General features: G+C 36.2%; 3 protein-coding genes and 2 pseudogenes across 3 annotated transcripts; all 5 read left to right on the top strand.

Annotated features, from left to right (window-relative positions):
• The first annotated feature begins 5,316 nt into the window (after positions 1-5,316).
• On the top strand, positions 5,317-7,449 carry LOC109676817 (olfactory receptor 5G29-like; annotated as a pseudogene).
• A 16,572-nt stretch (positions 7,450-24,021) lies between these two features.
• LOC109676816 (olfactory receptor 5G29-like) lies at positions 24,022-24,970 on the top strand (annotated as a pseudogene).
• A 6,888-nt stretch (positions 24,971-31,858) lies between these two features.
• Positions 31,859-33,460, top strand: LOC109676810 (olfactory receptor 5G3-like). The gene is made up of 2 exons (XM_074069380.1): positions 31,859-32,555; positions 33,213-33,460. Exons 1-2 carry the CDS (start codon positions 31,859-31,861, stop codon positions 33,458-33,460), a joined length of 945 nt encoding a protein of 314 aa, XP_073925481.1.
• A 19,930-nt stretch (positions 33,461-53,390) lies between these two features.
• Positions 53,391-54,347, top strand: LOC109676815 (olfactory receptor 5G25-like). Its single transcript, XM_020153065.2, has one exon. The coding sequence runs from the start codon at positions 53,391-53,393 to the stop codon at positions 54,345-54,347; it is 957 nt and encodes a 318-aa protein (XP_020008654.2).
• A 3,488-nt stretch (positions 54,348-57,835) lies between these two features.
• On the top strand, positions 57,836-58,774 carry LOC109676809 (olfactory receptor 5G9). Its single transcript, XM_020153058.2, has one exon. It carries the CDS (start codon positions 57,836-57,838, stop codon positions 58,772-58,774), a length of 939 nt encoding a protein of 312 aa, XP_020008647.2.
• Positions 58,775-72,089: the final 13,315 nt, after the last annotated feature.

The following is a 72,089-nucleotide window of genomic DNA, read 5'->3' as shown; positions in this document are numbered from 1 at the left end:
ATATTTTCTCCCAACCTAAAGACTGTATCTTTATTCTAGTAATTGTTTGCTTTGATGTGCAAAAGCTTCTTAATTTGGTGCAGTCGTGTTCTGAAAGTTGTTGCCAATACCTATGCCATAAAATGTTTCCCTATGCTTTTCTGTAGAACTTTCAAAGTTCCAGGTCTTCCATTAAAGTCTTTGACTCATTTTGAGTTTATTTTTTTAACAGAGTGAAGAAATATGGATCTAAATTTCTAAATTCCAATTACTAAGTAGAAATCCTGTTTTACAAGCACCATTGTTGAAAAGGCTATCTTTTCTCCAATGGATATTTTGCCATCTTTTTAAAAAAAAAATCAGATTGCTATAGCTTTCTGGACTGATTTCCTGATCACTTCTTCTATTCCATTGGTCTATGTATATGCTTTTGTGCCAGTGTCATGTAGTTTTAGTTACTATGACTCTGCAGTGTAGTTTTAAGTCAGATTTTGTATACTTCCACCATTGCTCTTTTTGTTCAGAATTATTGTGATTATGTGGGGGCTTTTGTGCAAATTTTAGGTTGATTTTCTATTTTTGTTAAGAATGTCATTGGGATTTTGATGAGGATTTCATTGAATCTGAAGATCAATTTTAGTAGTGTAGCCATGTTCACAATATTGCTTCTGCTGATCCATGAATGTGGAAAGTCTTACCACCATTCAATGACTTCTTTAATTTGTTTCTTCAGTGTTTTATAGTTTTAATTGCAGAGGTCTTTCACATTCTTAGTTAAGATTTTTCCTACATATTTTTGGGGACTATTGTGAATGGGATTATTTTCCTGATTTCTCTATCAGCACATTCATTATGGAAAAACTACTTATTTTTGTATATTGATTTTATATTCTGCTAGTTTGTTGAAATCAGATCTAAGAGTTTTTTGGTGGCATCTTCAGGATCTTTTAAGTATAGGATCATATCATCTGAAAATAGAACTAATTTGATTTGTTCTCTTTCTATTTGTGTCCCTCTTATTTATATTCCTTAATTTATTGTTCTGGCTAAGAATTCAAGCACCATGTTGAATAAGAGTGGACACCGTTGTCTCTCATTCAGGACTTCAGAGAGAATGCTTCCAGTTTTTGCCAGTTTAGTACAATGTTGGATATGTGTTTATTGAGAATTTGTGCACATAAGCTCATTAAGAAAATTGTTCTAAATTGGCTAGCATATGTTGCCCTTAACACAGAGAAACTAAAGCGGATACCTTAAGGGCAACTGAGGCCGATGGGAAGGGGGGACCAGGAACTAGAGAAAGGGTTAGATCGGGGAGAGTTGACCTAGAAGGTAACACGCATGCACGGGAGGTTAATGTGAGTCTACTCCCTGTATAGCTATCCTTATCTCAATCGGCAGGAGCCCTTGTTCCTTCCTATTGTTGCTTGTACTCTCTCTGCATCAGGATTGGAAATAGGGGCAAAATAGTTTCTGCTGGGTATTGGGGTGTTGGGGGGGAGAGGAAGGGGCGGAGTGGGTGGTAAGGAGGGGGTGCGGGCAGGGGGAGAGATGACCCAAGCCTTGTATGCACATATGAATAATAATAATAAAAAAGAAAATTGTTCTATAACTTTCATTTTTTGTGTCTTTAATCATTTAAAATTTAGTAGCATAAATTAATTATACAAAGGAATTTCATTGTGATATTTACATATTTGTATATAATGTACAAAAAGAAGGAAAAAACCCCATTCTGGCTAAGGAGAATAATAGATATAGTTTGTACCCACCACAGGGGTGGGGGGAGGTGAGAATTTTCCTCTACTTTCTGACCCTCAGAATTCCATCTGTGTTTTCCTTGATGGGTTTGGTACTAGCTTGCCTCTGGACACAGTACTTCTTGCAAACACCCTCAAAGTGCAGCTTGGACACAGTGATTGGCCAAGACTGTTGGTGCCAAGCAACAGCTCTGGGGCACTGGTTTGCTTTGTCACCTGAGAAGCTGCTGGGGGAGTGGGGAGGTGGAGGTCCTAGGTGAGCAGGATCCCAGCTCTGGAACCCACAGGACTACTTTGGGAATGTGGAGGCAGCAAATCTGGCTGGACAGAGCTCTTTTGGGAATGAGGCTACAGCTGGGAGAGGAGTATCTTGGAATCAGGGTTGTTCCTTCTGCCCAAGTACAGAGGTGTGTCAGAGCCTGCTCAGGGAAGCCTTCTTTCTTTAGCCAAGTGCAAGAAGCTCCAGTCATGGAACCACACACAGCTTACATTCTCCATTCAAGCAGCTTCATGTCTGTGGATCTCAGTTTAAGTCCCCAATTTTCTGGGTCCACAATGAATCTTAGTTGGTGTTTTGTTTAGTTATTGAAGTAGGGGAGAATGTTGAGGGTTGGAGTTAAAAGGAAAAGCAACAAGAATAGCATCAACCACAAATCATTCAGGGACTTCTGCTATTCCCATCTGTGAGACTTGTTTTCAAGACCCCTCCTCAGTAGACTCCCCTCCATAGTACTTGTGAGTGAGTGAAGATGCATGGGGATCCCCTCCTCTGGTGTCTGCTTGCTGGATAAGCTGCAGAGCTCCTGTCTTAAACTTTTTTTCTGTAGAGTGCCTGTGTGGTCTCCTAAGATTGGGGACTTTCCTTTCTCTTTCACTTGCAGCCCCACTGAGGATATTCCCCCTCATCATTTTACTTAGGATTCTAAGTTACTTAGGATTCTTTTGTAGATTTAAGCTTAGGTATTACTGACTTTCCCCTATTCTGTAACTAATTACTCTTTACTGGTGCCCTCCCTTTCTGTTCTAAGACATCTTACTCTCCTTGCAGTCATGTAATTGATATTCTATTTTGGGTCTGTAGAGACACAAGAATGTAGCGAATGTCTCTAGTCTACCATCCTGTCTTGCTTGAACTGCTATTTTACTTTTATGTCCATGTATCAGCTCTTCAAATATGCTTTAGATTCCTTAAAATAGTAAAGGCATTACTGTATATGATGTCACTCTTCACTAGACACTCTTTGATGTACTTTGAATGTATTAACCTCAATAAAACCTTCCAAAATCTATGTGAGCTAGAAATTACAGTAAGCCTGCCTTATTCCTGGGTTTCTTGCATGCGATTTTGAATAAATGCAGCTAAAAATAACTTAATCGAAAGAAATTTCAAAAACAAAATGGTCAAATTTGTGCACAATCATTACACAGCTGGGTTGATATGGATTAAGCTTTCAGTTAGTCCTGCATCATCATCACTTGTGTTCAAATTGTTGTGTGCTTTGCTGTTTCCCTACCCTTAATTTTGTGATAACATGCTTCCACAAAGGCAGATGGTTCCCTCAAAGCAAAGTAAAAACTATGGAAATTATACCAAGCTCCAGAGGGTACTTAACTTCCTAATTTAAATAATGAAATAAAGGTTTTAATTTTGTTGGCAAGTGGCTTGCCACTTTAGTGGAAGTTGGGTGGCATTATGCGAAAACAGAATCAAGCATTCACAGTATTTGAGATAAAGAGCATGTGATAAAATCTATTTTTTGTGGGCAGTATTAATGTGTTCAGTACTCTAGCCTACTACATGTGGTCTCAAGTTATGGATGCTCAAATCTATTGTACATATGGTACAGGTAAATTTGACAATTTTAGAGTACCGAAATCTATGCATCCTGAGCGCTCATAGCGGTGCCTTTGGAATCATATGTTCATGGTACAAAGTGTTTACTATATCATTTTTCTCATTTTAGAGATTAAGGAAAAAAGGCACAAACAGGCTTAAAAACTTGCTGCCAGTGACAAAGTCAGTAAACTACGGCATTGGGAATTTTTCCTAAATGGTGTAGTTCCACAACACATGAAGCAAACTCCTTCATCCCAAGGATGCTGGCTGTCATTGCATTACCCTGCACTGATAGAAATGAAGACTAACTTATATTTTAATTGAATGTAGGGGAAAGAAAGTACCTGAATGTAAAAGGGAGAACACTTGCCTAGCAAATGTTGAGGGCCTGAGTTCAAATCTCCAAAACAAAAAATTCTTGCATATTGGTTTGTGGGGTGTGGCTCAAGTGGTACAGTGAACAAGTGGGATGCCCTAAGTTCAAACCTCAGTACCACCAAAAAATTTTTAAATGAATAAACAAGAAATAATGCAAAGGGAACTTTTGGGACTTATAAGGGGAAAAAGGAGAGGGAGAACAAGAAAAAGTAGTAGAGGGGTGAATGTAATCAAAGTACATTATATGCATGAATGGAAATGTCATCATAAAATCCCTTATTTGTGTGCAATTAATATACACTAATTAAAAAGGAATTACAAGTTAAAAAAGAGGACTTTCTTTGCAAGGAGTGTCCCATAGAGGAAACTTACACATACACACACAGACACACTTGCACACAGTGACTTCTTAGGAATCTTCTCTGAAATAGTAGTGTCAGAAAAGAATACTTGGCCCAAATGCTGGTGGGATCATTTTAATTTTGTCCCATCAGGTGTAAGCCCTTGAGGTTTAAGTTCTTTGGGGACCTATGTCTGAATTAGTGTAAACTTCCAAGAATAGGTCCCATCTTCTGTGCAGTATGTAGATCAATGTCAGGCCAAGGATTAGCTCTTTATGCTGATCCCTCATCAAGATGGGGGGTTTGTTTTTATCACTGACTGTTTAGAAAGACACACATCTTGGAAAGGTTACCACCAAGAAGAAAGGTCAAGTTTCCATTCTGACTTCTGGAAAATGATCATTGCCTTTGAAGTAGGTAAAGGAGGTATCCTTAAAGAAGTAAATGCGCATTTTGGACAATATAAGTTTTTGAAGTAGGGTAGATGGACATAACATTAGTTTAGACTTTGGGATATAGCCTCCACTGCAGGTTCTCTAAAGGGAGCAACTTCTGTATTTTGCTCTCATCCCTGTGACACTGAACTACTGGTTTGTGTGAATATTCTGAAACATATTGTTTGTTTTTTCATAATATAGACATACTTTTAGTAAGAATACATTGTAGTCTTGAAAATTGCTAAGAGATTTAAAGTGTTCTTACACTTTTCCAAATCCCTAAGGAAAATGGTGAAGGGGTAAATTCAAGTATGATATATTTGATATATTGTAAGAACCTTTGTAAATGCCACAATGTACCCCCACCCAGCACAATAATAAAAAATAAGAGGGAACAAAATAGGGTGTGTGAAGTAATAAATAAGTTTATCAGCTTGAGTTAGCTATTCTACAATATATATTCCAAAATATTACATGTACAGCAAAATATATACAATTATTTTTCTATCAATTGAAAACAAGTGTTCTACATTTAAAAGAGAGGTAAAGTCTGTGAAGAATTATAAACCCACAAACTATTAGAAATGGTAAAGTTATATGTATCATCCTGCCGTGTTTATAGAAGACAGTATGACTTGCATTCAAGTAAGTAAGTAAGTAAATTACCAAATATATAGAAATAGGATCAAACAGAAGCAGTCTATACTAGAGTTTATCCTCTTACACCTAACTTGGCATATTTGAGTGATCATAAACAAAATGTCTACAATAGATAACAGTCCTAAGAAAAACCTAAAGTAGTATTTATGACTGCTGAAATAATCCACATAGCATTATGCAGTCATGCTAGTGATAATATAATTATAAATCAAATAGGTATAGTCACTGTTTACTAACCATTTGAAACTATTCTATATTGAACTCTATAAAATAATTATGAAACTGAAATGACATACTTATTATTTACAGAGGACATTAATTGGCTCTGCTGTGCAAACCACATTTTTTCACATATATAATCTTCATTTCCTAAGAGTTTAAAGAGTTTTATTCGTGACTAATGAGTTACTAAAATATTTTCTTAAGCATTTTTTCTGCATAAAACATACTTTTGATATTTTGCATACATTATTTACATAAATAGTTTCAGGGTATGTGCCTTTAAAGAGTTTATATAAATAGTAGGAAATACTGCAAAAATAATTCTAACCATTTTAGCTCAGCAGACACATAATTTTCTATACAATTTCCATTAAAAGTTTATGCCAAGGTTTGTCAGGTCACTTGATATAAGGCAGGGCCTCAAGTTCTTTTGTTAGAACTGTGCAGTTGGGAGAAATTTCTATCACCCTCTTCTTCTCAGTTTTTCATCTTATATTCTCAGTTCTTGATGCCAATCTTAACTATACATCTGAAACAGGGTAGCTCTATTCTTTCTCTATGAACATGAATGTCTGTCACTCTATTTCTAAACGGTAATTCTCTTTTCAAATATAATTTTATAATGAGGGATTTTTTTATCATAAATGTAGATTACTATTGATGAGAGCAGATCAAAGGTAAGTTGGCCAAGTTTGCACAGGATCATTACACAATCACCTATACAAGTAGCTGAGAATATTATCTCCCCCCAAAACAATATTTCAAAATTTTCTGTGATGCACTTGTCAAGATAATCTGCCATTGACTTAAAATACTATTTGTAGTTGTTAATGACTGACTTTTTATAATAAAGTAATTATTTTTGTTGCTTATGAAGATTCCAATTGATCAGTGGAAGTGAAGAATCAGACAGCAGTGACTGAGTTTCATTTTTTGGGCCTTTCGGATCTTCTCCACCAGAAGATTGTCATTTTCATTATGCTTCTCTTTGTTTATCTTGTCACCCTGGGGGGTAACTTGGGGATGATCACTCTCATATGGGTTGACCTCAGGCTCCACACTCCCATGTACTTTTTTCTTAGCCTTTTGTCCTTTGTAGATATTTGTTCCTCTTCTTCCATTGCTCCTAAGATGCTGTGTGACATTTTTGCAGAGAAAAAAGGAATCTCTTTTGTGGGTTGTGTTGCACAGATGTGGTTCTTTGGTCTCTTTGTGGGAACTGAGTGTTTTCTCCTAGCTGCCATGGCATATGACTGGTTCACAGCCATCTGTAAGCCCTTGCTGTATACACTCATTATGTCCCAGGACATCTGTGTGCTCCTGGTTATAGGACCTTATGCTATAGCTGCTATAAACATCACAACTCACACAAAGTTGATTTTTTGCTTACCCTTCTGTGGTTCAAATGCGATCAACCACTTTTTCTGTGACATTTCCCCATTGCTCTCCCTAGCATGTGTTGACACCTGGATCAATAAGTTGGTCCTTTTTGTCTTGGCTGGAGCTATAGGAGTGGTCAGTGGTCTGATCATCATGGTCTCCTATGTGTGCATCCTGGTGGCCATCTTGAAGATCCAGACAGCTGATGGGAGGAGAAAAGCCTTCTCCACTTGTTCTTCTCACCTGGCAGTTGTCTCCATCCTGTATGGGACACTTTTCTTTATCTATTTTGGCCCAGCTCAAGTTCCTCCCTGGATATCAATAAAGTGATTTCTGTGTTTTATACTGTGGTGATCCCCATGTTAAATCCTCTCATCTACAGCTTGAGGAACAAGGAGGTGAAAGATGCATTCAGGAGAAGGTTAGATAAGAAATACTTTCTATTAAATAGATAAGGCAGAACTCAATTTATGCTTTACCTTTAGAAGTTGGTACAAAATAAAATAAATTTACACTGGAGTGAAAATCACAGACTGCATGGAATTCCTAACTCCTCCAGTTTACAGATTATTTTAAAAATGCAGAAATTTAAAATTTTCTGCATCTTTCTTTTTCTGTGTATTGTAATGGGTGTTTTGGAATAATTTTGAGATATATTGACAATATAGATATAAAAATATACTAAAAGAAAACTTAGATGAATATGTCTACAGTCTTCAGAGTATGAATACATTTTCATCCAAACATAAAAACTAATTCTTAGAAAATACAATTCAAAACTGAACCTCATCACAAAGGTAAAACAATAAATAGGAGAAGAGGTTTGTATATGTTTTCCACCAATGGTAAAATATCCTTAATGTACAAAGAAAGGCTTTGGATTTGCAGTCAAAAAGAAAAAAAAAAAAACTCAGTGTGCAAATGAGTGGATGGTTCACAGAAATGGAAATGCAAATTGCCAAACACATGGAAAAACTGTTCAACATCTTTATTTGTAAAATACATGAAGTAAAACTAAATGACAAATGCATTGCATTTGATGCAGATAAAACATTAATTGTTTCAGTGATGAAGTGCTTTGTCATTTTTGGCTATGTACACTCATTATTTCTTTCCAAATGTATGAATAGTGTCTTTCCCACAAAGGAACCTGCTAGTTTCCATTTAAAATAATAAATTTACATGGCTTTTGTTACAAAAAAATCCCTCCTTCAGAAGTCTCAACCACAGAAGCAAAGATGCAATTCATAAATATTTGTGAGTAGAGGCAATGAAAATTAAAGGCTAGAACTGATATTCACCACAGGAAAAAAGAAATGAATGTTCTTTCTGTGAAATATCATATGGAAAATAAGAGAAATGAAGTATCTATAAACTGACTTGAAGTGAACAATTTTAGACAGTCAGTCTGGAAGAAATTTTAGGTAAATATGTAGTACTCTGCACATACTCAGACATGTTAAATACCCTATACATACACAAAAATATGTTTAATATCTTTAGCCATTAGGGAAAGGCAAATCAAATTACTTTGAGAGTCCATCTCATCCCAGTCAGAAGGGGGAGAAATGACCCAAACAATGTATGTACATATGAATAAATGAATAATAATAAAAAAAGAAAACAAAAGAAACAAATTAAAAAGACGATGTTGGTGGAGATGTGGGGAACAGGAACAATTACACAGCTTTAGTAGGAATGTAAGTTAGTCAAACCAATGTGTGTATGAGTATGGAGGTTCCTCAAAAAATGTAAAATAGAACTATCATATGATCTTTCTATAGTAAAAGTATATATTTCTCCAAATCAAATTAGCTTACTACACTGCACATCCATTTTTTTATTCTATTCACAATAGCTAATTTATGGAATCAGTATAAGTGCCCAGCAATGGATGAATGAACAAAGAAAATGTGGTATACACAATGAAGTATTATTCAGCCATAAAGAATGGAATATGTTCTTTGGAGGAAAATGGATGGGACTGGCAATTATTACAAAAAGTCAGTCTCACAAAGACAAGTATTATATATTTCTTCTCATGTGTTGAATTTAGGAGGAAAAGGGACATGGAAGTAAAAGGGGGACTGTTAGGAATGTGGAAGGAGAGAAGGAATAGGAGAGGATGGTAAGAAAGGGTAATACAGGGGGTGAATACGATCAAAGTATATTATATGCAGGTATACAAATGTCATATTGAAAACATTGCTTTGTCCAGTTAATACATGTTAATAAAAAGGGAAAATTTTTATATTGGATAAAATGTGCATACATATGCATGTATATATGACATAGGCACAGTAATGAAGATACACTCATTACTTCAGCAGTAATGTATTAAAGAGAGGAAAGGAGAGGTTCTATCCATTTGCATTTGAATTCTAGTTCATTTACTCTCTCTGGTTCTGCTTGGGTGTAATTCATGTACAATTTTATTATATCTTTGCCATGCCTCCTAACTTCATTTCCTGGAGGATAGGACAAGCCCCAGCTCATTGTGGACAGTTTGGATGTATGGTGACATGACATCTATGTTTAAACATTCCTCTTGCTCAAATTGGGTACAGAAACAGATTCCAGAGTTCTGGAATCCCTTCATCCTCAATGGCTGTAGGAAGCCTAGAGTCCCAGCAGTATCTCACTAAGCTTCACTCCAAACTGGAGTCTCTCACTAGTGATTTTCCTTATGTTTGCAGTGGAATGAGTATTCTTTGGGTCTTCTCAGGGAAAACAGTCATCAACAACACATTTTTTGGTTTTATATATTAAGTCCTTTTCAGTCCCCAACCCTCCCCTCCTAGCCCTTGGTCCCCATTCTCACCATTCTGGCATGGCAGTAAACTTATCTGTACTTCATTTACTATACACTGTAATTTCACCAAGATCCAAGTAGCCATCCCACTACTGAATTAGGATTGGCACCTGGTGTCTTCCCTGCAAACTAATTCCTGATAATTAGCGTTCTCCCATGTTGGCAAATTCTCCCTACCCAGCATTCTGTTTCCATGTCCTCTAAGCACACTACCTTCAATATACATAACCATATGTTATCTTGGTGGATATTTGCCAGTCATATGGGTCAAAACCAAAGGATTATTCCAGAGAATAATAATCCTTTCCTTCTAAGCAGGGTCAATTCTCTTCATTCCTTATATAATACCATTCTGAGCCTTGGGTTCTGTTATTAAGTCTATGTGGCTTGATTTTAGGTGAGACAACATATTGAGGAAAAGTAATTATTTTCTTGAGAGACACTTAGGAGAGACCTCTTTACATTCTATCTGTAAAGGAAGGCTGTTGCTTTCCAACCAGGGGGAAAGGGTAACTTCTTCAAGGTCAGGGGAACTGGAATATCTCAATCTCATTCACACTACTCACAATTGAAAATTATTTGCAGTTGCCAAAAAATATGAATTCAACATAAATATTCATCAATAGACAAAAAGATTCTGCATGACAGAATACTAATCAGTCATAAAACCATACAATCTTGTCACTTACCAAACACTTAATGAGTACTACTCCATATCAAACTTATTCTTCCAAACAATAGGAGGGGAGTCTTCAAAACTCATTTAATGAAACCAGAATTACCACCACTCCAAAGCCAGAAACAGAGTCTACAAAAAATGAAAAATAAAGGTCATAACTTCTATCAACACACATCAAAATTCCTCAAGAGAATACTGCCAAATAGAGTTATACAAAACATTAAAAATAGCTATCCTTATCTCAACCAGCAAAAACCCTTGTTCCTTTGATTATTGCTTATACTCTTTCTACAACAAAATTAGAAATAAGGGCAAAATAGTTTCTGCTGGGTATTGAGGGGGTGGGTGGAAGGGGGGGTGGAGTGGGTGGTAAGGGAGGGGGTGGGGGGAGGGGGGAGAAATGAACCAAGCCTTGTATACACATATGAATAATAATAATAAAAAAAATTCATCATGATCAAATGGGATTCATCCCTAACATGTAAGGATGACTCAATAATACACAAATTTAGAAAAGTACATTAACAGAATAAAAGACAAAATCTGAAAATCATCTCAATAGACATAGAAAAGACTTATACAAGATTTAACATTTTATATTAGAAACACTTAAATTGCATAAAGAAAAAAATGTATGCAGACATAGTGAAGGTTGTATCTATATCATCTACATCTATATCTATGTATATCTTTATATCTACATATATGGAGCCCTCAGCTCACATCACAGTTATTGATGAAAAGTTAAAAATGTTCTCTTTAATACCAGGAACTGGACATATATGCCTTGCATCATCATTTCTATCCTCAATGTCCTGACCTGAGCAGCTAGATAAGAGGTATGTTAGAAGGAAATGTTTAAAAGGTATGTTAATAGGAAAGGAGGGACTGAAATTGCCTTCCTCAACTGATAATGAGATCTGCAAAAATCTAATGATATAAAATCCAGTTAAACTGTGACCAAAAGCCTGTGAGAAACTATACATGAATGTAGTAAAGTTGCAGAATAAAAAAAATCCAGCATGCAAAAAATAGTAGTATACCTATATAGTGAAATGAATTCTCTGCAAAAGAAACTAAGACATCTATCCAGTTTAGAATCATATCTGAAAAATTAAATAAAATACTTAGGAGTAAATTTGACAAAGAGTATGAATAATCTGTACAAAGAAAATAATACAACATTAAGAATGAATGTTGGGAGGATTCCAAGATGGTGACTAGAGGGAGGAAGCAGAAAGTGTGCTTCCTAAAGTAAAATCTTGGAGAGATGCTGGAGATACACCTGGCAGGAAAAACCACCAAGAAGAGGCAAAACTCTGACTCCTCCACACCCCCAGCCCACGCATAGCATCCCCAGTCCACGTTAAATGGAGAAACAAGGAGGGATCCTGCACTGCCAGACACTAGTTCCCAGACTGCTTGGGAAGATGCAGGACACCAGGTGAGCTAAGCAGCACATGGTAAATCAGCATAGCCCCCTGGACAGACTGACCCCACCCAGGGAAAAAAGAGGAAAAAGCAATCTGAATAATAAACAAGTAGCTGAAAAAAAAAAGACATTTAGTAAAGAGGGCAGGGTGCCCTGAGCTCTGGAGAATGGGGGAGGGGAAATCCCCACTTGAACTATGAATAAACAAGCCAGCAGGAGAAGGTAGGACTGGCAGCACCACTCCTCCCCCGCAGTGCTTGCAGAGGGGAAGGCTTGTAAAAGCGGCTAAAGCATAGCATGCTCCACAGGAGAGTGGGGAGGGACGCCTCCCCACGGGAACTCTAAATAATAAAAGAAAGACTGCAATTGTAACAGGCAGGTAGGGCTGCATACTGGAGAAAACAAAAGGGGCATGGACCAGGAGAACTCTAAACAAACAAAGCCTGCAGGGCTAGGTGAGTGTAAAGCTCATTCCTGAGATCTACATAAACAAAGCCTGCAGTAGCAGAGGGCTGACAGTAAGTGGCAGGTGAGCCACAGCCCCAGACAGACATTCACAAAGGTGTCTCCAGACTTTTTTCTTTCTTTTTTTGTTCTTTTCATCCTTTGATGAGACAATGACAGAACTAGGACTGGATGCTGAAGGATTAACTGAAACTGTATTGCATTTAAATTTGGGATTTATTTCTTTTGATGTGCTTTGGTTTCTGGTTTTTTGTTTGTTTGTTTGTTTTGTTTTTTCCCTTTTGATGAGACAATGGCAGAACATCACACCAGGACTGGAGGATGAAGGACTAACACCAAAATTATTAAGACTGAAATTTTATTGTATTTGAACTTGGGGGTTTTCTTTTCTTTTTTTTTTTTTTCTGTTTTACTATACTCTATCTGTCTTCCTAATGCCTGTATAGCTCACCATTGATTAGTACACTACCTCTCCCTGTTTATTTCATTGGTGCTATTTTTTTTGGGTATGTGTGTGTGTGTGTGTGTGAGTGTATGTGAGTTTTTTTTTTCCCCTTTTTCTTTACCTTCTTTGCTTTCCCTCTTCTCTCACCCTTCTACTCTAGAAATCACCATTGTTATTATTACAAGCTAGACAATATGGAATTACACACAGTACAGGGATAATAATAGCAAGGGCAATGATGGGAAGATGGAAAAAAGAGGGAAACCACTTTCCCCCCAATAATAAATCAGTACAAGAATCACAGGGAAATGAAGAAAATGGATACCCAGATCCAGACTCCAACAAAACAAAAATAAACTATGCCAAAGAACTCAATGAAGTCCACAAGAACAACCTTAGAGAAGAAATCCTGCAAGTAATCAATGAGAATTTTATAGAGATGATAATGGATATGGTCAAACAAATTGTACAGGAGACACTCAAGAAATTCCAAGACTACAAAAGTAGAGAATTTGAGGAAGCACAAGAACAAATAAAAGAAACTGTAGAAGCACTGTATAAACACCAAAGTGAAACAAAGAACATGATTAATAAAGAGATAAATGAACTCAGAACAAAAATAGACAATATCAAGAGGAAGAAACTCAGGATATAGAAAACCTCAGAAAAAAGAATGAAACAGAAATGCAAAAGAAAATGGAAGGCCAATCTAGCAGAATAGAATAAGCAGAAGACAGAATCTCAGAACTCAAAGACAAAATGGTAATTAAAGGAAAAACCAAATAACTATTAGTTAACCAACTCAACCTGTGAAAAGAAAATGCGAGAACTTACTGACTCTATCAAAAGACCAAACCTGAGAATCATGGGCATTGCAGAAAGAGAAGAGGTGCAAGCAAAAGGAATGCATAATATATTCAACAAAATGATAACAGAAAATTTCCCAAATCTAGAGAAATCTATGCCCATCCAGGTGCAGGATGCCTTCAGAGCACCAAACAGACCTGACCAAAATAGAACTATCCTACAGCATATTATCATTAAAACAACAAGTACAGAGACTAGAGAAAGAACATTGAAGGCTGTAAGAGAAAAAACAAATAACATACAAAGGTAAACCCATCAAAATCACAACAGACTTCTCAACAGAAACATTAAAAGCAAGAAGAGCTTGGAGTGAGGTCTTCCTGGCACTGAATGAAAATAACTTCAACCCTAGGATATGCTACCCAGCAAAATTATCATTCAAAATAGATGGAGCAATAAAAGTCTTCCATGATAAGCAGAAACTAAAACAATATGTGACCACAAAGCCACCACTACAAAAGATTCTTCAAGGGATTCTGTACACAGAAAGTGAAACCCAACATAACCATGCAAGGGCAGGCAGTACCAAACTACAGGAAAAGAAAGTAGAGAGTAACATCGATTTAGCTACACACAACCAAACCCTCAAACAACTAAATTAACTAAATGACAGGAATCACCACATACCTATCAGTACTAACACTTAATGTTAATGAACTTAATTTCCCCATCAAAAGGCACCATTTGACAAACTGGATTAAAAAGGAAGATCCAATAATTTGTTCCTTACAGGAGACCCATCTCATTGATAGAAATAAGCATAGGCTTAAGATGAAAGGCTGAAAGAAAATTTACCAAGTCAATGACCCCCAAAAAAAGGCAGGAGTAGCAATACTTATCTCTGACAAAGTAGACTTCAACCTACATTGCTCAAACAAGATAAAGAAGGACATTCCATACTAATAAAAGGGGAAATAGGCCAAAAGGAAATAAAAATTATCAACCTATATGCACCCAATGTCAACGCACCCAATTTCATCAAACATACCCTGAAGGACCTAAAAGCATATATTAACTTCAACACAGTGGTCGTGAGAGACTTTAACACACAACTATCATCAATAGATAGGTCATCCAAACAAAAAAATCAATAAAGAAATCCATAGATCAAATGGACCTAGTTGATGTCTACAGAACATTTCATCCAACTTCTACACAATATACATTCTTCTCAGCAACTCATGGAATGTTCACCAAAATAGATCCTATCCTAGGGTATAAAGCAAGCCTCAGCAAATATAAGAAAATAGAAATTATACCGTGTATACTATCTGACCACAATGCAATAAAACTAGATCTCAACAACAAAAATACAGACAAAAAAACATGCAAACAGCTGGAAACTGAATAACTCATTACTTAATGAACAATGGGTCATTGATGAAATAAAAGAGGAAATTAAAAGGTTCCTGGAAGTCCATGAAAATGAAAACACAACCTACCAGAACCTATGGGACACAGCAAAGGCAGTCCTGAGAGGAAAGTTTATAGCCATGAGTGCGTATATTAAAAAGACTGAAAGATCTCAAATCAGTGACCTAATGATACATCTCAAACTCCTAGAAAAACAAGAACAAGCAAATCCCAAAACAAACAGAAGGAAAGAAATAATGAAAATAAGAGTTGAAATCAATGTAACAGAAACCAAAAAAACCATACAAAGAATTAATGAAACAAAAAAGATGGCTCTTTGAAAAATAAACAAGATCGATAGATCCCCTGGCAAACCTGACTAAAATGAGGAGAGAAAAAACCCAAATCAGTAAAATCAGGAATGCAAAAGGGGAGATAACAACAAACACCATGGAAGTCCAGGAGATCATCAGAGACTACTACAAGAACCTATATTCAAATACATTTGAAAATCTTGAAGAAATGGACAGATTTCTAGATACTTATGATCATCCAAAACTGAACCAAGAGGACATTAAACACCTGAATATATCTACAATACAAAATGAAATTGAAGCAGCAATCAAGAGTCTCCCCAAAAAGAAAAGTCCAGGACCTGATGGATTCTCTGCTGAATTCTATCAGACTTATAAAGAAGAACTGATACCAACTCTCCTTAAACTGTTCCATGAAATAGAAGGGAAGGAAAACTGCCTAACACATTTTATGAAGCCAGTATTATATTTATCCCTAAGCCAGGCAAAGACACCTCCAAAAAGGAGAACTATAGGCCAATCTCCTTAATGAACATTGATGTAAAAATCCTCAATAAAATAATGGCCAACCAAATTCAACAACACATCAAAAAGATCATTCACCACGACCAAGTAGGCTTCATCCCAGGAATGCAGGGGTGGTTCAACATAGGAAAATCAATAAATGTAATAAACCACATTAACAGAAGCAAAGACAAAAACCACTTGATCATCTCAACAGATGCAGAAAAAGCCTTTGATAAGATCCAACACCATTTCATGATAAAAGTTCTAAGAAAACTAGGAATAGAAGGAAAGTACCTCAACATTTTAAAAGCTATATATGACAAACCTACAGCCAGCATTATACTTAACGGAGAAAAACTGAAACCATTCCCTCTAAAACCAGGAACCAGACAAGGATGCCCACTATCCACACTCCTATTCAACATAGTACTGGAATACCTAGACAGAGGAATTAGGCAAGAAGAAGGAATAAAAAGAATACAAATAGGTAAGGAAATGGTCAAAATATCCCTATTTGCAGACAATATGATCCAATAACTTAAAGACCCAAAAAACTCTACTCAAAATCTCTTAGACACCACTTAAAGCTATAGCAACATAGCAGGATATAAAATCAACATAGAAAAATCATTAGCATTTCAATACATTAATAGTGAACAAATGGAGAAAGAATATATGAAAACAATACCATTTACAATAGCCTCAAAAAAAAATCAAATACCCAGGTGTAAACTTAACAAAGGATGTGAAAGACCTCTACAAGGAAAACTATAAACTTCTGAAGAAAGAGATTGAGGAAGACTATAGAAAGTGGAGAGATCTCCCATGTGCATAGATTGGTAGACTCAACATAGTAAAAATGTCTATACTCCCAAAAGTAATCTACATGTTTAATGCAATTCCCATCAAAATTCCAATGACATCCATTAAAGAGATTGAAAAATCTATTGTTAAATTTATATGGAAACACAAGAGGCCACGAATAGCCAAGGCAATACTCAGTAAAAGGTACAACACTGGAGGAATCACAATACCTGACTTCAAACTATATTACAAAGCAATAACAATAAAAACAGCATGGTACTGGCACAAAAATAGACATGAAGACCAGTGGAACAGAATAGAGGATCCAGATATGAAGCCACACAACTTAACCAACTTATCTTTGACAAAGGCACTAAAAATATATGATGGAGAAAAGACAGCCTCTTCAACAAAAACGGCTGGGAAAACTGGTTAGCAGTCTGCAAAAAACTGAAACTAGATCCATGTTTATCACCCCATACCAATATTAACTCAAAATGGATCAAGGATCTTAATATCAGACCCCAAACTCTAAAGTTTGTACAGGAAAGAGTAGGAAATACTTTGGAACTAATAGGTATAGGCAAATACTTTCTCAATGGAACCCCAGCAGCTCAGCAACTAAGAGATAGCATAGATAAATGGGACTTCATAAAACTAAAAAGCTTCTGCTCAACAAAACAAATGGTGTTTAAACTGACGAGACCACCCACAGAGTGGGAGAAAATATTTGCCAGCTATACATCAAAGGACTGATAACCAGAATATATAGGGAACTTAAAAAACTAAATTCTTCCAAAATTAATGAACCAATAAAAAAATGGGCAAGTGAACTAAACAGAACTTTCTCAAAAGAAGAAATTCAAATGGCCAAAAAACACATGAAAAAATGCTCACCATCTCTAGCAATAAAGGAAATGCAAATTAAAACCACACTAAGATTCCACCTCACCCCTGCTAGGATGGCCATGATTAGGAACACCAATAGCAACTGGTGTTGGCAAGAATGTGGAGAAAAACGGACCCTTTTACACTGCTGGTGAGAATGTAAACTAGTGCAACCACTCTGGAAAAAAATTTGGAGGCTTCTTAAAAATCTAAACATAGATCTGCCATATGATCCAGCAATACCACTCTTGGGGATATACCCAAAAGAAAGTGACACAGGTTACTCCAGAGGCATCTGCACACCCATGTTTATTGCAGCACTATTCACAATAGCCAGGATGCCCCACTACTGGATCAAGAAAATGTGGTATTTTTACACAATGGAATTTTATGCAGCCATGAAGAAGAACGAAATGTTATCATTCGCTGGTAAATGGATGGAATTGGAGAACATCATTCTGAGTGAGGTTAGCCTGGCCCAAAAGACCAAAAATCGTATGTTCTCCCTCATATGCGGACATTAGATCAAGGGCAAACACAACAAGGGGATTGGACCTCGATCACATGATAAAGTGAGAGCACATTTGGGAGGTATGAGGATAGGTAAAACACCCAAAAACCTAGATAGCATTTGTTGCCCTCAATGCAGAGAAACTAATGCAGATACTTTAAAGTGACAGAGGCCAGTAGGAGAAGGGAACCAGGAACTAGAGAAAAGGTTAGTTCAAGAAGAATTAGTTTAGAAGGTAACACACATGCACAGTAAATTAATGCGAGTCAACTCCCTGTATAGCTATCCTTATCTCAACTAGCAAAAACCCTTGTTCCTTCCTATTATTGCTTATACTCTCTCTACAACAAAATTAGAGATAAGGGCGAAATAGTTTCTCCGTTAGCAAGGGGTAAGCGGGGGACAGGGGGTTAAGGGGGGAGTGGAAAGGGGGAGAAATGACCCAAACATTGTATGCACATATAAATAAAATTAAAAAAAAAGAATGTTTTTTTTTTCAGATTTTGTTTGATTTTTCAGATGCTTGTTACTACATCTATGCAAATGATTACGTTTTCTTTTTAATACTCTGCTAACATAGTGAATTGCACTGTAAAAACTCAAATGTTATAGCAAATTTGCATTCTTAGAATGCACACCAGTTCGTTAAATTGTTGGGTTCAATTTTCTAAAGTTTCATAAACAATTTTTATGTTTATCATTATGAAAGACACTGGCTTGTATTTTTTCTTTACTATGATGCCTTGATATGGTATTATTATCAGAGTAATTTGGCACAAAGTGACTTAAGAAGTATTTTCTCATTATCAGTATTCTGGGAGTATGTGGGTACTGTTTTATTTCTTTTTAAACATTTAGCCAGTGCGCATGTTATGATTTTATAGGAACATTTTCATACATAAATCAATTTTGCTAATAGATGTAGAGCTCTTCAAGTTGTCTATTTCTCCATGAGTGCAGTTTGCGAGTGTGTTTAGAGGAATTTGTTGAATTTATCAGCATAAGTTTATTCATGATTCTTATTTATCCTTTTAATAACTGCAGGATTTATAGATTTGTGTCTACAATGGATTATATTAGTATTGTCCTTTTTTCTTTATTAAGCCACTGTGTTTATTAATTTTTATTGACATCCTCAGTGAATGAATTTCCTTTTAATTCATTTTAATTATTTTTCTGTGCTCTATTTTATTGATTTTCCACTATGATTTTTAATGTTTCTTTCCTTTTTTTTATTAGTTTCCCATGCTTGTTGGGACAATTTTTCACAAACTGGTCCTAAATAAAGATGACATCTTGGTAATTCCACATCTGAAAGTTCTACCTGTTCCTTGAATCTTCCTGCTTTGCAACCAAGCTTTGACTGGTGGACAAACCACTTCAATCTCTCTCTGCTTTCACACTGATAATTTCTTTACCTGTATGAGAAAGCCTGATTTTTGCATTAAACCCCATTGAAATGATCAAGGTAAACATTTTTATGTCTGACTATTAATCTAATTACACCTAAAATCCTTTTATCCAAATAAGGTAACATTTACAGGTTCCAGGGATAAGGGCCTGATATATTTGAGGGGTTCTGAAGTCATTGATTTTAAACTTTCCCAATGTTGACAGTTTAAATACTTCTTTACCCATATTCCACTAAATTTTACTTGTTGTCTTTTCATTTTCATTCTGTTAAAATATTTTTCCCCTTTGTCATTTGGTTTTATTCAGTAGTACTAGGGCTTAAACCCAGGGCCTCAGGTTTGCTAAGCAGTTGCTCTAACATTCAGTTGTGCCATTTTTTGGTTTTTATTTATTTTTCAGGTAGGGTCTCATGTTTTTGCCCAGACTGGCCTCAGACCACTATCCTCTTACCTTCAGCCTCCTGTGTAGCTGGGAGTACAGGTGCATACTACCACACCAGGCTTATTCATTGAGATGGGGAGGGGTTTCAAAACTTTATGTTTAGGTTGACATAAAGAGAATAGAACATACTTTCAGTGAAGTGAATCCTTTTGAAATCATGAGATATTTTATGGCCTCAAATATGGTCTGTATTGATAAATATCCTAAGAATATTTAAAAATAATGGTATTCTGTTATTGCTGATTCATGTGTTCCATAAATGCTATTTTTTTTATCACAATATGGTCTAAGTCATCTACATGCTTGCTGACATTTGTCTGTCTGTTTTATGAATTGTTGAGAGACAATGTTGAAATCTTCAACTCTAGCTGTAGATTATTTGTTTCTTCTTAGATTCCCTCAATGCCCATTTCAGATATTTTGAAGCTGGGTTTTAAGTGCACACATATTGGGATTATCATGTCTTCTTGTAGCTTTTTTTCATCATGGAAATACTTTCTTTATCCTTGGTAACTTTTTTTGAATAACATATATGTAGTTTGATGTTAATATAGCTGCATCCAGGCCTGTTTTTAAAAAATAAATACTTAGTAGATTTAAAATGAGCTGCCAAAGAACAATTGTGGGAATTTTCAGCATGAGTTATCAGCTAGTACTGATGAGATGAAAAATAAGGTTTTCAGCTGATGAGAATTGAGATAGTTCAACCCATGTCATCCAATTTTACACTTTCTTTTATCTTTTGCCCTTCTCTCCCTAACAAAGTCCTTGCTTCTGTTCCTGTTTCCCCAATTATTACTTCTTGGAATGACTCCTTTCATAACTTTAATTTACCTAAATTTTGCTTATCTTCCAGACAGTTTCTTTCATAAAATAGTCTCATTTACTCTAGCTTAAGTGATATGTCCTTCCTTCGCAGTTCAGTAACTGTTTTTCTTTTCCTGAAAAATTATTACATAGAGATAAATGCTGCTTTGAACTAGTCTTTTATTTTTGTATTATTGGTTAGAATGCTCTAGGTCCTTTATAATAATAAATACATGCTACTCTGTGTTGAACATTCTTTGATGTACTTTGAATGTGCTACTTCAAAAAAGCCTTTCAATATCTGTGTGGGCTAGAAATGGTTTTTCCCCTAATATAGAGACTGAGGGGATAATGCACAGGCAGGTTTTAAAACTTGCTGAGTGACATGGTCAATAAGCTGTGGAGTTGGCAATTATGCCTAAATGATGTGGATCCAGAACACAGGCAGCAATCTCCTTTATACCAGGTGTGCTGTTTGCTTACTGCATAACTCTCTGCTGATAGAAAAGAAGGCTCAACTACAATTTCACTGAATCTAGGGGAAAATAGGACATGTAAATAAAGGGGGACTAATAGGGACTTGGTAGGGGATAAGGGGAGGACAAAAAGGATAATCAAGGGGGTTAATATGATTAAAATATATTATGAAAATGGCATAATGAAACCCCACTTTGTACAATTAATATATGTTATTTAAAAAGGAATTGCAAATGAAGAATTGCTTCCCTGTTAAACAGAATCTCAGTGAGGAAAGACACACAATGTTTTCTTAGGACTCTTTCTTTGAAATAAGTGCTAGAAAATAACACTTGGTCCAAATGCTACTGAGATCATTTTAATTTTGTTCCTTCAGGTGTAAGCCTTTGAGGTTTAAGGTCTTTGGGGACCTGGCTCTAAATTAGTGCAAATTCCCAAGAAAAGTTCCCCTATCTTGTGCAGTTTGTGAATCAATGTTCAGGTCATGATTTCGCTTCATGTTCAGGCCCACCAAAATGAGATACATCTTTGCCAACTGCTTAGAAAGTCTTGCGTCTTGGAAATGTCATCACCATGAAGGATGCTGGACATTCCATACATCTAGAAAATGATCCTTTCCTTTTGAGGTAGGTAAAAAGGATAATTAATAGGTTTCCTAAAATTAATAAGTGTGCTGAATTTTGAACAATATGAAGTTTTTCAAGTATTGCATTGGAACCTCAATATTAGTTTGAAGCTTAGGACACAAGTTTTCACCCTAGGTTCTCTAACGGGAGGAGACTTTGCATTTTGTTCACATCCTCATGACACTAAGCAATTGGTTTGTGTGAACATTCTGAAATAAATTGCCTATGTTTTCACTATAGAGATACTTCTAGCAACAAATGCACTGTAGTTTTGAAAATTGCTAAGATATTTTAAGTGCTTTCACACTTTTCCATATCCCTTTAAAGGAGGAACAAAACATGGTAATTCTTTGTAGTAACATGTAAGTTAGTTGACCTGAGTTAACTATTCCACAATGTATACATATTTCAAAACCATATTGTACATGTAAAATATATACAATTTTATTTTCCAATCAAGAATACCTAACTCTATAAAAAAGAGAGAGACAGAGAGAATGTTCATGAAAAATCTAAGACCATAAAAAATAAGACCTGGGAAAGGCGTAAGTATTATCCTGATCTCTTTATAGAAGACATGAAATGACTTTTATTCAAATAACTACCTAATTACCTACCTTCCTATCTACCTACTAACCTATCCAGTTAACTAGTGATTATACCAAAATTGGAAACAGTTTGCACTAAACCTTATCCCCAAATACTTAACTTGGTCTATTTGGAACACAATAATATGAGCATTTCTGCAATAAGTAACAATCCTAAACAATCCTACAGTAGTATTGTGACTGAATAAAAGCACTTACAAGACATAATGAAAATTGAAATGGTAATGAGAAAGTAATCATGACTCAAACAGAAGAAATCACTATTAACCATTTGAAACATTTTATAGGGTTTCAAAAATAATTATTCTAGAACTTGAGTGGTATATTGCTTTTAATTATAGAGGTCATTAATTGGTTAGTCTGTAGAAACCAGATTTGTTTCATATGAATTCTTCCATATAATCATCTTCTTCTAGAAGTTTTAAACAACTTTATTTGCTCTTTAACTAATGGGTCCTCAAAAATATATTCTTGAAGAATTTTCCTGAATAAACTATACAATTGGCATTTGACATACACCGTTAATAGAACTGATTTTCTAATATGTGCCTTAAAAGAAGTTTGTGTACAACATAGGAAATTATGTAAAACAATTGTATGTATTTTGTTCAGCAGATGCTTAATTTTCTGCATAATTTCTACAATAAGTTAGACTGCCAAAATTAGCCAGATAATTTGATCCGTAAAGCAGGGTATCACATGTCCTTTCATGACACCATATTTTTTTCTTAAAATTATGCAGTTGAAAGAAATTTTTACCCCATTTTCTTTCATCCCAATTTTTCACGTTCTATCGTTGGTTCTAATGCCTATTTTAAGTTCACATCTGTCATGGAGTAAGTCTCTTCTGTCTTAGGGCGGATGGAGATCATCATGTTAATGAAGTAAGCCAGACTCAGAAAAACACTACATGTTTTCTCTCATATGTGCCATATAGATATAAATAAAAAGATATGAATATGAACAGGAGAGTATTTCAGAGGGGATCAGTGGGAGGTGGGAAGAGGAAAAGAGAGGACAGGGGATAATATGATCAAAGTATATTCATGCATGTGTGAAAAGAGCAAAGCAAAACTCATTAAAATAGGAAACTTGTGCTCAAGTTGTAGAGCACTGGCCTAGCAAGTGTAAGGCCTTTAGTTCAAACCTCAGTGCCATAAAAAAATGAATAATAAAAGAAACTCATTTCAAGAATGTAAAGAAAAAAGAGGAATGTTGGGGAGATGGGTGAAAAGAAAGAATAATAGAGGGGTGAATATGGTCAAAGTACATTGAATGTATGTATGGAAATATCACATTTAAACCCCTCAATTTGTACAATTAATGTGTGCCAATAAGGGAAGGAAGAACTTTCTGACAATGCACAACTCTAATATTGTTTATGAACATGGAGAGTGATTCCCATTACAAATACAATTTTATATTCTGAGGGAGTTTAGAGTGCAAAGGTGGATCATTGTGGATGGAAGCAGAGAATACAGAGATCATTGATTTAAAATATTATTTGTAGTTACTAATGATTGCAGTTTTGTAATAAAATAATTCTTTCTTATTCTTAAGACCAATTCCAGCTGACCAATGGAAGAGAAGAATCAGACAGCAGTGACTGAGTTTCATTTTTTGGGCCTTTCGGATCTTTTCCATCAGACGATTGTCATTTTCATTATGCTTCTCTGTTTATCTTGTCACCCTGGGGGGTAACTTGGGGATGATCACTCTCATATGGGTTGACCTCAGGCTCCACACTCCCATGTACTTTTTTCTTAGCCTTTTGTCCTTTGTAGATATTTGTTCCTCTTCTTCCATTGCTCCTAAGATGCTGTGTGATATTTTTGCAGAGAAAAAAGGAATCTCTTTTGTGGGTTGTGTTGCACAGATGTGGTTCTTTGGTCTCTTTGTGGGAACTGAGTGTTTTCTCCTAGCTGCCATGGCATATGACCGGTTCACAGCCATCTGTAAGCCCTTGCTGTATACACTCATTATGTCCCAGGACATCTGTGTGCTCCTGGTTATAGGGCCTTATGCTATAGCTGCTATAAACATCACAACTCACACAACGTTGATTTTTTGCTTACCTTTCTGTGGTTCAAATGCGATCAACCACTTTTTCTGTGACATTTCCCCATTGCTCCCCCTAGCATGTGCTGACACCTGGATCAATAAGTTGGTCCTTTTTGTCTTGGTTGGAGCTATAGGAGTGGTCAGTGGTCTGATCATCATGGTCTCCTATGTGTGCATCCTGGTGGCCATCTTGAAGATCCAGACAGCTGATGGTAGGAAAAAAGCCTTCTCCACTTGTTCTTCTCACCTGGCAGTTGTCTCCATCCTGTATGGGACACTTTTCTTTATCTATGTTCGGCCCAGCTCAAGTTCCTCCCTGGATATCAATAAAGTGATTTCTGTGTTTTATTCTGTGGTGATCCCTATGTTGAATCCTCTCATCTACAGCTTGAGGAACAATGAAGCGAAAGACGCATTCAGGAGAAGGTTGAAAGGATACTATTTCTATAATAGGCAGATAAAGTAGTATTAATTTGTGTAGTACCACAGATGTTCCTGCAAAGAATAGTGGATTGAGAACAAAATGCTCTACATGGGACCTGCTTCTGCTTGTTTGGAGTTTACTTGAAAAATAGAGAAATGGTTAAATACTTTTGTGGCTCTGTCTTGTTGTCTGTGACAGATTAGTGTTTCAAAATAGTATAAAAGTGATTTGAGAGTATAAGTTTAAAATTTTATACAACAAAATATACGAGTTCTTTTAATCTTGAGTGTGTGAGTACTTTTTAATCCAGTAATGAAAAAAGATTTTTTTAAAGAAGATTTCCAAAGTAAAAAAGCAATAAAATGACAGAAACTATTAGTGAATGAACCAACAAAGATACAATATCCCTAATACGCAAAGAACAGGTTTAAATCCAATCTCAAAAAGTTAAAAATGATTACAGGTAAACGAGATGATAAATGAACAGGCAATTCTCCAAAATGGGGATGTGTGTTACCAAAAGTATATGGAAAACATTCAGCATCATCCATGGAAGTACCTTTTGATAAAGATTAAACATTAATAGTTTTCCACTGATGGTGAGGTTCTTATTTGGCTATGTGTACTCATTATTTGCCGATGAGAGTATGAATGGCTCAATTTCCTTAAAGAAATTTGATATTTCTGATTTAAGATCACAATTTTGAACATCTTTTTTTTCATTACTTTTTATTTTGTATGACTAATATATGTTAATATACGTGTTAATGAGGTTTAGTGTGATATTTCAACATGTATAGCAATTTCCCTGATCAGTTTGGGGTAATTAATGTTTCCATTTCCTTATTGACTTTTTATATTAATGTCTTTAAGCTCTTCTCCTTTAGATCTTCATAAAATATATAACATGTACAGTTAACTGCAGTCATCACACTTTGCTGTGGAATATCAGAACATATTCCTCCTATCTATCTATGTTTGTTACTATTCACTCATCACTCTTAATCCACCCTTATCCTATCCCATTGACTTAGTAAACCTTCTCTGGAAATCTAGACCACAGAATATTTCAATGCATAAAGATTACATATATTGCAGCATTATATGTAGTTGCAAGAATAAAGGAAATAACATGCTTGTTCACCATTAGAATTAAAGAAAAAATATTCTTACTGTGTAACAAATACAAATAACTTACTTGGACAGGACTATTTGATATGGTCATTCTTAGGTGAAAAAAATCAACTTGTAGGTGAGTTTGCAATACTGATCACATACTTTAAAAGGTAAAATCTATATGGAGAAAATGAGCATATATATGTGTGTACATATGAACACAGTGAGGAGAATGAAAGGTATACATTTGCCTGTGGAAATTGGTTACTTCAATGGGAGTGACTTTGGAAGTAGGAATACACAGTTTTATGTATACATGTTTGAATTACAGTTTATTAATCTCTGATAGTACCTGGGTTTAATTCTTTATAAAATTCATGGCTACATCTAACTTTATTTATGGAATGATTGTTATGGCAAGCAAGCAATCCTTGTACAAAACAGCATTCCCTGTCTGTATAAAAACAGACGAATAGTGGATTCTCAAAAGCCAAAAAATTCTTGGCTGAAAATGGCATGGACTTGCTCCTGAATCCTAGGAATTGAATTAATCTTCAACTGTGGCTTCCATAAGCTCCAGATTCTTTTTTCACTACTATAACTTTCAATGCCATAAAGTCTTCTATGTCATATAACCCAAATGGCAGTGCTATTTCTGTTGAAACTGCCCTTTTATGCTCTTCATCCCACTTAACACTGTCAGCCTTCTGTGCCATTTGATCTATGGGCCGGAAAACTATTTTTTTTTTTGTGCAATATATTTCCTTAAAACTCAAAGAGGTCTAAAAAAGTGTTTCTTTCTTTGGTGGATTTCACATTGGAGTCAGTGTTCTATTGTGTCTCTTCACACTGATCCTATAAAAGCTTTCCCAAAGTGTAAAATTCCTGTATTGTTGTAGAGTTTATCTCAAACTCTGGAGCACATGTTTCTCTAAGGAGTTCAATATTTTAGCACTGCTTGAACAATCTGCTTTATGAGTATGAGGTTATCAATGTAACGGATTAGCATGTAGCATGGTATTTGGGGCTGCTATTGGATCTGCTACTTGATTGAACTTAAAGAAGTCTACAGTCATTGTCCAGCAGTTATGTAGATTCTGCAGGGGTCAGACTTCTGAATTAAGAAAGAGGAGAGTGATGATCTCCTCTGAAAATGTCATGTCTTTAGTGGTGGCATTAATTTCCAGATTCAAGTGTTAGGGAATCACTTCATTCCTAGATTCACATGAAGCCTAGATTCACAGAAGCATCTCATACCACTGAGCTTCTATCCAAGCTGTAATCTCTCTCACTAGTGATTTCCAGAATTGCTGTAGTGAAAGGAGTGTCCTTGGAGTCTTCTCAGGAAAAACAGTTATCAGATGACACATTCTTTGTTCTCACGTAATAGATTCTTTTCAAACACTATATTCTGAGCCTTTGATCTCTTTCTTCATCTTTTGAAGGGAAAATTACTATTATCTCACTGTATTTTTTTCTGAGATCAAGGAGCCATCCCATAGTGAATTAGAATCAGCTCCTGTGTCTTGCCTACGAAGTAATTCCCGAGTAATTGGGGTTCTTTCAATGTTCTTCTTTACCCAGCATGGTTTCCTCTCACTCTTAAGTAGATTACCCTCAAAATGTATGCTCGTGTGCTGTCTGAGTGCATGTTGCCAGTCATGTGAGACAAACCCTGCAACTGCTCCGCAGAATAATCACTGCCTTCCCAAGAGGACAATGCTTCCTATTCCTTGACCACAGCATCCTGGCTTAACCTTTGGCTGGTAAATATAACGCTATGGAGGTAGGCAGGGCTATATATTGAGTAGTTATTTTCTTGTGAAGCGTCGCACTCAGGTGAGACGTCCTCACATTCTGTCAGCGAAGAAAGGCTGCTTTATTCCACCAAGAGGTAGTGGGCCACACAGATGTCTTAGCCTTGATTTTCAGTGCCTAAATCTTTCAGACTCCTGACTTATTCACAAGAATTACAGATGCTATGAATTCAGATTCTTTATTATTATTTCTTCTGTAGTGCCATTTGTTTATGTGTCATCTCTTCACCTATGCTCAAGATCCCCTATAATAGTAAATACATTTACCAGTACTGTGTTACTCTTTGTTGGATGATCTTTGAACTACTTCAACAAAGCCTTCTGACATCTATATGAGCTAGAATCTACTATTTTCCTTAATTTAGAGATTAAGGGAATAATGCACAGATGGGCTTAGAAACTTGCTGAAAGTGACACAATCAGAGGACTATGGAATTGGGAATTAGCAAAAGTGATATGGCTCCAGAATTCAGGCACCAAGCTCCTTGATCCCAGGTGCTGGCTGCTTAATGCATAGCATCATTCTCCACTAATGGAAAAGAAGGCCTGGCTAAAATTGAATTGCATATATAGAGTAGGACACGAAAATAAAGGAAAAATAATTAAGGACATGAAAGAGGACAAGGAGGAGGGAGAACAAGAAAAATCATTATCTTAAGTGAAATTAGCCAGGTTCAGAAAACCAAATACTGCATGTTTTTTCTCAAATGTGGAATATAGGCCCAACAAAAATACAAGCAATATTACATATATACACATGTATATACAGAACATGCACTCAAAAGTGAGGCTGGTAGAGGACACTAAGGGAGGAGTGAAAGAAATAAGGAAAAATAGTGAATAATAATGAAATACACCACATCTGTGTAAGAACAGACACCACAAAACACACCAAAAACTTAAACAACACAGGAGAGGAGGAAACGGTGAGGAAGTGCAGTGGAGTGGGTTAGATTGACATAAGCAAAATGCATGTACAGGTATAAAACCAAGGCAAAAATCCCACTGAACAAGAACAGACACCTGAACAATGAAGGACAATAATGGAAAACAGGTCACACTAACAGGAGGGGGAAGGTAAAAGAAGGAAGTAAACTAAGTGAATAAGGGTGATGTACTATCTATATAAGCATGAATATAGAATTTTTAGACATGTTGAAACCACGTTAGGGGGCTAGGGTAGAAAGGAGAAAAATGGAAGGGATGAACCAATTAGGAAGGACATAAGGAAAATGTGAAGGATGGTGAATATAATGGAAATATTTTATACTAATGTATGAAATGGAAAAATGAGATCTGTTGAAACTATTCAAAGAAGGGGAGAGGAGAGAGAAAAGAGAATGTTGGAGAGGGTGAATCTTACTAAGACATATTGCAAGCACTTTTGTAAATGTCACAATGTACCTCCCAGTACAGCAACAATATGCTAATAAAATAAAAAAGATAGGATAATCAAGGGGGTGAATATGATCAAAATACATTATATGCATGCATGCAAATAAATCTCTTCATATATAATTAATATATGCTAATTGAAAAAGAATTACAAGTCCAAAACAAGAGGCTTTTGTGGCAAGGAGGATCCCAAAGAAGAAAACACATACACACACAGACACAGACACAGACACACACACACACACACACACATGCACATTTCTTTAGGCATCTTTGTTTTGAAATTATACGCAGTTGGAAAATAATATTTGTCCCAAATGCTATTGAAATCATTTTAATTTTGTCCCTTTGGGAGTAAACCTTTGAGGTTTAAGTTCTTTGGGGGATTTGGCTCTAAATTAGTGTAAATTTCCTAGCAAAGGGCCCTTATTCTGTGTAGTATGTGAATCAATGTTCAGGTCAAGGTTATTATGCCTGGGTCTACCAAGAAAGGAGATTTGTCTTCTTCACCAACTGTCTAGAAAGAAGACCTTGCTTCTTCAAAAGGTCACCACCACAAACGAGCATTAATCTTCCATCTTTTCTTCTAGAAAATGATTATTTCCTTTGAAGTAGGTAAAAGGGATATTTAACAAATATCCATAAAGAAGTATGTACAATGCATTTTGGAGAATATGAAGTTTTTGAAATACAGTAGATAAATGTGAGGTTTAGTGTGAACTTTGGGATAAAACTTCCTATCCCTGGTTCTCTAAAGGAAGCAGACATCAGCATTCTATTCATATCTTTATAAGACTAAACAAATGGTTTGTGTGATTTTTCTCTAATGAATTGCCTATTTTATTCATGACACAGACATACTTTTAATACCAAATGTATTGTAGAGATTTTAAGTGTTCTCACACTTTTCCATATTAAGGGAGAAAAATTCATAATAACTATGTGAGGTAATCAGAGAGTTGATTTACCAGAGTAAGTCATTTTATAACATCTACATTTACTAGAAGCAGTTGGTGCTGCCCTTTATTCCTAAACACCTATCTTGCATATTACGATGGCCATAAACACAAACATTTCTGCAAAGGATAATGCTCTTGATAATCCTACCGTAGTCTTTGAGAATGCTGAAATACACCCATGTAGTATTATGCAAAAATCATGCTCTGACAAAATAATCATAAATCAAATAGCTACCATCACTATTTATGAATTATTTGAATATACTATACACTGAGATTTAAAAATAATTTTTTGGTAAAATATGTTTATTGTATACACTTTTTTCTTTTTTATTCATTTATTCATATGTGTATACATTGTTTGGACATAAAAATAATTTTTATGCAACTCAAGTGATATGTATTTTTTACAGAGGAAATTAATTGGTGATGCCATATAAACAATATTGTTCATATAAATTACTCTACATAATCTTCTAGGAGTTTTAAATAGTTTTATTTTGTCTTTCTAGATGAATGGGTCACTCAAAAATATTTCTTGAAGGTTTTCCTTGAATAAAACAGACACTTGGCATTAGACATACATTACTGGTATATCTGATTTCAGGATATGGTTAAGTGTATTAAATGTAATAAATCATGTAAAAAATTACATGTGTAATTTACACATGTAATTCAGCAGATGTTGAATATTCTATACAATTTCTATTAAGGATTGTTGTCAATATTTGTCAGATTTTAAGGCATGGCATTGTGTGTCCTTCTATGACAAGATACTCTTTTGGTAGAATTGTGCAGCTGGGAAAAATTTCTACCCCATTTACCTTCTTCTCAATTTCTCATCTTGATTCTAAATACCCCTGTTAACATCACATCGGACATAGCATAAATCTATTCTTTCTTTTTAACAACAGATTTATAGTCTTTCAAGGAGATAATTATGCTACGTGAAATAAGCCAGACTCAGAAAAACAATATTCATGTTTTCTTTCACATGTGGATTATAGATCTAAAAAAACAGAAAGAACACGAACTTGAAAGGGGACCATTTTAGGGGGTGGAACCAGTGAGAGATAGGATGGGGAAAACAAAGGGTGGTAAAGAAAATATGACCAAAGTACATTGTATGAAAAGGTAATAATTAAGCCCATCTAAAAATTTGCAAAAAAGTTAAAAATGGGGGAAGTTGGATGAGGGGAGATAAAGAATAATACAGGGGGTGTACATGATCAAACTATGTTACATGTGTATATGGATATAGCACAATGTTACCCCTCACTTGTGCAATTAACATGCATTAGTAAAAGGCAGACTATTATGAACAACTATGTATAGTTATAAACACAGAGAGTACTTATCATTTTGAATATAATTTTACAATTGAGAATTTTAGATTATAAAGGTGGATTGCTTTTGATGAGAATCTAAAAAAGATCAAGGGTAAGTTACTCAACTTTATACAGGATATTTGTCCAACTTTCCAGGACCTATTAACTAGGTTATCTAATTACTGTTAACTTAGAAAGAGCAATATTTCACAATTATCTGTAAAATAGTCTGTTAACATAAAATATTTTTGGTAGCTGTCACTATTTTTATAATAAAATAATTCTTTTCTTTCTTATGGCAGATTCAACTAACCAATGGAAGAAAAGAATCAGACAATAGTGACTGAGTTTGTTTTCTTAGGCCTCACAGATAATCTCCACCAGAAGATTGTCCTTTTCATCATGCTTTTCTTTGTTTATCTTGTCACCCTGGGAGGTAACTTGGGGATGATCATTCTCATATGGGTTGACCTCAGGCTCCACACTCCCATGTACTTTTTTCTTAGCCATTTGTCTTTTGTAGATATTTGTTCCTCTTCTTCCATTGCTCCTAAGATGCTGTGTGATATCTTTGCAGAGAAAAAAGGCATCTCTTTTGTGGGCTGTGCTACACAGATGTGGTTCCTTGGTCTCTTTGTGGGAACTGAGTCCTTCCTCCTGGCTGCCATGGCATATGACCGGTATACAGCTATCTGTAAGCCCTTGCTGTATACACTCATTATGTCCCAGGACATCTGTGTGCTGCTGGTTATAGGGCCTTATGCTATAGCTGCTATAAACATCACAACTCATACGATTTTCACATTTTGCTTACCATTCTGTGGTCCACATATTATCAATCATTTTTTCTGTGATATTTCCCCATTGCTCTCCCTAGCATGTGCTGACACGTGGATCAGTAAGTTAGTACTTTTCGTTTTGTCTGGAGCTGTAGGAGTGGTCAGTGGTCTGATCATCATGGTCTCCTATGTGTGCATCCTGGTGACTATCTTGAAGATCCAGACAGTTGATGGTAGGAAAAAAGCCTTCTCCACTTGTTCTTCTCACCTGGCAGTTGTCTCCATCCTGTATGGGACACTTTTCTTTATCTATGTTCGGCCCAGCTCAAGTTCCTCCCTGGATATCAATAAAGTGATTTCTGTGTTTTATTCTGTGGTGATCCCCATGTTGAATCCTCTCATCTACAGCTTGAGGAACAATGAAGCGAAAGACGCATTCAGGAGAAGGTTGAAAGGATACTATTTCTATAATAGGCAGATAAAGTAGTATTCAATTTGTGTAGTACCACAAATGTTCCTGCAAAGAATAGTGGACTGAGAATAAAACACTCTACATGAGACCTTCTTCTGCTTGTTTAGAGTTTACTTGAAAAATAGAGAAATGGTTAAATACTCTTGGGGCTCTGTCTTGTTGTCTGTGACAGATTAGTGTTTCAAAATAGTATAAAGGTGATTTGAGAGTATAAATTTAAAATTTTATAGAAGAAAATATATGGGTACTTTTAAATCTTGAGTGTGTGAGTACTTTTTAATCCAGTAATGAAAAAAGATTTTTTTAAAGAAAATTTCCAAAGTACTACAAAGACGATTCTGAGAAAAGCAATAAAATGACAGAAACTATTAGCAAATGAACCAACAAAGATAAAATATCCTTAATATGCAAAGAACAGGGAGCCAGAAAGCCTTCTCCACTTGTTCTTCTCATCTGGCAGCTGTCTCCATCCTGTATGGGACACTTTTCTTTATCTATGTTCGACCCAACTCAAGTTCCTCCCTGGATATCAATAAAGTGATTTCTGTGTTTTATTCTGTGGTGATCCCCATGTTAAATCCTCTCATCTACAGCTTGAGGAACAAGGAGGTGAAAGATGCATTCAGGAGAATATTGGATAGGAAATATTTTTTATTAAGCAGGTGAGGTAGAACTCTATTTGTCTAGTATCAAAGTTGTTGGCAAAAAGTGTATAGCAAAACATATTGACTGGGAATCAAAGGCTGTATTTGAGTCCTAGTTCCGTGTTTTCACAGATTACTTGAAAAGTAGATAGGTTCCTAAACTTTTTTGCATGTGTCTATTCTCTGTGATCAGTGTTTTAAAATAATGTAGAATAGAGGTAGGCTGAGAATACAAATATAATAGATAATAGAAGAAAAGATAGCTGAATATTTGTACTATGTTGAATGTGTCTGTACTTTTTAATTTAATCAGGAAAACTGAAAGTTTTAAGTAAAATGTTGGAGTGCTAAAATGATATTACAAGGAAACTGACAAAATATAATAGAAAATATATGGTGCATGTGGTTACAATGTAATCATATCCATGGCATGTGAAGAGCAGCCTCAAATGCATCATTATAAAAGAAGATAGAATAGACAAATGGGCCAACATATGAAAAGGCAATTCTCCAAAATGAGATGCACATCATCAAAAATGCATGGAAGACTTTTCAGCATCATTTTGAAGTAATGAATTAAATGAAGTAAAATGAAATGTGAAAGGCAGTGCCTTTCATTGAAGATGAAGTATTCGTAGTAGTCATTGATTGTGATGTTTTTACATGGCTACATACATTAATTTCATACTGTTAATAATATTAACGACCTCATTTCCATAAAGAAATTTTATAGATTCCATTTAACATAACTTTACATTTCTGAATTATTATATCCATTAATTGTACTTGTTAATGAGGTTTAGTGTGATATTTCAACACATGCATAACAGTGTAATTAACATTTCTGTTTTCTTATTTTTTTCTTTGTTTGGGTCTTCAAGCTCCTCTCCTTCAAATCTTCATAAATAATAAAGGGTATTCTGAACTGTAGCCATACTACTCTGCTGCAGAACATCAGATATTGTTCCTTTATCAAACTGTGTTTATGTTGTTATCTAGCCTCCCTATTCTACTCCAACCATAACCTTTGACCTAGAAATCCTTCTTTGTAAACCTAGATCACAGAATCATGTATGCAAGTGCATAAAGACTATACATATTGTAGCCTTATGTATAACAGCAAAGATCATTAAAGGAAATAAGGTGAATATTCATCATTAAAAATAAAGAAATAGATTATTCTTATTGTGATATGGTCTGCAGCCAAGAAAGAATGAATACTGTATTTAAGGACTGCTCTGAAGAGAACTATTTCTCACCATCTCTGCTAGGTGAAAACCACAAAATTGTAAATCAGTATGCAATGTTGATCACACAGCTCAAAAGCTAAACATCTATTTAATGAATAAAATCTGCCAAGATGTGTATACACATATGAATATAGGGAGAATGATGAAGGATACACAGTCATCTGTGGACACTGGTTACTTCAATGGGAGTGGTGTTGGGGATAGGAATGGACATGTTTATTTGCATACATTTGAATTATAACATTAATGCTCTTTGGCTCAATTGGGGTTCAGTTTAGATGTACTATTCATTTTATGATAAATTTCAGCTGTGCCTATCAAATTTTATTCATTGGAGGATGAGACAGGACCCTGATTGTGGTGGGCAAGTCTGGATGCTTGTTGATATGATGCCCTTTGTGCATCATTCCTTCTATATTGCAGTGCAGAAAAAGAAGGAGATGCTTCTCAAAAGCCATAAAATGCTTGACTGAAAATGGCACGGACTTGCTCCTAACACACAGAACTATGTCTTCAATAAGTTCCAGACAGCTTCTTTCCTTACAACTACAACTTTTAATGTCATAAAGCCTGCTGTATCATGTGACCCAAATGGCAATGCTACTTGTCTTGAGTTTGGGCCTTTTCATGCTCTGCATCTTACTTAACACTGGCAGACATCTGTGCCATTGGGCATATGAGATGGAGCAGCATTTCTTATTGTACAATATGTTGTCTCAAAAACTAAGGAGGTATAACAAAAATGTAGCTCTCTTTCTTTGGTGAATTTTACTTTGGAGTAGGTGTTCCAGTATGGTTCTTAGCACTCATCTTGTAAAGACTTTCTTAAAGTATCAAATTCCTGAAACTTTATTGCATTTATTTCCATCTCTGGAGCACCTGTGCTTTACTAAGACCTCCAGTGTTTAAACAAGCTACTCTGTCAGTGTGATATGATCCATGTAGTGGACTATCATAGTATTTTGGGGGATGCTGAAGAGGTCAGATCTCTTTAGATTATATTATGAAGGCAGGTAGGACAGTTAGCATAGTCTGGAGTCAAAATTGTAAATGAGTATTGTTCATCTCAAGAATGTAAATGGCTTTTGATCCTCTTTTCCAACTGGAGCTGAAAAGAACACATTCCTCAAATCATTAACTGTCTATCACATACCAGAAGCCTTGCATATGATCCCATGTAAGGTACAACACTGCTATTGGAGCTACTACTTGGTTGAACTTGAGGGGTCTACATTCATTCTCTAGCAGCCATATAGTTTCTGCAGGGGTCATATTGCTGAAGTAAGTAGAAAGAGAAGATTGATGACTTCTGCTGCAAACTTCATGTCTTTAGTGGTGCTGGGGTTTGAACTCAGGGCCTATACCTTGAGCCACTCCACTAGTCCTTTTTTTGTGTTGGGTATTTTCAAGATAGGGTCTCACGAACTATTTGCCTGGGCTGGCTTTAAACCGTGATCCTCTTGATCTCTGCCTCCTTAGTTGCTAGGATTATAGGTGTGAGCCACCAGTGCCAGGCTCTTGAAAAAACTTTTGGATTCAAATGTTTCTTAATCTCTTCATTTCCCTTAATGTAGGAAGTGGAGATCCATAGCAGCACCTACCATTGCAGAGCTTCTCTCTAGGTTGGAGTACTTTCTTTATTGCTGTAGAGGAAGGGATGACCTTTGGGTCTTCTCAGGAAACATTCATCACATGATGGTTTTGCTTAATAAATCCTTTTCAGATCCTCTACACTCTGAGCATTTGGTCTTTATCTTCACCATTCTACCACGCAGAAGTCTTTTTTACCTCACTTAATACCCAGTGCCATTTCCTAGCATCTTGCCTGCAAACTAATTCTTAAATCATTGTGGTTTTTCCATGTTTGTAAATTTCTTCTGTCTCAGCATGCTATTTTGTCTCACTCTAAGTATATTATGTTCAATATGTATACACTCCCATATTTTCCAGGTAATTATTTGCCAGTCATATGAGCCAAATGCTGTAACTCTTTTGAAGCATAATATTTTATTCTCAAACAGGGTCAGTGTTCTCTAGTCCTTAGATAATACCATTCTGAGCCTTGGATTTGTTAATAAGTCTAAATGAGGGTAAATGAGACTATATGATGATATATTGTATGATGAAGAATGTATTATTTTCTTCTGAAGCAACTGACTTAGGTGTGACCTCTTTATATTCTATAGGTAAAAGAAGCTTGCTATCTTCCACCAAGGGTGAGAAGGTCACTTATGCAGGATTTGAGGCATCAGGAAACTGTGGTGTCTCAACCACATCCACACAGATGTCATAGTCCCAATTCTCAGTGTCTAAGTCTTCCAGAAGTTTTTTCAGAAGTTGTGAAATCAGCTTCCTTTGTTTTTCATTACCTCTTGCAATGCAATTCTTGGGTTTAGTTTTCATGCAATTTGATCTCTAAACTGCAGTTGAAGTTCATTTAAAATGTTGCCTTTCTTAGCCCATTTTAAATTTGGGTTGAATTTTTCTCAGAGCAAGGTATACAAATGTCTGACATATACATATATATATATGAAAAATGCTCAGTATTGCTAATTATTAAGTAAATACCAATCTAAACCACAGGAGATGCTACCTCAATCCAGTGAAAATGGCTATTTTATATATTGTTGCAGGAAATATAAGTTACTGCAACCAATATGGAAAAGTATATGTAGGTTTACCAGAGTAACAACAGAGCTACCATAAAATCCAGCAACATTACCAGTAATTACATATATCCAAAGGAATGAAATCAACATGTTGAAGAGATGCCTGCACTTTGGTTGCTCTGCTATTACAGTTGTGAAGATATGGAATAAACTTAAATGCCTACCAACACAGAAATGAATAAAGAAAATGTAGTGTATATGCATAACAGAACACTAGTCATCCATAAAAACCACGAACTCCTGTAATTTGTGACACCATGGAAGGGCCTAAAAAACACTATACTAAGTAAAATAAGTCAGATTTGAGAAAAAACCCTGCATGATCTTATTCACTAATTGGAATAAAAAAAGTTGACCTTGAAGAATTTGACATTAGAATAGGGTTTGCTTAGAAACTGGGGAGAATGGCAGGGATGAGAAAAGAGAAGAGATCCAACAATGGCACAATGTTATTATTTGATAGGAGGAATGAGTTCTGTTTTGTTTGATGACTATAATTAATGAAAGTGCACACACATGTCTCAAAACTAGCTAGAAGAGAGGAGTTTGAATTTAATCAGAAAAAGAAATGATAAGTGTTCAAGGATGGAGTTTCTAACTACCCTGACTTGATTATTACCAATCATATATGAACAAAACCTCACATTGTACCTTAACAATATGTACAAATGTCATCTGCTAATCAAATATAAACCCAAATACAAATTTGTTGAAGAGACTGTCTTTTCTCAAACCTAGGTTTAGGGCACATTTACTGAAAATCATATTAATATAGTTATATGGGCTTTTTAATGAATCTTCTGTTCTATTCGATGGATTGATGTGTCTGTATTTGTATCAGTACCATGCTGTTTTTGTTAATATAGCTCTGTAGTATAATTTGAAGTCAGGTATTGTGTGTGATACCTCCAACATTGATCTTTTTTTTTTTGCTCAGGATTGCATTGGATAATCTGGGTCTTCTGTGTTTCCAAAATGAGTTTTAGGATTGATTTTTTTTCTATTTCTGTGAAAATGATGTTGGAATTTTGATGAAGATTGGGTTGATGAACACAGATGCAAAAATTCTCACCAAAATACTCACAGCCTGAATTTAACACACATTGAAAAGCTCATACACCATGATCAACTTGGTCTCATTCTAGGGATGCAAATATGGTTTAACATACACAAATAAATTAATGTACTAGGGCACATAAATAGAATCAGGAACACACCTTACATGATCATATCAATAATGCAGAGAAGGTCTTTGACAAAAATCACCATTCTTTCATGATAAAAGCCCTGAAGAAATGAGGAATAGAAGGAACAATTTCACCATAATATATATGATAAACCTATAGAAACATCATCCTAAATAGGGAAAATCTGAAACCAAGAACAAGACATGGGCGTGCAGTCTCTCTCTACTGTTATTCAATATAGTGCTAGGACCCCCCAGCCAGAGTAATAAGGCAAGAGAAAGAAATAAAAGCAAAACAAGTAGAAAATAAAGAAGTCAAATTACCCTTGTTTGCAGATTGTATGATTATATTATTGTGTACTTATGATCAGGGGAATTTGAATCTAATTTTCTAGCAATGCTTTGAGTTCAGGTTGTGTGATATATTCAGCTTTGTCTGTTAAAGATTTGAGTTCAAGGTCTCTTGTGGTCCCACATGAATTTTAGAACTTTTTTCATTCTATTTTTGTTAGGAATGCTATTGATATTTTGATAGAGATTTCACTGAACCTCTGTGAGTGGTTTGTACTTTCAAACAGCATTAATTCTTACAATCTATGAATATGTGAAATCTTTCTATTTTTTACACTGCCTTATAGTTCTTTCATTAGGATTTTGTAATTTTCATTGTAGAGATACTTCAATTCCTTAGTTAATTTATTCCTAGGCATTTTTGTAGCTACTGTTCATGAGATTGCTTTCATTTTTTCCTTCAGAAGTCTGATTATTAGTGTTTACAAATGTTAGTGATTTTCATATATTGATTTTGTAGCCTGAAAATTTACTTTGTTCATTTATCAGTTGAACAGGTAGTCTCTAGATTTTTCTATATACACAATAATTTTCTGTGAACAGGGATAATTTGACTTCCTCCTATCTTGATTTGTGCCTTTTATTTCTTTTTCTTGCCTTATGTGTTTGGTTAAGTCTTTCAAAACCACATGAAGACTGGTGAATGTGGACATTCTTGTCTTGTTCCTCATTCAGTATGATTTTGTAATACACATGCTCTGTTTGTGCTAAGATATTCAGTTTGTATATAATTTGTTGAGATTTTTACCATAAAGGATTGCTTTTTCTCCATCTACTCTTATGATCATTCTGTTGATAGAATGTATTAGACTTGTTGGTTTGTATATATTGTGCCATTCTTCCATATCTGAGCTAAATCTTACTTGATTATGGCATGTAAGCTTTTTGATATGCTTTTGAATTTTTTTTCTTCAGAAAATCTCACAGTGAAATATTCTTTATTTCTTTCTGTTTTCACAACAGGTTTTCTGTGTCTAACTCAAAAAGGAGATTAGGTTAACTTCCTTACTTTCCTTCCTATATTCACACTCTTAGAATTAGTTGTACTTTAAGGGACTTACTCATTTATTTAAAATACTTACTGAACAATTTCTATGTAAGGCACTATTCTTGAAGCTTGAAAAATGTGATGGAAAGTCTCATAAAATAAATACTCATTTTTATGAAGTGAAAGGAAGAAAAACAAATTCAGTGTTAATCAATAGTAATTGGTATGAAAAAATAAAACTTAGACAAGAATAGAATGTTAATGAAGGTTGGAGTGTAGTCAGCTGTTCTGTTTTAACAGGGATAATTAGAGAGAAGGCTTTTTCATGAGCAGAAATTGTTATGAAGGGAAGACCCAAGATGGCAGATAGGAAATGAAATCAGAATTCCTAAGCTCTGCAGTTTCAGAAACAACATTGAGATGTAGCAGTTACATTTGGGTGATTCTGATTCTTTATAGCAAACTAAATAACTACCAACACATAAGGTACACATAAAATTCAAAGAATGACCCTTAAAACAGACTTAATTGCTCTTAACATCTAGGGAAATCCTGGTGAGGCATGGGCACAAGCTGTGTTTGCCCTGGGAAGAGTTCCATGGCTATTTCTCCCTACCATTTTCTTTTGCAAAAAGCAGACAATGGAGTGTTAAACAGAATTGAACCCTGCAATGTACTGGACCCCTAACCTGTGGAAAGCCTACCTACATCAGCTTGAACCCAGTCCCAGTGAGCATCTGCCTTGTGCAAAGCCACCCACATTTTCATCCTGCCAGCCGGTTTCAAAGCTGCCTGTGTAAATCTGCAAACTCAACAGGTGAGCACCATGCACTACATGCCTGCCCCCCTTGACATAATCCAGTGTAGCACATGGGCAGATTGCACCCCCCCCACAAACAAAACTGACAAACATAGGTAGTGAATTGTAATCTACCACTGACAATGGGGACAAAGTGGGATGCTGAAGCAACCTCAGATAATGGGGGTGGGACAAAGAGCCAAACTTTGCAAGCAGGGGTGGGGTGGGAACAAGCACTGAGTGCTGGGGTTGGGTGACAAGCCAACCTCCCAGAGCAGGGACATGGCAGATCACTGAAATAATTTTGTGGGACTGTGGGTGGTACACAAAACTGAATTGTTCCATCTTGTCAGGGGAGGAGCTGACCACCCAGAGTTCAGCTGTGGGGCAACTCAGCTGCCACCTAGCAAAACAACAACAGATTTGACCACTTCACACAAACTGGTAGTGAACTATCACAGATCCCACTTGCAACCTTCCCTGTGTGCAGAAGGAGCCAACTACTGCTCACAAGTCAGCCATCTGGTGAGACCACTTCAGTGCTCTTGTTTGTAACAGATGGCCCATCAGACTAAAGAAAACAGGACTAAAAAACCCCCAGTTGACTCTCCCAACAAGATGTCTGAAAAGAGGGGCAGCACCCTTCTTCACACAGCCCAAAATATAAACCTTGAGAAGAGACAGAGAGACCAAGAAACCCCTAGTCATAATTGTCAATACCTGGATTGGATGCCAAGACAGTAAGTCCAGAACTTTCATCAAACTTACCATACTTTTTGTGTCCTTGTTTTCTTTCTTTCTTTTCTTTCTTTCTTTCTTTCTTTCTTTCTTTCTTTCTTTCTTTCTTTCTTTCTTTCTTTCTTTCTTTCTTTCTTTCTTTCTTCCTTCCTTCCTTCCTTCCTTCCTTCCTTCCTTCCTTCCTTCCTTCCTTCCTTCTTTCTTTCTTTCTTTCTTTCTTTCTTTCTTTCTTTCTTTCTTTCCTTCTCTCTAGTTTTTCCCTTTTTATTTAGTACTTTTAATCTCATCATTACTGTTTTCTTATGCCTATTCTTTCCCTTCACTCTCTCTCACTTTCTTGTACTACAACCCATTGTTCTCTACCCCTACTATTTTCTCTGCCCCCCTTTCAACTGCTCTCTCCCCATGACTTCACCTTCCCCTCTCTGCCTTCTCCTACCTGTCACCCCACCAGACCTTCATCCTGCACACTTACAACCCACTAATTATCCTACTGTACCAACAGTACACACCCCATTCCTCTGTAATCCCTGACACAAGCACTCTCCACTATAACAACTGAACTACTTCCTAACACAAACAAAGGCCCTAAAACCCTTTAGATCCCCACACATCTTCCTTCCTCACCCCATGCCACCTTTTCTGCTCCCCCTTTAGTTTCACTTTTTCAAATTACCAAGTATCTATCTCTATCTAAACATCTATTACCCTCTAATTCCCACTGTTTATAGATATTATCAACAAGGGGTTCTCTATATAATATGTAAACAACTTGTCTGGAATTGAAATTGCAAATTTTTTATTGCTAATTTATAATTGCAGGCCAGGGACAGAAATAGCACATCAACCCAGCTATTGACTAAGCCAGTCACAACATAGTAATTCAAAGGAAAGAAAACAGGCAATTAAAACAGCCAAGTAGCCAATCAATAACATAGGAACACACCACAATTTAGAAGAATAAGGAGAAGAAGAAGGTAAAGAAATTCCACCTCTCAAAAGACTAACAATTCAATAAAGGATTTAGTGGGAAATGAAAATAAATATCCAGTTCATGACCCCAACATAATGATAAATATGACCAATGAGGTCAATGACGTCCAAAAGAAATCTCTCAAAAAGGAAATCATGAATGAGCTCATTGAGATACTCATGTAGAAGCTACAAGAGACAGTTAAACAGAATATATAGTATGAAATTAAACAGTATCAAGAGACAACAAATAAAAAACTTATGACACAGAAACAACTAAATGAACTCAGAGAAGACTTCATCAAACTCCAAAGTGAAACAAAGGAGACTATAAAAAAAGAGATATATGAAATAGAGAAGACAGAACAAGATATGAGAATTTTAAAAAAGATATGGAAAACCTCAGAAAAAAGAATCAAACAGAAATCCTGGAAATAAAAATTCCTTAAATTAAATAAAAACATAGTAGAAAGCCATTCCAGCAGACTAGAGCAAGTAAAAGACAGAATCTCAGGGCTTGGAGACAAAACAGATATTAAAGAAAAAATAGAAGAGTCCTTAGACAACAGATTCAAGAGCTGAGAAAAGAGTATGCAAGAACTCAGTGAGTCCATCAAAAAACCAAACATGTGGATCCTGGGCATTGAAGAAAGAGAAGAGGTGCAAGCCAAAGGGATACATAATATAGTCAATAAAATAATAAGAGAAAATTTCCCAAACTTTGAGAAAGAGTTGCCCATTCAGGTACAGTAAGCATTGAGGACAACAAACGGGCATGACCAAAAAAGAACCTCTCAGCATATTATTGTTAAAACAGCCAGCACAGAGAACAGAAAAAGAATATTGAAGGCTGTAAGAAGGAAAAAACAGATAACATACAAAGCTAAACCCATCAAAGTAATAGCAGATTTCTTAACAGGAACCTTTAAAGCAAGAAGGGCATGGAGTGAGGTATTATGAGCACTGAAAGAAAACAATTTCAGTCCTGGGATACTCTACCCAGCAAAGCTATCATTCAAAATTAATGGAGGAATAAAATTCTTCCATGATAAACAGAAACTAAAACAATATAGGATCACTACAGACGATTCTGCAAGGAATTCTGCACACAGAAGACAAAAACAAACACAATCATGAAAGGACAGGAAGTATTAAACCTCAAGAGAAGAATAGACAAGTACTCAGAGAGTAGCATTGAATCAGCTGCACACACTCCAATCCTTAAACAGCAAAAACAACTAGGTGACAAGAATCACCACATACCATACCTCTCAATATTAACACTGAATGTTAATGGTCTCAACTCCCCCATCAAAAGATACCATTTGGCAAATTGAATTAAAAAAGAACATCTAACAATCTGTTGTTTACAAGAGACCCACCTTATTGAGAGAAATAAACACTGGTTTAGAGTGAAAGTTTTACCAAGCTAATGGCCCTTGAAAACAGGCAGGAGTAGCAATACTTAAATCAGACAAAGTGGACTTCAAACTTATATTAGCCAAATGAGACAAAGAAGGGCACTTCATACTAATAAAAGGAGCAATACATCAAGAGGAAATAACAATTATCAACTTATATGCACCCAATGTCAGTGTACCCAACTTCATTAAACATATACTAAAGGACTTAAAATCACATATAGACCCCAACACAGTGGTAGTAGGAGACTTTAATACTCCTCTATTATGCATCGAGGTCATCTAGAAAAACAATCAACAAAGAAATTCTAGAACTAAATGACACCATAGATCAATAGGACCTGACAGATGTCTGCAGAATATGTCATCCAAAAACAGCACAAATTACATTCTTCTCAGCCTTCCATGGAACTTTCTCCAAAATAAACCATATCTTAAGGCACAAAGCAAACCTCAACAAATATAAAAAAATTGAAATACTATCTGATTACAGTGCAATAAAACTAGAACTCAGCAACAAAAGCAGCAGCAGAAAATATGCAAACAATTGGAGTTTGAACAACATATTACTCAATGATCAGTGGGTCATAGAAGAAATAAGGGAGGAAATAAAAAAGATCATGTAATTTAATGAAAATGAAAACACAACTTATGGGACACAGCAAAGGCAGTTCTAACAAGAAAGTTTATAGCCATGAGTCCATATATTAAAAACACAGAAGGATCTCAAATAAATGACCTAATGCTGCATCTCAAACTCCTAGACAAACAAGAACATGCTAAACTTAAAACAAGCAGGAAATAAATAATAATAATAATAATAATAATAATAATAACAATAACAATAATAAGGGCCATAATAAATGAAACAGGGACCAAAAAAAAAAAAAATACAAAGAATGAATGAAACAAAAAGCTGGTTCTTTGAAAAAATAAACAAGATTGACAAACCCCAGGCAAATCTGACTAAAAGGAGGGAAAAAACACAAATTAGTGAAATAAGAAATGAAAAGAGGCAGATAACAGCAAATACCAATGAAATCCAGAAAATCATCAGGGACTGCTTTGAAAACCTATGCTCAAATAAATTGGAAAATCTAGAAGAAATGGACAAATTTCTAGATACATATGACCATCTAAAACTGAACCAAGAGGATATTAACTACCTAAACAAATCTATAACATGTGATGAAATTGAAGAAGCAAAGAGTCTGCCAAAAGAGAAAAGTCCAGGACCTGATGGATTCTTTGCTGAATTCTACCAGACCTTTAAAGAATAACTAATATGAACACTCCTTATACTTTTCCATGAAATGCAAAGGGAAGGAACACTGCCTAACTAATTTTATGAAGCCAGTATTACACTCATCTCAAAATATGACAAGGACATATCCAGAAAGGAGAACTACAGGCTAATCTCCTTAATGAACATTGATGCAAAAATCCTCAATAAAATAATGGCAAACCAAACCCAACAACATATCAGAAAGATCATTCACCTTGATCAAGTCGACTTTATCTCAGGGATGCAAAAATGGTTTACCATACTCAAGCCATTAAAAGTATAGCACATTAACAGAAGCAAAGACAAAAACCACTTGGTCATCTCAATAGATGCAGAAAAAGCCTTCAATAAGATTCAACACCATTTCATGATAAATGCTCTGATGAAATTAGGAATAGAAGGAATGTATCTCATCATAATAAATGCTATATATGATAAACATGTAGCTAGCATCATACTCAATGGGGAAAAACTGAAATCATTTGCCCTAAAGTCAGGAATGAGATAAGAGTGCCCACTTTTCCCACTCCTTTTCAACATAGTCAGAATTCCAAGCCAGAGCAATAAGGGAGGAAGAAGAAATAGAAGGACTACAAACAGATAAAGAAGTAGTGAAACTATCCCTATTTGCAGATGACATGATCTTGTACTTAAATGACCTGAAAAACTCTACCCAAAAACTAGACACCATAAACAGCATCAGCAAAGTAGCAGGATACAAAATTGTCTTAGAAAAATCAGTTGCCTTTCTATATGCCAACAATGAACAGATTGAAAAAGAATATAGGAAAATAATTCCATTTACAATAGGCCAAAAAAAAAAAAAAAAAAACCAAACAATGTAGGAATAAATTTAACAAAGGATGTAAATGACCTCTACAAGGAAAACTACATTACAGACCATTGAAGAAAGAAATTGAAGACTACAGAAGATGGAAAGATCTCCCATGCTCATGGATTGGCAGAATCAACATAGTAAAAATGTCTATACTACCAAAAGCAATCTAGTTGTTCAACACAGTTCCCATCAAAATCCCAATGACATTCATCAAAAACATTGAAAAATCAACCTTAAAGTTCATTTGTAAGCACAAAAGACCATGAATAGCCAAGATAATACTGAACAAAAAAGCAACGCTGGAGGTATCATAATACCTGACTTCAAACTACACTACAGAGCCATAGCAATAAAAACAACATGGTACTTACACAAAAACAGATACGAAGACCAGTGGAACAGAATAGAGGACTTGGATATGAATCCATGCAGCTATGCCCACCTAATTTTTGACAAAGGTGCCAAAAACATATAATGGAGAAAAGACAGACTCTTCATCAAATGTTGCTGGGAAAAGTGGTTATCTGCCTATATAAAACTGAAACTAGATCCATGTTTGTCACCCTGTACGAGTACCAACTCAAAGTGTATTAAGGACCTTAATATAAAACCTGAAACCTTGAAGCTAGTACAGGAAAGAGCAGGAAATACACTGGAAGCAATAGGCATAGGCAAGGACTTCCTCAGTAGAACTCAAATGACTCAGCAACTAAGAGAAAGGATCAATAAATCTGACTACATGAAATTAAAAATCTTCTGCACAACAAAAGAAATGGTCTCTAAATTGAAGTGGCTACCTAAAGAATGGAAGAAAATCTTTGCTAGTTATTCATCAGATAAAGGACTGATAACCAGAATATACAGGGAGCTCAAAAAAACTAAACTTCTCAAAACTCAATGACCCAATAAGCAAATGGGCAACTGCAGAACTTTTTCAAAGGAAGAAGTCCAAATGGCTAAAGAACACATGAAAAGGGCTCACCGTCCCTGACCATAAGGGAAATGCAAATCAAAACCACACTAAGATTCTACCTCACTCCTATTAGAGAACACAATCAACAACAATGTTGGTGAGGATGTGGGAAAAAGGAACCCTCATACACTGCTGGTGGGAATGTAAGCTATAGTACAACCACTCTGGAAAACAATTTGGAGGCTCCTTAAAAAACTAAACATAGATCTGCCATGTGATCCAGCAATCCCACTCCTAGGGATATATCTGAAGGAATGAGAGTCAGGTTATAACAAAGGCACCTGCACACCCGTGTTTATTGCAGAACTAGTCACAACAAAAGAACGCCACAAAGAAGAATGAAATTCTGTTATTCATAGGTAAATGGATGGAACATCTTCACAAGGCCAAAAGCTGCATGTTCTCCCTCAGATGCAGATTAAAGACTTAAAACAACTGCAACAATATTCTGGGACATGGGTCACACTAAGGGGAGGCCACTCACTGGAGGGGTAGGGTAAGTGAGGGAAACAAAAAACTTGAATGTGGTTAATGTGCTCACTGTGCAGGAATGAATATGGAAATCCTAAACTGTTTGGGGCCACCATGGGAAGTGCACTAGGGAGGAGTGAAGAGGCCTGGAAGAGATGAACCAGTTGGGGTTCTAATATAGATATGCATGGAAACAACACAAGGAGACTTCCTTTATAGCTGTCTTTATCTCAAACTGGCAAAAATGCCATGTTTCTCTTTTTATCTTTTATGTTTTTTTCTCCTATAATATCAGAGAACAGGAGGGTGAAACAGGTTCTTCCTGGGGGTGGGCAGGGGGAGGGGTTTTGTGCTGATTAGAGGGGGGAGGTGGTAGGGAAAGGGGTAGGAGGATGAATGTGGTGCAAGTAATGTACACATATGAATGCAAATACAAAAGTGATATCTGTTCAAACTGTTCCAGCAATCAGGGGAGGAAGGATGAAAGAGAGCAATGGAGGGGGTAAATTCAAGTATGATATATTTGATACATTGTAAGACCCTTTGTAAATGCTATAGTGTATCCATACCCAGCACAACAATAAAATAAGTAACAATACAAAATGAAATTGTTATGAAGTAAATAACTTTTGCCACTATCTGTACAGAAAAGATCTATAACCAGAAGGAAGGAAAAGGTTCTTACCTAGGATGCCTCATTTTAAAAGTAGTCAACTGAGTTGTAGGGGAGGGGTTAGGAACTCAATCTATTTCACTGAGTTCTTTTGGTATTTGAACAAGATACTACTCTTAAAGCATTTATATGAAGGCTGCCAAATAACATGTCACAAGTTATGAGATTAATGAGCAGCGACTATTGTGTGAATGAGTGTTAGTATCTTCAGAAATACCTTGAAAGACTCCTCATTCTTTAGAGACACAAGTTCAAATTCTTTAGTCTGAATGCATGTGTGGAATGATCATAATGAAGTCCCCTCATATTACTAATATATGCTAGTTCAAAATAGAATAAAAATTAAAAATAAATAAACAAACCTCCTTAGCCTGATGTTAAGAACTTTATGGAGTTCAGGCCCAAATGCATTCTTCAGTCTTAGAATTTGAATATTTCACATGGTCATGCACTACTGTTTGCCTCTCAGTGATGCTGTCACAATTTGTAACTATACATCACCACATAAAAAAAACTGCTCTCAGTTTTATTTTTTACCTGTATCTTAGCCTACCTGTGAACACCATCATAACCACGTGACCATTTCTAAATTTTCTAGTTATAATGATCTCATCCATCTAGTAACTCCCAAACCAAATACAAGATCTCTAGCATTGCTGTGCACCATTCTCCTATTCTGATTGCTAAGTATTTTGATCAGGACTAGACTTTAACTTTGAATTTCATTTATTTATTTAAATTGTACAAATTTATAAAGTAGAGTATCATATCTATATGATGTATGTATATCATGTATGATATATATGCATGTACACTTACGTATATACATACACATACATATATTTGCATATATATGTACATATATACACATCATATATATAAATATATATAAACATATATATATAGCAATGGTCCCTTTGGAAGTATTAACATTTCTTTCTTCTTTTTTTATTGTATTCATATCCATGGTCTATTGCACCTGTGTAATATTTATAATCACCTAGTATTTCTTACAATTTGAAAGTAAAATGGCAGATTAGAGTTTAATAATTTCCAAAGTTAAACAATGTTTTTCAGACAGAATAAATATAATTTAGAATTTCTACTATAGTATTTTTACTCAAATGAATGATGAGGATAGTGAATTTTTCACTACCAAATGTTCCTACCCAATTCATCCCTTTTACATGCTAGTTTATTTTTTATTTTTATTGTTGTGCTGGGTGGGGGTACATTGTTGTTTTTATAAAAGTTATTGCAATATATCAAATATATCATGCTTGAATTTATCCCCTCTACTATTTACCCTTGCCCCCATTTCTGGAACAGTTTCAACAGGTATCATTTTTTCATTTACCTAAATGTGTACATAGTATTCATAGCATATTCACCCTCCCACTTAAGATGGTGGAAAGCTGAAGGACTCTGAAACCCTGAGCTCATGATTCCAAAATACTTCAGATTCGTGTTAGCAAGGATCTACTAATCTGGCGCTTTTTCTTTTTTTCTGCAAACTAAGATTCTGCCAAGACATAGGGTGCATGTATGGTACAATTATTGACCCTATATTAGCTTTTTAGAGCACACTTCTTTTGTCTAAATCATTTAAATATTTTGTTTGTTGGTCACAGTGGCTCATGTCAGGTCTGTGGGGAGGAACAGGTAGGAAGATCAAAGTTTGAGGCCGGCCCAGCAGAAAAGCATAAGAACCTAGCTGAAGGAGAGCCTAAAGCAAAAAGTGTTGGAGGCATGCCTCAAGTGCTAGAGCTCTTGCTAAGTAAGCTTAAGTCCTGAGTTCAGATACTAATACAGCCAGAAAAAATTTTTGAAGAATACTTAATAATTGTGCAGTCTGAAGTTTCAATACATATATACAATATGTGCTTCAATATATGTATATAATATGTATTGAACAAGGTAATTAGTGTTTCCATCTCTTTATCATTATTTTATATTTGGAGCCTCAAGCTTACCTCTTCTAATGTTTCATAAATTACACAATAGGTTTTTGTGACTGTGATCACCCCAGTATGATTTAAAAAATCCTCCAGGATTTATTATGCTGATCTACCTGAGTCTTGGTAACTACTATTCAGCTCTCCCTTGTAGTTTCTATTCTTCCAAGCCTCTACTAATCACTACCAGACAAGGTCAATGTTTTTAAACACAGAGATTCTAGTTTAGAGATCACACATCTGCATAAAGCCAAAGGTGGGTGATCATTTTACAAGGAAGAAGTGGTTTATAATGAGAAGGACTGAAAGCCAGTATGTCTAAAGGGTGTGACAGGTTACTTCCCACAAGAGAAAGAGTGCTATTTTAGCAGTTGCACTTGATTCAGTTTCCAAAACAATTTTCTCAAAAAATATTTTAATTAGTTCTGGAGATTTCTTGTAGAGCAGGGTAACTATAGTTAAAGTTAAAATAGAATATATTTGAAGATTGCCAAGAGAATAGTTCTGAAATGTACTCACCACAAAAACAATGAATATGAGATCAGAGATAATTAATTAGCTTGAATGAATTGTTTCACAATGTCTACATAGAGAAAAACATCACATCATATACTACCAATGCATATATCTTGGATTAAAATGAGGGCTTTGTACATGCTAAATATATGATCTACTTTTGAGTCACACACAGCCTTAATACATGCAATTTTCTTTGTGAGTTGTGTGTTAATAAATCTGAAAAATGTTCCCTTTAATATCTACTCTATGGGTTTGGTCTCCTGGGCTTCTGATTCCATGTGGGAGGTGACTCCAATTTACTCAGAGGTCTTATCTCTCAGGTGTGTTGTGCATAACTAAGTTAGTGCTCCTTATTGAAGTGCTATTGGGAGGCTCAGCTTCAAGATGGTATTGCACACTGTTTATTTTTTGAGGTATCTGAAAACACTAAGAAGTGCAAGTATACATTTTTAGGGAAACTTTTTTCATATCAGGAACTGCTAGTTTTGCAAACCAGTTCATTCTAGATAGGAAGGCATATACTGGCTTGCTTTCTTCTGAGACTTGAATTAATTGAGAGCCTATATACTTCAGGGGCTAGGTATTCAAACTGACTTCACTGGCTGGGAAAGTACCATCTCTAAGCTTGCCATGAGTAATTTGGTATACATGAAATATTTAGTCTGTGTCTTTTGTTTAAAATGACCTAACTTGAATGTATATTTTGGCATGGTTTTTAAAAAATTTATGTGTGTGTGCTTGTGTGTGCGCATGTGTATGAGTGTGCATGTGCGTGTGTGTGTGTGTGTTTGGCATAGGGACACTGAAATGTGATGGAAAATAGAATGCTAGCATTTGGATATCTTTTCTGTGGATCTTAATTTCTGCCCTTCACCTATAATTTATTTAACTTCAAATAGAAAACAAAACCCCTAAATCTTCTAGTGCCCAAAGTACATTTGTTTGTAGAATAATGGCTTTTCTCAATGAACATCTTTATACTGTGTAAGACTGGAAAAAATATAGCTTAATAGAGTTTTTTTGCAGTCAGGAACAATTTGCACATAGGATTTCAAGTTGAACACAAAAGTTAAAAGCATAACAAGTACCATTAATCATGTACTTCAGTATCTTTATTTACAGGGGCAATCGTTTGAGAACATAGATTTGCCCATTCAGTTTCAGCCTATGATTTTTTCTATAATTTCATTGTGACACCTAAAATGGTTTGTTTCTTTCTTCCTTATTCAATAGCTAAGAAAAATATAAGTAGCCTGAAAAGAGTTTCTATATCTAGAAAGTATAACATCCTTGAAACATTTTACTGCTAAGATAGAGTTTTCCTTCTAACCTTAATCTCATCTTTCCAGGTTTTTGTTTTCTGAGCTCCATTGTCCCTGAAACTGCAAGAGGTCAGCAACTTTTCCTGTGAATAGTTTCTAGTTAATCCAAAACCTGCTCAAGTTTGCTCACTACAGAAAAATTTGGTAGATTTCTGTCAAACTTGTATGGCAACACACCTTGGGAGTGATTTTATGTGAATGTGATTATTTCAAGGTCCAAAATTTATGCCTATATTTTCCAGTTTTACTTTCTTGTGCTGTCCTTTCTTCCCTTATTCTGATTCACCATTTTATTCTTTTAAAATAAATGCTTATTTTGCAATGATAACAGATTTATAAAAGATAGCAAAGGAGTTCCCATATATCCTTCACCTAATTTTCACTTGTGGTAATATTTTATGTAACTACATACATACTATCAAAATAGGGAAATGACTTGTCTGTATCATTTTTTATCATTTTATCATATGTAGATTTTTCAACTGCCATCACAATCAGAACTATTCTATCAGCACAAAGTTCTTCCTTTTTAGTCACACTGCCATCTCTTATCCCTGAAAACCACTCCATCTCTGCAACTTTTCCATCTAAATGGACTCATAATGTATGTGAACTTTTCAAATTCTGTTATTTCAACTCAGTCTAGTGCCCTTGAGATCAATCCACTTTGTAGAATGTATTATACTTTGTTTAACTTTTCATGTAGTATAGGACATCTTGTTTTTTTGCTATTATAAATTAAGCTTCTGTGAAGAATTATGTATAGGTTGTTTGTAGTTTAAAGTTTTCATTTCTCTGTGATAAATGTCCCAGAATGTCCCCTTCTTTTTTAAGTATTTGTTTTTCTCTCCCAAGTGCCCATACAACAATCAATACTTAAGAATTGGTTCTTTTTTGAAGGACTTCAAAATTATATAAAGGATGATTGAATTAGTGGGTATTCACAAAGATATGAAGGACTTAGATAGCAGATTCCGGAAGAGAAAATATGGAATTGCTTGAGCATTTTCTTTTCTTCCTGCCCTTCTATCTCTTAGACTTCAGAAATTGCTTTGTGACAATTTGACTATTTGTTTCTGCAGAATCTATGAATGTGGGGGAAGTTATATTCCTAATATCTGTTTATCTTTAACCTGGATCAAAGTTTGTTTGTCTGAATTCCCTGAATCCACAAAATTCTCTTTTTCTACACAATGTCTCCTAAAATATTCTTAATTCAAAAGCAGGTGTTAGAGATAGGTAACCTGGAATTTAGAGGATTTGCATTAGACAATCTTCATAGTTTACTTCTAGGTCTAATATTTGATTCTGTACAAAAATCATTTCTTGACAAGGATAAAACTGAAGTGCTCAGTGTGCTCCAGTGAATAACCCAGAAGCACCTAGAAGGCTAAGAGAGTTAGGCATGATTTAGAAGGATGGCAAGGAGTAGAACTTAGATTAATAGAAGTTAAGTTCAGAAGTAAAATTAAGAAGACTTTAGTTTTTAATTTGTTTTCATAGAAAATCCTTTCCTTTGCTCATACAGATTGAATTAGAGGAATGAGTAACAGAAATCAAACTATGGTGACTGAGTTTGTTTTCATGGGTTTAACAAAATCCTTCCAGATCCAAGTTGTCCTCTTCGTGACATTTCTAGTTGTGTATGTTGTCACTCTTCTGGGAAACCTGGGGATGATTGCTGTCATCTGGGTGGATTCCCGACTCCACACCCCCATGTACTTTTTCCTCAGCCACTTGTCCTTTGTGGATGCCTTCTCTTCTTCTGTTATTGGTCCCAAAATGTTGTCTGATGTTTTTGTGGAGAAGAAGGTGATCTCATTCATTGGTTGTGCTGTTCAGTTATGTTTTTTCAGTCAGTTTGTAGTAACAGAATGTTTCCTGCTAGCTTCCATGGCATATGATCGGTATATGGCCATCTGTAAGCCCTTGCTGTATACACTTATTATGTCCCAGCGGGTCTGTGTGCAACTGGTGGCAGGACCTTATATTATGGGCCTTATAAGCACTGCCACCCATATGACTTTTGCCTTTCGTCTACCATACTGTGGTCCAAGTATCATCAATCACTTTTTCTGTGACCTTCTTCCTGTTCTCTCCTTGGCATGTGCAGATACTCAGGTTAATCAGTTTTTGCTTTTCATCATGGCTGGAGCCCTTGGAGTTCTCAGTGGAGTGATCATCCTGGTATCCTACATTTATATTGTCATCACCATCTTGAGGATCCGCTCTGCTGATGGGAGGCGCAAAGCCTTCTCCACCTGCTCTTCACACCTGACAGCTGTCTCTATCCTTTATGGGACTCTATTCTTCATCTATGTTCGTCCAAGCTCTAGTTTCTCATTGGATATCAATAAAGTGGTGTCTTTGTTTTACACAGCAGTGATTCCCATGTTGAACCCACTTATCTACAGTCTGAGAAACAAGGAGGTCAAAGATTCATACAGAAGAATATTTGAAAAGAAGTTTTGCTACAGTTTGAGAGATAAAGCATTATAGAAGCTAGATGTTGGAACACCTGTATTTAAGTTGAGATTCACTCCTACTATTCTGTAGCTTTGATGAGTCATGTCACATAGCATCTTTAGATAATAATTGTGTGTTTTCCCAATGTTTCTTGTTTTTATTACAAGAAACTTAGATTTAGAACTTTATACTGAGATACATAGATTATATTACTTTAGTAAATATTCCAAAATTTTGTGAATAGGATAAGAGACATTCTATGTTAAATTCCAAATAATGAAAAACTCAAAGTCAGTGAAGCTAAAGTGACCTCAGTTTTGGTTAACAGAATGTTGAGTCTGTCAATTATCTATAAGTTTTTTCATGAATCATTTTAAACAAACTATTATAATGTGTATTATTCAGGTAATAAGAAACAATGACCTCTTCAAAAAGAATCTTTAGGTTTAGAGTATACTTTTTACAGAAAAGTTTTATATCCATTGTTCTTTGTAGTTATAGTAACAGCTTTTGGAATTTTGCCACTGTAAGTAAATGTTTTATGCTTCTCATGTTACAGAAAGCATTTCTGTTCTTAATGCAGTGGCAGATATTACTATGTTATTTATACAATAATAGTTATTACATCTTTTTTATTTTTAAGTTTTGTATGGTAGGCAAGGAATTAATTTACCTTTCACAATTGATAAAATTGACAACCAGGAAGCATCAATGGCTTCCCATTACTTCATGATTCTGTCCCCACATTTTTTTCTCCAGAAATAATATTTTTTTCAAGTATATGATCCCTTTTGTTTCTGTCATATAGCATCAAATCCAAGAAATTAAAGTAGAAGACATATGCTTTATATAGATTTAAGATTCCTTGAGATCCACATACTGCCTTGTCTTTAATGTACTCTTTCAAAAGTCTTTTAATCTTTTAACAATTTGTTTAAATAACTTTATATTTGTTTAGTATTTGTACATATTTAGGAGGTACAGTGCAATATTTTAATACAGTTATATAATGGATACTGGTAAAATCATGGTAACTAATATTTTCATCACTTTATTACTATATGTTTTCAGACTTTGAGACCCTTTGGTTGTGATTCATGAAATACATAAGTCATTTTGAAGTAGAGTTGTCAGACTGTTCTGTGGAGCAGTAGGACTTATTCCTTCTTTCTAACTAATGTTTCACTATATTATCCAGCCAATCTCTCCACCCCTTTCCATCCTTTTCAGCCTCTGGAAATCAGGTCCACTTAAAAAGAGAATTCATTTTAGCCTATGGATTTTGAAGGCTAGAATTTTTGTCATTTTCCTTTTCCTTCACCATGTTCTCTAATTTTCATGTCTGCATTGGTGATAATGTTTGGGTCATAATAAACTAAGCTATGCAACTAGAGAAAAAACAGGAGCCAATGAATGTTGCAAGTGTTAATCAAGTCACAATATTTTTGGGTCTGTTATGTATAGGCACATTATTGGGTACTATTCATATTGGAAGGATAAGTTCTGATGGAAGTTATGGGCTAGTGGGTTAGAAAGACAAAAAATTAGAAATTTATCTCTTTGTGGTATCACTTGTAACAAAAATCAATGAAGGGAACAAATGAGGGTAGAAGGTTTTCTTTTAAAATAGATGGTAAGGAAAAGGCTCCTCAAATTGGGTAGGTTTGGAGAAGGTGAGCAAATTCTGTTCCCTATTGATCCTAGATCAGAACAGAAGAAAAGGCTATGTAATTTATCAAGCAATGTGGTTTATAGGCTTTTCAGACTTCCCTGATGTCTATAATAAGTCTATTTCCATTTAAAAGAATTTTGTACTGTGTGTAGTAGTTTTCTGTTGCTGCTCTATGTATTACCACAAACTTTGCAGCTTAAAGCAACACAAATTTACCACTTTGCCTATTCTGTGAACCATAAATCCAGATACTTCATCACTTGATTCTCAATTCATGGCCTCCCAAAACTAAAGTCAACATGTTGTATGACTGAGACACCTTTCTGGAGACTGTGGGGGAAAATCCATGTCAAAGCTCATTTGAGTGGTCAATGAAATTCAGCCCTTGCCCTTGCAGGACTGAAGTGACTGTTTCTCTCTGGCTGTCAATCATAGGCCTTTAGTAGCCACTTACAGTTGTTCACATTCTTTCTCATGTGGTCTTTCATGTTAAGACTAGCAATATCACTTCTACTCCTTTCCATGCATTGGTACTCACTGTCTTCTACTTCTGTTATAACTGGAGAAAGGTCTGGATCCATTCCTAGGCTAATAAACCTCTTATAAAGTTAACTGTGCAGTATAGCATAACAAAATGATGCAAATGATAGCTTATCACATTGACAGATTCCAAGACACAGATGAAGAGCCATTTTAGAAGTTCTGCCTATCATACTAATGTTCAATTTTCTTGAATAATTATCATAAAATAATTAATCCTTCCAGAAATTCTTCCTCTTTCTTGATAATCCTTTTGAATTCTTCATCTTAAAAAGATGTATTGACTTTCAAACTTACTCTTGCCGATGTGTGATACAAATAAATCTGTGTGTAGTTTCTTTTAGAGTCTATAGCTTTGATGATTTTGTTTGTTTATTTCCATGCTAACATCATCATTTTAAAAAGTTATAATTAGTATGTAATATTTTATTCCTAAATGGTAATTCTATTATCATACATCTGCTGGAGAATCTACTATATGATAGACATTTACTACATATTTTATTAACAACCTACTTATTTCTTCAACTTTTATTTGTGATGAATTACTAGCTCCACTTTACAGCTGGGGAAAATGGGACTTTAGAGAGTTTGAACCACTTGTCTCAATCAGGTTTATACTAAATGGAAGAGCTGGCCATTGACTCCACTCTGCATCCTTCAAGGTCAAAGTCTTTTCATTTAGCTAGGGGAAATCCATTTAATTAGGATAAGAATTGTCATTCTTACCCTCTCCAGGGCCCAAATTTCTCTAGGTTCTCATATATTTATTCTTTCATGATAAAGTTAGAGGAAAATTATTCAGAAAGTTAGAACTGAATATAATATTTCAATAAGAATTTGCAAAACCACTCAACTCAACAGAATTTTGTGTAAAGCTCTCAGAGGGAATCATAAAAGTGCATATTGGAAAGGTAGTTTTTATAAGTTGGTTCTGATAAACAATTTCTGAGCATTTCAGTGTGTTTAATTTCCATAGAAATAATCATAATACTTCTCCTTTTAGTCTATAAAGGTAGTGAATAATTTTATAGATTTTCTAACTATTTCTTAATTAAACCCCAATTTTCTCTTTAAAACAATTAAGTCTTATTATTCTTTACAATGGTGGTATAGTTAATTTGCTATTATTTTATTTAAGCTTTTTTTTTCCTTTTTCTTTTATTATTCATATGTGCATACAAGGCTTGCTGTTCCAAAGTAAATTCTACCTGTAATTTCTTTTCCTAGGCCATTGTGTTTTGAGCTGAAGACATTGAGAGCATGATCAGTTCTTTATTTTTCTCACCATAGAGACCAAAACCAAGTGATGGCTGACACAAACTATACAAGGATCACAGAATTCATTTTCATAGGTTTAAAATACCACCCCCAGCTACAGGTTTTCCTTTTCCTGCTTTTCTTGCTTTTTTATCTCACTACTATGATAGGAAACTTAGGCATGATTATTCTCATCCACATGGACTCCCGCCTTCACACACCCATGTACTTTTTTCTCAGTCACCTGTCATTTGTGGACATCTGCTTTTCATCAGTTGTGGGTCCCAAGATGCTCAGTGACTTCTTCACTGAAAGGAAAGCCATCTCTTTCCTGGGCTGTGCCTTACAGCAGTGGTTCTTTGGATTCTTTGTGGCCATTGAGTGCCTTCTCTTGGCATCCATGGCCTATGACTGCTATGTGGCCATTTGTAACCCACTCTTGTATTCAGTCGCTATGTCCCAAAGCGTACAACTGGTGGTTGGACCCTATGCTGTTGGTTTCCTCAACACCATGACTCACACAACTGCTGCTTTTCGACTTCCATTTTGCCACTCCAATTTTATCAATCATTTCTTCTGTGACATGTCTCCCCTTCTTTCTTTTGTATGTGCTAACACCCGCATTAATAAATTGTTAGTTTTTATTGTGGCTGGAGCTGTACTGGTTGTCAGTAGCCTGACCATTATAATCTCCTACTTCTACATCCTCATGGCCATCTTGAGGATACGCTCTGCTGATGGGAGGCGCAAAGCCTTTTCCACCTGCTCTTCTCACATAACAGCAGTTTCCATCTTGTATGGGACTCTCTTCTTTATCTACATGCGACCAAGTGCCATTTCTTCTCTGGACCTGAATAAGGTGGTGTCAGTGTTCTACACAGCAGTCATCCCCATGTTAAATCCACTCATCTACAGCTTGAGAAATAAAGAAGTGAAAGCTGCTATGGGTAGGATGATCACCAAGAGGAAGTTTTTCATCAAGAAATAAATTCCCATCAAGAACAGAAGATAGATCAAAGGAAAAACTTCCAGACATGACTGGACAACCTAGATACCATCTCAAGATGCTAACTGAGATTTCTACTTTCCTTAAATTTCTTTATTACTGGAATTATGATAAAATTTAATAAATGGTAGAATGACTTAGCTACTGACACTCTTATACTAGGTGAAATAACGTAAATGCCCAGATCAGGTACGATGCAAGTGGTTTCCCATTTCCTACATACAGAGTCAAAAATACCAAGGAGAGCAGGCTTTTAAAAATTTTTTTTGGTTACAAATGATTTTTTAACTGAAGGAATCCCTTTTATTTATTCCTTTCAATTCATTTTATGCTTGTTTTGTTTATTCTTACTTTCTAAAAATAAAATGTCATGATCATTGCAGAAAAAAACCACATTCAAGCAAAGGAGGAACAATGATGAAAATAAAATCCCTCTAATATTACTGTTCCACCCAGAGACAAATCTTAGTAACAACTTCCAGATGTTTCTCTGTGTAATTGACTCTAAAGCTATTTCAACCATTACTCATTACTTGATATTTTGGTATTTTCCTACTTTTTTAAGATAAAAATAAGTATGAATAGCTTATTATACAAATAAAATAATGCAAATTAGTGAATGAGAAAACCAGAAAAATTCTATAGTCTCTTTTCATGTTAGTCTTTTTTGTATCTAAATTTTTAAAAAGCACTACAGTAAAGGAAGTTTAAAAAAATTTTAACACCTTTCTTTCCCTCTGATAACATGTTGAGGAATTCAAGAATTACAATTTCAGGGAATAAAAAATGATGCTTGAAAAGTGTTTGTTGGATACAAACCAAAATCTGCAGGTAATTTTAGCTCTGTTAGTAGGGCATGATATAAAAAGGCACAACTTTATCTGGATTTTAGCAAGATATGCACCCAAAGTAGGAAAAAAAGCAAGGCAAAACAGGTATAAATAGTGATACAAGGAAAAACCAGGATGTATGTAGACTTAGCTGAAGCTACTGCCCACATGGATTTTATGAGGTTGCTGGGCAAATGAACACTTTCCTAGGTGACATTGTTGGAAAAACAGTGTCAAAACCTTTGTGTTCTCTGCTAGGGGATAGTTACCTCTGCTTTGAGTGTTGATTCCAGAGATAGTGCTTTTCAGAGTCTGATAAGAGAGTGATTTGAGTTCAGAGGGTTCAACAAGATGTGCAGAAAGCTGGAGACCAAAACTCTGACAGTGATAGATAGACTAGAGATAATAACAGATTTGTGCTGCAATTGTTCCTGAGAAAGGGAAAGAGTCATGAGCTCGACACCCAGAGAAGCAGAAACAGTGGCAATATGATGTTATGGGGCGTATTCATATTTTAGTTCAGAAGTTTCTTCCACTTATGTTATAATATTTGTTTAGGTTTGAAATGACTGTTTAGATGTATGATATGATGAGCAGTCCCAGATGTGGATATGTTTGCTACTCATAGCAAAATAAGGTGACTCCTTTGTAATTTTTAATTTAAACATATTTATTTTTCTAAAATGAAGTTTTCTAAAACCAGGTTTGGGTTGTGCCTGAGAGCAGAGGTGCATTGTATTCTTATGACTAACAGGGTTCCTTTGTCATCCACAGTATACCTACCTGCTGGTGCCCAGAGCTCAGTGCAGTTGCCACATCACATGGAGGTGGTGCATGGTAGTGGGCAAGCTCTGTGCCTTAGCCTCATGAGCCCTATACTACTTCACAATAGCTGTTGATTTCAAAATCTTCATGATCGCCTCTGAGAAACCTCACATCATTCCACATTGAACATTCTGACATCATATATAACACATTTTCATTAAAATTATTTTATTCAGGTACTTTTAGTTGTATAAGATAATAAAGTAGCACAATGAATCTTTATGTCCCTATCATTCAGGCCGTTGCTCCTTAATTGTGAAGTGAATTTGCAATTCACTTTGGAATTGCAAAGTTCGGTGATCTAACCATCTGGATAGTCCTTATTTCTTTCTTTAATGCTAAGCTGGAAGACACAGTCTCCTTATCTTGATTTTATGATAAATAATATCTATCCTGGATGGGAATTAGTTCAGCATCCATTAATCACGTACAACAAATTTTCCTAGCTCTCTCTAAAAAAAGAGCTATGCGTTGGGAGTCCCATAATCAATAGAATTGCCTATATGGAAGGGGACCTAAATTCAGACCAGTCTAGAAAATGAAAAGAAATGTACTTGTGATACAGCATAAAATTTCAGGCCACTTAACAATTCTTCTGAGTCAATGGAAAAGAAATAACTGCTTAATCAGGATTTACATTCTACCATTTTGGTGACTATCAGTCTTCCCTTCTCTCTCTGAATAAGAAAAACAAAAAGTTCAAATCTCACACTCAGCAAGTGAAATTCTGCTTCCAGGAGGTTGTGCTTTGTCATGACTTGTAGCCACATTCATTTCCTCAAGGCTTCATCATTGGATCTTTGCACTCCAGGAAGGTTCTAGAACATTTCCTTGTCTGCTGCCTCCCTCCAATCTTGGATCAATGATTGGCAGTAGAATTTCTAATCTCTAAGTTTAATGTTTCAGGAACATTCATAAATATGATGTCTTTTTTTTCTGTGATTTCAGACTAGGAAAAATGAGCAACATTTAAATAAAAATCCAAAATCAAAACAAACAAAAACAAAACCCTCTTTCAGTAGGTTGACTAACTAGCAGCTCGTCATATTCTCACACTGGCTATTGGAATTCAGGGAGATTTAGCTGATTCTGAGCCAAAGGGGTTTCTGTGAGTCCATCCATAGAGCGAACCACGGCATGCATTTAGATGGAAACAGGGCCGGTGTCTGAATTCAGAGTGATAAGCCAGTGTCCTCCTTCTGCTTGAATCTCATGTGAGCAATTCTAATGCTTAGTACAGTTTGAGATCTCAAAGCCAAGCTCATGGTGCCAAACAAAGAGCCAAGTTCTCTGTAGCCTAGTAAGAGATCCGTAGAGTTGACCTCTTAAGAGTCCAGAAATGACTTTCTCTGACCATGTATTTTGCTTCTTTTTTTAATGGTGAAATCCTTTTTTAAATTAATAAAATACTCAAATTTACTTAGATTATTATATAACTTAATGTGGAAGCTGAATCAAAATGTATTTCAAATATATGTGGATGGTTTTGTTGTTGCTACTGCCTAGGAAAAGATATAAGTCTTTTTTGGGGGGAGGACACTAAAATCAGAATCTATTTTCTAGATATTCTGGAACACAAAGAAGTTAAAATATGTGTAATTTCTCGATTCATATAAAACAGTGCCTATTTTTATTTTTCTAGTATTTTCTTAAATATGTATATTTATATGCTATATATATAATTAAGTGATACATATTTCTATATAATCAAAGACAGTCCATTTTATAAGAGGTCAGATTTTGAGAAACTATTTTTAAATGTTATTTTATTAGTAAACATATTTTATATTAAATCTATTTGTTATATCCCTAATAGTATTTGTCTGTGTATGTATATATTTAAAAGGTTTCATATTACATATTATTTGTTGCTTATTTTGAACTGAATCATAAATCTAAATTTTTTAGGTAGATTATTTTCTATTACACATTTTTCTCAATAGGACTTTAATTGCCACAATAATTACACCCACACATTTGCATATGGTGACTCCTAGTGTGTAAGCATTATCTCACATTCAGAGCATGTAACAGCGAATAACACAACAGACATAGTTCTGGTCCCCTGGGGCTTATGTTCCACTGGAGGGAGGGAGGCTGCAAATAAAGTCACACCAACTAGAGACCAGCACTCCTGCAGAAAAGAAGAGCACAACTGGATGGAATATCAGGATCATGTAGCCAATACATAGTGGGGATGGGATGCTAACTCTGGTCCCCAGTAAGCAGAATGAGGCTTTTGGTTCTTATAGTAATACTGTCATTAACTAATTCCTCCTAGAGAAAGGACTGGCTGAAAAGGAAAGAAACCAAATAAATTACATTTACCTCTGTGGTATGAATTACTATAGAGCTTTTTATTCACTCTTTCAATCACTCTTTCATTCTCCTCCTGTTTACTACCAGTACCATTTTTATTTTGCAATTCAGCACACTGCAAAAGATTAAAAACTACATTTTCCATTCTCCTGTCTAGAAGGCTATTATCATGTGATCAAGTACAACCTATGACATAGAAGTGGTAGACTAATGTGGTGCTTATCAAGGAAGAAAACCTAAGGACATTTCCTTAGATCAAGTTAGTATTTTTCCTATTACCTATCTCCTCTCTGCAACACAGGGGGCAGATTAAATGATTAAATGGCTGGACTTTGAGGGTCATCCTGGACCATGAGGAAATACTTATGTTCCTTGCACTACATATCAGCCATATCAGCTCTACCTTGGCTACCCCCTGACGTGTCTCGTGAGAAAGTTAAGTAAAATCCTTCAACTCACTTACATACTCTTATTCTAGATTTTCTGTCATATATAGGCAAACCTAATCCAAAGAGATACAAATCTGTCTTTCAGAGGTGGAGCGGGGGCAGTACATCCACATGATATCTTTGATAGATGATTGGCTTGGCTTTTAAACTTCAGTTCATTGAAAGATAATAAATACAAGAGGACAGTTTCTACTCATTTTCTCTATCACTGATAAAGATACTTACTGTCCTTCATTGGCTCAAGTTTTGCTTATGGACCTGGCATCTTTGTCCAGGGTGTTAGGCTCCTCTGACTGATATCCACTTTTGGGTCGAATGTTAATTTCTGTGATTTTGAGAGAGGCAGGGCCTTATGATGGACAGTCTTACCAGGAGGAGGCAAGTCAGTCTCACTAAATGAGTGGTTCTGCTGCCAAAAGAAGGGAAAGGGAAACCTGGTTGGGCAGACAAACACATTTGGTATTGATAGAAAAATAATGTCACCATTTTGTGAATCAGCCAAAATGGCAGCCCCGTCCTTAAACAAATTCCCGTGCTCTAAGACAGTCCCACCCCTACCAGAGACTACTGAGCATGTGCTAACTTCCTTACCCTCTGCCTTCTATAAAAGCCACTGCTCTCCCAGGCTCTGGGCTGCGCCATCTTTTCCCTGGCCAGCCTGGCAGTTTGGGCCTGCCATTAAACCTTGCTCTATGGACGTGAGTTTTCTCGTGAGCTTTCTTTGAGAGCAGTGTTTTTCCTAACAGTTGGTGCCGAAACCCGGGATTGGGTTGAGTTCCCGGCACTGACCTAGCTCTCCTGGCTTTCCTCCGGGATCTGAGCTGCTTTGCTGGGACCCCCAATCCTAGAAAGCGCCACTCTCTCACTAGCTCACAGGGAAGTTCCTCCACCCCAGCACGCCTCCAACTGCCATCCACCACCGGCCAATCTTCCCTTAAGGTTCTCTCTCCCTTGGTGAGTCCTCCTCGCACGCTGAGCTGTGGTCTCTCTCTCATTTCCTCGAAAATCCTAGTACTGGGTTGCAGCTCGTTCTCTTCCCAGGGAAAACTGGGCTCCCCACTTGGGACTGTGGTCCCCCTGGTAGTGAAGACTTTCCTTCTGGGGGTTGTTTTCCACATTTCTCTCTCTCCTGAGGACCTGATATTTCGGGACGCCCGCCATATCTCTCCTCAGGTCAGGCCTTCACCATGGGAGTTGGACCGTCCCAAATTCCTTTAGACTCACTCCCCAATGGGATATCTCCTGGCCAACCTTGGGCCCCTCTGCCTAACGCCTGATCTTACTAAGCCACGAAAGCTCATTTTTCTCTGTAATCAGGCCTGGCCCCAATATCCATTAGACAATGCCTCCAAATGGCCACTTAATGGCACTTTCAATCCCAATATTTTAAGGGATTTATACAATCTCTGTGAGCATGCTGGTAAATGGAAGGAACTTTGCTACATCCAATCCTTTCCCTATCTCTGCATCAAACCCTCCCTCTGTACTTTCTGTTCCCCTGCACAGATTCTATCAGCCTGTAAACTGGTTTCTAAATCAGCCAATTCCTCTCCCATACCTCCTCCTTCCCCATGTAAACAGACTTCTTGTACTGCTTACCATAGCTATCTCCACCTATCTTCCTGAAAAACTTTCCCTGTCATGGAGTTAAGCAAGCCACTCCTTGCCAATTCTGACCTCCAGGCGATTCCAGCTCTGAGAGAGCTCATGGTTTATTTGGTGACCGGAGAGTGGAGGTTTCGTTTCCTGAAAACCTATCAGTACCAATCAATGGGAGCAACCTACAGACACAGGTGATAGCTAATCCCCTAAGCATGTGTCATGCTTCCAGGCTCTGCCTTCCCCTCCCTTACCTAAGATGTCAGGACACCTTTCTGCCTCCATCATGGTCTCACCACGTGTCCTTTGTCTCTGTCTGCCTTCCCCTCCCTGGGCTTACTGGGACCCTGCCTCCCATGAAAAACCTGTACCATGGTACCTTATGACTTAAGCTATTCCAACTAGTTTGCCAGGCCTCTCAGTCTAACATAATTTTAAATCAGCTGCTTTACAAAAGCACTTACAAAAACCTGCAGCTGCCATGCTTACACTCTAACTCCGCCCCAACAAGGGGAGGAGGGAAAGCAAACAGGCGCACCTGTGCACAGGATGCTGGCTCCTGGACACAGCAAAAATGCCTGCCATAGCTAAGAAAATCCATAGAGAGGACCCAGCAAATCCTGGACTGCCAGCCACACGTGGTGATGACTGTGGCCTGCCGCCACTTCCCCTAGAATAAACGTGCGCAGAGTACACAGGAAGGGGGGGACAGGTGACAGGCCACAGGATCAGGCTAGGCAGTCAGGGTCATTTGTCCCAGGTGTGTGTGTGGAGGGAGTGGCCTTGCACAAGTCCTGCTCCTAGCCCTACCTCACACCTCAGGGCATCAGACCCAGCCCTTGTAAGCCAATTGTTAGCTCAAGGTTATAGTTCCAAAAATAACAAAATAGGTATTACTGTGGTCTCTAAATTTCTCATTTAGAATTTTCTATAACTTTGGCCTCAGCATAAATTTTTCCCTCCAAATATTAACACTAGTTGTCCCGTATGGCACTGTTATTGGCCTGAAATGCCCTCTGAATGCCCTTCCCTAACTTTACAAATGATTTCTTTGTTAAAAAGGTAGCCTTTATTAAAGATGCTGCCTGCTGTTAGCCAAAAAACAGGATCCTTAATGTTTTGTTCTTTGTAGATGGAATCTGCACCTTCCAGTCTTTGGCTGGTAGATGTTGGAAGGTTTGTACTGAGGTCAGCCTCAGTATGCCTTGGGTGACCAAGAGAAGTGGCCTTCACAGGGTTCCTTAAATTACAATACCATACTCCAATTAGACCTTTTCTATAAAAGTAAAAAAGTAAACTGAGGTCCCCTATAAAATTTCTACCTTCTAAGCCACCCCAGTACTCAGAACCTCTTAATGAGTGCTTCCCTCTCCAACAGGCAATGGTAGGAAGAGGGCAAATCGTATGTCCCCTTCCAGTTATCAGATCTAAGGGAAATTTAAAAACATCTAAACAGCTGTACTGATGCCCAGATAAATACATTCAAGCCTTTAACTCTGTGATCCAAACCTTTCAACTGACATGAAAGGATATTATGCTTCTAGATCAGACTCATCTCATTAGAAAAGCAATGGGTTCGGGCCCAGGCCACTCAGGTTGGAAATGATTATATGGCTCAAGCAGTAGAGTGCCACTTTACAAGCAGAAAGTCCTGAGTTCAAGCCCAGTACATCCAAAGTAAGAAATAATAATAATAATATTTGGGGCTGAGGAAGTAGCTCAATGGGAGAATGTCTGCCCAGCATGTGCAAAGCCCTGGGTTCAATTCCCAGCATTACTTAAAAAAAAAAATGGTAAACAAGATAAGTGGCATTAATGTCACTTCAGCCATCTCATAGTGGAAAAACATAGTTTAACCTAGACCAGATCCCTCATTCTTCAAGTGAGGAAACTGAGGCCCAGAACAGTTCAGAGACTTGCTCTCCAGAGTGTCAGGTGTCAATGTAAAATAACAACTTTACTTTACAGCAACAACCTATCAGAAAGCCTACCACGGTGGACTCAGAGTCACAGGTGAGAGAGGTTCTCCTCAAAGATAAATTTCTAACAGTCAGTCCCAGATATTCATAAAAACTCAGACTGTGGCTGAAGGGAAAAGTCATTGAGCCAAGTAACACAGCTAGCCATGTCTGTATTTATGGCTACGTCTGTATGTCCAGGACCTTACTAACAGGAGAGAAAAAGATAAGAGACACCATGGCCTCATTGCTGCTCTCAGAGAGGGCCCCACCCGACTGGGGCCTGTATCCTGAACTTGCTACCATGGTGGACAGGAGGGGCACTTCTGCAGAGAATGCTTAAGGGGGGACAGCCCGGGAGACAGCTCCACCCCCAACCGGGACCCTGCCCTCTGCAAGGGTAACCACTGGAGGTCTAAGTGCCCCCGTCACCAGATGGAAGGCGAGGTGCCACCTTCTATGGATTGATGGGTCCCGACCCCCTGTCCACACTCAACTTCTTGGCATCAATGTTGAGGAGCCATAATGGCAGAAAAACAAAAGGCCATTTTCCTCCTAGACAGTGGAGCCCATTTCTCTGTTTTACCTTTTTCTCCTGGTCCCTAGTCCAATGACAAAAGCTATCATTTGGGGCAAATCTGGCCAGCCCCTAGAGCGCTAGTTTACCTGGCCTCTGGCCTGCTCTTGGGGAGACCTGCTCTTCTGTCACTCTTTCCTCATAGTACCTAAAACTCCAGTGTCCCTGCTGGGACAGGATTTACTATCTCAATTAAGAGCTCAAATTCTCCTCCCCCCAGGCAGCTATCTCTGCTTCCCCCTCTTTCAGGAACAAATAGATCCCACAGTGTGGACTGATGAGATGAGTGTAGGGTGAGCCAGGATGGCCCTCCCTATTCAAATAAAACTCAAATTCCTCACAGTTTCCACACCTAAAACAATATCCCCTCAAGCCTGAGGGACAATGAAGCCTTATGCCTGTTCCTAAAAACAGTAAGGGCTACTAATTAGTTGCTCCAGCCCCTATAATAAATTTTAAATTCTTATAAAAGTTAATTTTAAAATACAAGTTACAAAGTAAACAACTGGAAAGGATATAGATAGGTAATAAACATATTTTTTGGGAAGTTAAAGAGAAAAGGAATGGTTTTTTGGATGAGAAAGGATTTTGTAAAAAAGGGTTTATCCTAAAGATTGTTTCAAATAGGAGGGATAAAAACAAGCCATCAAAGGGTTTAATATGTTATATAAAGATCTAAGTAAGTTTTAAAAGTGCATAATAAGAAACTTCAGTGTGTGATAAAGTTAAATATAACCTAAGAGCTGCCTAAAAGATTTTTAGGGTCATGTCAAACTAAAATCAAATCCTCTATGTCTATAAAATAACAAGGTTATCTTAATATTGTTCTGCTCTGAGTAACATCTACAAAAAAACATTACAGAGAAAGATTTTATCAAAGAAATTATTTGTGTTTTCTGCTGATCTTGTCAAGCTTTAAGTACTACTAAATCAGAGTTCATTTACATATTTGCTTATGTGTCTAAAATGACCACCTTGTAACAGTGTTATGTTATACTTTATCTAAATATGGTACAAACATTTAAAAAGTTAAAAGTGTCAATTTATATAAAACTATGAGCTAAAGCTCTTTCATATCCAAGAGTGTTACATTTAAATCCTGACAGCCCCTGCTTCCCACAGGTCACCTACCTAGGTGTGGCCTTAAAGGGACAGACTCACTCCCTGAGTCTTAAATGCATCAACCCAATCTTCCATTTCCTAACCCCCATACCATAAGACAGCTTACAGCTTTCCTGGCAGTTATAGGATTTTGCAGAATTTAGATTCCTAGGTATGTAGTCCCTGAGCAGACACCTTTTTATGCTCCTCGTAATATTCTTATTTGGGTCTTAGATAATGTATGGCCACCCATTTCTCTCTCTGTAGTTGGAGGACTCTTGAAATTGTCTAGGGAACAACATTTCACAGTGTTCTCCTGGCCAGTGTCCATCCTAATGCCTATGTTCTGCTCTCCTATTCTTAAGCCTCCTCCCTTGTATCATACTGCATTTCTGTTATTGCTAATCAAAAATTTAACCAGTTGTACCTCCAGGGATACCAACCTCTCCAAAACCGCCCTGAAAACTACTGTGAAGTCCCCATCCAGGACACCACAGGAACCTGAGGATCCTGCTCCATACAATGCCCCCTGCCAGCAGGAAGCAGTTAAAGAGATCGATGCTTCGCCCCAATTCCTGATCCTCAGCCCCTACCCTCATCATTATTAAAGAAAAAATGGGGGAATGATAGAACAATAATGTCACCATTTTGTGAATCAGCCAAAATGGCAGCCCCGTCCTTAAACAAATTCCTGCGCTCTAAGACAGCCCCACCCCTACCAGAGACTACTGAGCAGAACAATAATGTCACCATTTTGTGAATCAGCCAAAATGGCAGCCCCATCCTTAAACAAATTCCTGTGCTCTAAGACAGCCCCACCCCTACCAGAGACTACTGAGCATGTGCTAACTTCCTTCCCCTCCCCCTGCTATAAAAGCCACTGCTCACCCAGACTCGGGGCTGCGCCACCTTTTCCCTGGCCAGCCTGGCAGTTTGGGCCTGCCATTAAACCTTGCTCTATGGACGTGAGTTTTCTCGTGAGCTTTCTTTGAGAGTGGCGTTTTTCCTAACAGGTATCAATTTTGAAGAGATGAAAATGCAAAAAAAAATGTTTTGGACAGAGTATACGAGTCAAAGAAAGACACTGGTTTTACATTTTCCTATACTTTACCAATGTGGAAAACAGTGTATTAAAATTTACATTTTATATTTTTGCAATTAGGGTTGTGTGTGTGAGAGAGAGATAGTGTATTTAAATATGAACAACACAGTTATGTTTGGCTTACACAACTGAGGCTGTATATTGAAAAATAGAAAATGCAGTAAGCCCAATCTATTTTCAAATTACTACACATTGTTTTGACTGAGAAGTCAAAAACTAAAAAAAAGAAATTTCAAAATAAAAACTGTTAAATTCTCATATGTGCATTACCCAGCTCAATTGTTGCAAAGTAGCCCTCAGTCCTACATTATCATAAGTTGTGTTTAAATTGTGGTGTGATCTGCTGAGTGTTTCCCTGCCCTTGATTTTGTGAAAATCTTTGTCTCCAAAAGACAATGGTGCCTGAAAAACAATGTAGAAGTTAATGTGCTTAATTTAAGTAATAAAGTGAAAATTTTAGCTTTGTGGAAAGGCAGCATGTCTTAGCAAAAGTTGGGTGGCATTGTGGGAGAAATGAATCCAGCATCTGCAGCAGATTGCCAAACTCTGCATCCTAAGCATGCATGGTTTTTCTTCAGTGATGTTTTCCAGAAAGCCATATCCCAGTGGATTCTCTACTGTAAGAACCAGATCTAAAAATCACAGATAATTTGAATAAAAATCTTAATACACCCATGTATTAAATGGAGATAATGTTATCTAGGGCATTATATGAATAACAAACTAAAAACGATATTATAATTAAGTGTTCAGAAGATGATCATTGATGTTTCTATTATTAATTATAATATTACTCCTATTATTACTGATATTCTTTAGTTTAATATAAATGCAATATGGTCATCTTTATCGATGTTAAAGACAAGTGACATTGTTTGCCCCTAATTAAAATTTATAAACTTTTGTTAGCTTAGAAATAGTGGAGTTCTTTTAAAAACTCATACACATTGAGAAGATAGCACTTTATTATTAGTCTAGCATAGTTTCTGGTGAGTTATTAAAAAGTTTATTAAACTCACCTGAGCATACTGAATGTGATAAAAGGATTATCTATTAAACTTGTTTTGTCCTTCTACAGTTTTTCTGTTAATATTTTACCAAAATGACCTTATGTCCTGAATTTTTACAAATCTACTTTTAAATATTAGTTGTATTTTAGAACAAGGGTCAAACTGTTTTTAGTACCCATCACATGCAACATTTCACATTATTCATGAGGCATTTTTTCTCCCCTCCTGCCTTCTTTTTGGGGGAATACCGTGGTTTGAACGTAGGGCCTCATGCTTGCTAGATAGGTGATATACCACTTGAGCTACTCCACCAATCCTTTTTTGTATTGCATATTTTCAAGGTAGGGTCTCTTGAACTATTTTGCTGGGGCTTTCTTTGAACCATGATCCTCCTGATCTCTGCCTCCTGAGTAGCTAGGATTGCAGGTGTGAGACACAGGTGCCTGGCTCCTCTCCTCCTCTTCAACTCTTTAGTCTCTTTAACATGGTCTTAAGGGAATATAGGATGTGTTCAAGTAAAAGGTAGGTAACACTCCTGGTGAAATAAATTTGTTTCTTCTAAAGATGTTGATAAACACTACCACTAGATGGCAGCATGAGCTTATTAATTACAACAAAATTTTCCTCCAATATTTCCTTTAGTAATTGAAACATTACTAAAAGGATAGGCTCACAGATACCTTTCAAAATCTAAGAATGAATAATGAATGGCTGACAAAAGTCATATGGAAGTTTTTTTGTGTTTGTGCACATTTATTCCACAAGGAAGGATCAGAGTTTTTCATTATATTATCTAAAGTTCATAGCACACCAAAATGTAATAATCATGGATCTGCTTTGACATTCATATCTTTTGAGTTACATAATTAAATTATAAAGGGACAATGATTTTCCTATGACATGTAATGGAATTATGTCATGCCAGTTCACAGGCGTGACACATTGTTTAGTTGTGTGTCATCAGACATTCTTGTATCATTATAATGATACCAAATAAAAAGGCTCTGTAACATTGACTTCAAATACTTTTCTTAGCCTGTTGTTTACTACTTTCAAAATGAAATTTAAAAAATTTTCATTACTGTTTCTGTTTTGAATATTGACCTTGGATTAAGATATCTGGTAAATATTTGTTTTGGTGATCCTTTTTTAAAAATTTTGATTTTTACTTTAATCATTCAGGAATTGTAAAATACCTTAAGTGTAATCTCTTTCCTCTTCATGGGCAATACTTATGTATGGATAATAAAGGTAATTATAAAATGTTATTATTAGTTGAACTCTTGAGATACATTTTAAGAAAAGGAATGTCATAAATGGTAGTAGGTGTGAGACCTGAGGTTCCTTGAAGTGCAGTGACTTGATGAAGCTACATGGAAAGAAATGCAAGACACAGATGCCAAGTTAAATCCTTCTTGGTTCTCAAGCTCTCTTCCCCTTATGAAATGACCACTTTTACCATATATGTTCTTATTAGCAAATATAGAGCATGGTCATATCGGTTTTATTCAGACTTCTGCTTTTTTT

This window comes from Castor canadensis, chromosome 1 (genome assembly GCF_047511655.1).
Source record: "Castor canadensis chromosome 1, mCasCan1.hap1v2, whole genome shotgun sequence".
Classification (NCBI taxonomy): Eukaryota; Metazoa; Chordata; class Mammalia; order Rodentia; family Castoridae; genus Castor; species Castor canadensis.
This window is presented reverse-complemented; position numbering and strand designations above follow the sequence as displayed.

Excerpts from the sequence above, each read along its gene's own strand:
- LOC109676815 (XM_020153065.2), top strand. The coding sequence starts at position 53,391 with ATGAGTAACAGAAATCAAACTATGGTGACTGAGTTTGTTTTCATGGGT.
- LOC109676809 (XM_020153058.2), top strand. The coding sequence starts at position 57,836 with ATGGCTGACACAAACTATACAAGGATCACAGAATTCATTTTCATAGGT.
- LOC109676810 (XM_074069380.1), top strand. The coding sequence starts at position 31,859 with ATGGAAGAAAAGAATCAGACAATAGTGACTGAGTTTGTTTTCTTAGGC. Across the intron at positions 32,556-33,212 it reads GAAGATCCAGACAGTTGATG|GGAGCCAGAAAGCCTTCTCC; the intron begins GTAGGAAAAAAG and ends TGCAAAGAACAG.